The following is a 72,089-nucleotide window of genomic DNA, read 5'->3' as shown; positions in this document are numbered from 1 at the left end:
TCCATGGAGCTTGGAGGCGCCTCGGGTGCAAAACCTGAGCTGGCTGCGAAGCAAGCTTGGAGGCGCCTTGAAGGAAGCCAAGGCGCCTTGGAAGGCGCCTTGAGAGGGTTGAGGCGCCTCGAAGGGATGAAGTTCGACCAGTTCAGATCTGATCCACGCAGAAGGCGCCTTGAACACCCTTTATAAGGGGTCTCGACCAGCAGCTCAAAACAGCAATTCCCAAGTCTTCTGTCTCCAACGTGCTGCTCTGAAAGACGCCCGAAAGTGCTGCTACAAGTTTACGACGACCCGAAGCTCCGAGATTCTATTCTTGTCGTCGGTATAATTAGTTTTTGCATTTACTTGTACTTCATCTTGTAATCCTTTTATCGAGCTTATAGTTGTTGCCCACGGAAAGCGATCAAGGATCGCGGGCCTTCGAGTAGGAGTCGATCAAGGCTCCGAACGAAGTAAAAATCTCTTGCGTCTGTGTATATTTGTTTTTATTCCGCTGCATTAACTCTTACACTTTTTACGATTCCGATAATCGAACAAAATAGCCGCGAGCGCTATTCACCCCCCCCCCCCCTCTAGCGCGTCTCGATCCAATAATTGGTATCAGAGCGGGGTTGTTTTGAATTGGTGCAACCACCATTCAAAACATTTTTTTTTCGTGGTATTTTTTGGTTTTTCGGAATCAATTAGAAATTAGCTTAGTAGCTAAGATTCTAATTCTTTTCAAATCGGTGTTGCTCAAAGTTGGTCAATACCACTTGAGCTCGTTGTTTTTACTATTCTTCCTGCACTACTAATCCAAGACTCAGTCTTCGAACAGATCTTCCTGTTTTTGGTTTTGCAAGATTTAAATGGCCCAACAAGAAGGATATAGCATTGTTCGTCCCCCACTATTTTCCGGAGAAGACTTCGGATATTGGAAGGGGCGAATGGAGATATATCTGAAGATCCAGTTCGACACCTGGATGATAGTCAAGACAGGACTGCGACTACCAACTGATGCAGACGGCAAGCCTACATCCTGCGAGAACTGGGAGCCAGCCTTTATCAAAAAGGTGGAAGCCTACGCCAAAGCGACCTGCACCCTCCAATGCGGTCTTACGAAGGAGGAGCTCAACAGAGTTGGTCCGTTCTCTTCCGCAAAGGAGCTGTGGGAGAAACTGATCGAACTCCACGAGGGCACTTCCGACACTAAGGTAAGTAAAAGGGATCTTTTACTTAATAAATTGTATAACTTGAAAATGCAGGAAGGCGAGACGGCAAGTTCACTACATGCGCGAATTCAAGATATCCTAAACTCCCTCCACGGAATTGGGCAGAAGGTAGAGAATAGGGACATTATAAGGTATGCTCTTAACTCGTTTCCAAGGAGTACATTGTGGGCATCAATGGTAGATGCCTACAAAGTCTCCAAGGACTTATCTTCTTTAAAGTTAGATGAATTATTTAGTGAATTTGAACTTCATGAACAAACTAATGCACAGCTAACCGAGAAGGGTATTGCTTTGGTTGCAGGTACTAGTCGAACACGGGAACCAAGAGTACGGCGAAAAATTGAACCGGAATCAGAAGATGAACCCGACTCAGAAGATTCAGAAGATGAACTGACCAGTGAACTCGTGAACCTCGTGAAGAAGCTCTACAAGAAGAAAAAGGGCTTCAACAAGAAAGACCTTAAAAAGGCAGTACAATCCAAGGAGGCCCAACCGAGTTCGAAGGTAAAGTTTGAAGTTACCTGCTACGGGTGCAACCAGAAAGGGCATATCAAGGCCAACTGCTCTAACCAAAAGGAAGCCAAAAAGCAAAGAAGAAAGAAGGCCCTGAAGGCAACCTGGGACGAATCTTCTTCGGAAGACGACGACGACGAACTCAATCAGACGAGTTTACTCGCATTGATGGCCCGGGACCAGATCGTTGAATCCGAGAGCGAGAGCAAGTCAGAGGCCGAGTCCGAGCGAAGCCACAGATCCGCATCCGTTTCCGAAGGGCTAGACTCCACTGTAAGTATTCCGAGGCTTAATAATTTAGTCAATTATTTATTATGCAAGTTAGCTAAGTCAAACCTTAGGATTAAATCACTTCTAAAGGAAGTAGCTGTCCTTAAAGAAGTGACTAACATTAAATCCTTACCTGATCAAGTTCAGACTGGAAATTCAACTCAAGTTCAAAAACTTTAGGAAGAAAATTCTAGTTTAAAAAATCAGGTCAAAGATTTAAAAAAATACCTTAGAACGGTTTTCTTTGGGCTCCAAGAATCTTAACCTAATCTTTGGGACACAAAGAGCCGTTTACAATAGAACTGGGCTAGGATATAAAAGTAAAAAGAAATATAAATCTTATTTATCCTTAATAAACAAACAAAGTAGTAAATCAGTCCAAGCATGGGTCCCCAAGGCCAAATTGATTAATCAAGTTGGACTTGGTCAATACTGGATCCCGAAGGATCAAATACACTATCTCGATAGACCATATCGAGACCATGATCTAGGGGGAGCAAAAAGAAAAACGATCTTAAAAATTTGAAATTTAAAAATCTAAGATCAAATTAAAAATTCAAAATTCAAAAATCAAATTCAAAATTCAAAATTCAAATATTAATTCAAAATTCAAAAATCAAATTAAAAATTTGAAATTCAAATATTAATTCAAAATTCAAAATTCAAAATTCAAAATTCAAATTAAAAAAAAAATTGAAATTCAAATATTAATTCAAAATCAAAAATTGAAAATTCAAAGTTAAAAATAGATGGAGGATCCAGATTAGTTGGCACTTCCAACTGAACTACCCGACAGGGTAACTGAACTACCCGACAGGATAACTGAACCTAATCTACCCGAAATGGGTAAAACAAGAGTAGACTACCCGGCAGGGTAATTAAGGTTAGATTAAAACGGACTAGGTTTAACTTGACCCACAGTACTGGTGAAATTTTTGGATGATAGTACGTTAGGGAAGCTTGGGCATCGCATGTCTAGGAAGATATGGCTTCGACCTGGTGCATTTGACCAAGTGGAACTGACCGAAGCTACCCTTAAATGGATCCTAACTAGTTAGACCAAGGTTTAGTATTAAGTTCAATGGGTAGGACTATTTGGAAAACCTTGAAGGCATGGTTACTTTAATGAGTTCCTTGTAACTCACCATAGCCTAGAAGTTTATCCAAAGAATGCTTACTTGTTAAATCCAAAGCTAAACCTGAATTTAACACAAAGTTAAACCAGACCCTTAAATTCAACCATAATTCATCTCACAACAATTATAGGGTTCCCTGATTGACAATTTAGATCGGGTGAGATGACTAAGAAATAAAATTATTTCTAAAACTCCAATTTCAAAATTATTTCTAAAACTCAAATTTCAAAATTAATTTAAAACTCAAATTTCAAAATTATTTTTAAAACTCAAATTTCAAAATTATTTTAAAACTCAATTTCAAAATTATTGTAAACTCAAATTTCAAAATTACTTTTAAAACTCAATTAAAATTAAACTTATTTTTCAAAATCAATTAACTCTAAAATTATTTTTCAAAATTAATTAACTTTAAAATTATTTTTTCAAAATTAATTAACTTTAAAATTATTTTTCAAAATCAATTAACTCTAAAATTATTTTTCAAAATTAATTAACTTTAAAATTATTTTTTCAAAATTAATTAACTTTAAAATTATTTTTCAAAATCAATTAACTTTAAAATTATTTTTCAAAATCAATTAACTTTAAAATTATTTTTTTCAAAATTAATTAACTTTAAAATTATTTTTTTTTCAAAATTAATTAACTTTAAAATTATTTTTTCAAAATTAATTAACTTTAAAATTATTTTTCAAAATCAATTAACTCTAAAATTATTTTTCAAAATTAATTAACTTTAAAATTATTTTTCAAAATCAATTAACTCTAAAATTATTTTTCAAAATTAATTAACTTTAAAATTATTTTTCAAAATCAAAAATTATTTTTCAAAATTAATTAACTTTAAAATTATTTTTCAAAATCAATTAACTCTAAAATTATTTTTCAAAATTAATTAACTTTAAAATCATTTTTCAAAATTAATTAACTTTAAAATTATCTTTTCAATATTATTTAACTTCAAAATTCCAATTTATTAGATTTTTCAAAAGTTGGACTTAGCCTAAGCTTCCCCCTAGAAATCATGTTCCCCTAGACTTGAGCCAGAGCATCTCACAAACACCTAGGTATACCTTGATTGTGCTTGAAAGACATAGAACGGTGTGAGATGCATAGGGTACAGCCTGGACTCAAGAATGCTTATATCTGTGCATCAATATGAGTCTGGGCGTTAAACACACAATATACATCAATCAAGTCAAGTCTTCCAGCTCTAGTCAAATCTAACTGGACCAAATTGACTTAACTTGACTAACCATGTGAAAGCTGTTGCCCTGTAGGCAATCAGCAAGTAGCTAAAGGTTAGACAGTTGGTAAAGGACACTCAGTTTTCTGGTTAAGCATGTTTTGATCTTTAGGGCTCTGATACCTCTTAAAAGTCAATCTATTAAACTTAACTCATGCTTGGACTTAAGGACCAACTGACTTCCTAAACCAAATTTTTAGCTACTCTGCTCCCTCCTAGCCCTAAAAATTAATAAGTTTTGTTTAAAATTAAGCTAAGTTTTTGTTCTCTAAGCTATAGCTTTCAAAATCCAATACTTGCAAAGAGCTTAGCCTTCGTTTCAAAACTTTAAAACTTAGCTCACTTTGAAGTCTAACTTTATAAATTCTTGTTTTCTTAAGTAAAGCACAGTTTTCAAAAATTAAAAAGCTACTTCAAAAGTATTTTCTTTCTAAATAAAAATTATAGTTTTACTAGCTTTTTAAACTGTCAAAAAGATCCACTTTCTAGTAGTTTTATAATTTTAAGTTTCCAAAAAGCTAACATCATTTTCTCACTTAGCTAAACTATTAAATGTTTTTCAAAATCTTGTTAAATCAAATGACTATTTTTGCTTATTTTTGATATATGGCAAAGGGGGAGAGTAGCAAATTCAAATATTAAGTAGCAAAATTCAAATACTTCAAACTTAAAATAATGAATATTAAAGGAGAAGTAACAATTAAGGGGGAGCCTATACTTGGCGCTATACTTCAAACTCATAGAGTTTATTCTTTTTGTGTTAAATGTGTTCTTCTATTCGTTTTTGATATTTGTTTACTTAACTTTGAATTTGAGTTGTCAGAATCAAAAAGGAGGAGATTGTTGATGCAGGAAGCATTCGACGATCGAACTCGTGTTTTGATAATGGCAAAGAATTCAAAGTTAAGATGTTTTGTGATCTAACAAGTCTGATTGAGTGTTTCAGGAAAGTCCTAGCTGCGGTTAGGCAAAGGGAAAACCCTAGGGGGTGGTAACCCTAGGTCATAGGGGGTGGTAACCCTAGGTCATAGGGGGTGGTAACCCTATGCGGAAAGTCTTGGCAGGTCGATGGCTTCAGGCAAAAGTCCTAGGGGGTGGTAACCCTAGGTGGAAAGTCCTGGTATCGCGAACTAGGTGAAAGACTGGACTAGCCGGGAAGCGGATGTCCAGCAGAAAGTCCGGAAGCATCGAGTGCTGAGCAAAAGTCCAGTCGATCTGGAGGATCGCACTGGCAGCAGGTAAATCTCCTGAGTGGAGTAGGTGAGGACGCGTTCCCCGTAGAGGAAACAGTAGGCGTCGGGTCGACCTAGGGTTTCCGGACGGAAATCCGAAGTCAGACTCGGACAGTCCGGAGACTGTCATTATCACAACTATTATGTTTTATGTGCTAACTTTGTGCTGCAGGGTATATTTGGGACTAATGTATCTTGCAGGGACCAAAGAGCAAAGATTAACCTCGGATGAACAGTGTCCGAGGCCCTCCATGGAGCTTGGAGGCGCCTCGGGTGCAAAACCTGAGCTGGCTGCGAAGCAAGCTTGGAGGCGCCTTGGACAGCTTGATGAAGGCGCCTTGGAGAGGTTGGAGGCGCCTTGAACCTAATAAGGTTCGACCGGTTCAGCACTTATCTCCGCGGCTGACTCGGCTCATTCAAGGCGCCTTGGTGAACAGTAGAAGGCGCCTTGAACATCCTTTATAAGGGGTCTCGACCAGCAGCTCAAAACAACAATTCCCAAGTCTTCTGTCTCCAACGTGCTGCTCTGAAAGATGCTCGAAAGTGCTGCTACAAGTTTACGACGACCCGAAGCTCCGAGATTCTATTCTTGTCGTCGGTATAATTAGTTTTTGCATTTACTTGTACTTCATCTTGTAATCCTTTTATCGAGCTTATAGTTGTTGCCCACGAAAAGTGATCAAGGATCGCGGGCCTTCGAGTAGGAGTCGATCAAGGCTCCGAACGAAGTAAAAAATCTCTTGCGTTTGTGTATGTTTGTTTTTATTCCGCTGCATTAACTCTTACGCTTTTTACGATTCCGATAATCGAACGACATAGCCGCGAGCGCTATTCACCCCCCCCCCCCCTCTAGTGCGTCTCGATCCAACACTTCTTCCTTGCAATTGTAGCAACGAACCACCATTTTCTTTTGCTGATGCCTCTTTGTCTGCGATCTAAATTTATTAGACTTAAAAAATTTATTGAAGCGTCTTACCAATAGTGCCGCTTCCGATCGTCGATCGAGGCTTCGGAGTCAGAATCGTTTGTTCTTGCCTTCAAAGCGATGTTCTGACTAATCTTTTCTACTCCATTGGGCTCTGCAACTCGAGATTTGTGAAGTTCAAAAGTAGAAAATAAATGTTCTAGAGTACTTACCTCGAAGTCCTTAGAGATGTAGTACGCATCTACTAAGGAGGCCCACTCGGGAGTTCTCGAAAAGGCGTTGAGCGCGTACCGGATCGAGTCCCGATTCGTTACTTCTTCTCCAAGGTTGGTTAGTTGCGTGATCATCTCTTTGATCCTTGCTTGGAGTTGCGCTACCTTTTCGCCTTAGTTCATCCGGAGGTTCGTCAACTGGGTCCGGAGGATGTCGCGCCTTGCTAGATTCGCTTCGGAAGTACCTTCGTGAAGCTCCAGGAATTTTTCCCAGAGATCTTTCGCAGAGTCGTAGCTTCCAATCTGATTTACCTCCTGAGGTGGCAGAACGCTGAGCAGGTGGAACTCAGCCTTTCCGTTGGCGACAAAGTCGGCTTGTTCCTTCTTGCTCCACGTGTTTTCTTCTTTATTTTTCGGCGCTGCATATCCATATTTCATTATTAAAAGTATATCAAATTCAGTTTTAAAGAATACCTCCATTTTTTGCTTCCATGTAGCGAAATCTCCGTCGAACTTTGGGGGATGAATGTTCGCGCCGGCCATTATTATGATCTTTGTGTTTCAGATGGCGGTTAGTCCTTATGAGGTTGTTGGGCTCTGATACCACTTGTAGGTGCAGCGGGGACCGGCAAGAGAGGGGTGAATTGCCTGCAAATAAAAATAACCCTCCTCAAAGCTTTTCAACTCTAAATAAAGCAACACTAAATAGAAAGAGAACTGAAGACAGAATTTTAACCTAGTTACAACCAAGAGGGTTGTTAATCCAGGGCGATGGAAAGCACAGTAATAAACTCCTTCTTTAAAGGCGGAGAAGCCTTTTACACTTTGATAGCACAGTAGTTGCTAAGAGAATGAGATTACAAGAGTTGAGTTTTGCTCGTGATCGTTGTTCTTTAAAGCTGCCCGAGACCCTCCTTTATATAGGGGTTCTAGAGCTTATCAGATGACCTGATCTTCGGGATCAGGTTTTGACTCGAGAGGGATCGGTCGACCGATCCCCAGGTTCGGTCGACCGAACCTGCTGCACCTGCCCAGCTTTCCGTCCAGGTGTAGTCTCTGTGGATCGAGCTCAGGTTCGGTCGACCGATCCTTGTGTTCGGTCGACCGATCGGCCAACGGTCTTCCTCTACGCTGGCCCGATGAAAACGCTCGACTCAGTCTCTGGATAAACTTGGGTTTGGTCGACCGATCATGAGATTCGGTCGATCGATCACTTTACCGCTGGCAGATGTGTTACTGACGTGTCACCAACAGCTGGCTTCGGTTAATGAAGGGTTCTGTCGACCGATCAATAGGTTCGGTCGACCGAACCGTTGACAAGTCAACTTCCAATTGACTTGCTCCAGTTCGGCTCCTTGGGTGATTGCGGCCTACCGGAATAGGGCTCACCCGAACCCAATTCCCGGTCTTCTCCTCGAGCAGTCTTCCGTCCGACTTCTCGTCCCTCGAACGCCGCACACGTTCTTCTCGCTCCACCGGAGTACTCTTCCACAGCTCTCTCGTCCTTCGGACGCACCGAGCCCATCGGCTCCCTTCCCGTGCCGTCTTTCTCGCTAGCTGCGTCTTCCGCTCGACTTCCTGCGCTCCTAAGTTCCTGCACACTCAGACACAGGGTTCAGACAAAACGCATGACCTAACTAACTTGGTTGATCACATCAAAACTACCACGGGGTCCAACAGTCGCAACCACAAACAATGAGCTGACCACCGCCAAGGATGAGCTAGAGGCCTCCCGAGTGGTCTTAAAAACTTATCAGGATGTCGAGCCCAGCCACTTTGAGGCTATCAAAAAGAATCACCTCCACTCAGACATTTTCAACGAGAAGGTCGCCGATCTGCCTCTGTGCCTCTTTGATCTGGCCATTGATGGGATGATCGACCAGCTCCGAGAGGGTGGCTACCTACCGGCAGCTCTGACCAGTAGCATCATCAGCCGGGATAAACTCACTGCGTCGCTACCTGACGATGCCCAGGACTACCTTGAGTGAGGTCGAGAGTCCTTGTAAAAATTCTAAAAAATTTTTAAAGTCTTAATGAATGCTCGTCCGTTCAAACGAGTTTTATCTCCTTGTATATTTTTTTGACTCCCCTTTTCTGTAAGCATTACACGAACTCGTGGCCCCGTGACTTCGATCGTCCATGATTAATCTATCCAGCCGACCGATCGCTTTTGTATTCAATTCCGTCATGATTCTACGAGCTTCCGATCGGTCCCAGGAATGTCTTGAAGAATAGTGCCAAATGGTCACTATATTTTGAAGACTTAGGCTTTTGAGTAGCCGACGCTTGCCCTCTTATTGAGCTAAGGGTTTAAGGTCGTCATTCGACCATTGTGGAATATTAGGTGAACACTGGGGTTTAAGGTAGCCACTCGACCGTCGATGTGATCCCGGATTTAAAGTTGTCGCTCGATCGTTGATGTAGACCCGAGTTTAAGGTTGCCCCTCGACCGTTGATATGATCCCGAGTTTAAGGTCGTCGCTCGACCGTTGGTGGAGACAAGAGTTTAAGGTTGTCGCTCGACCGTTGATGGAGACAAGAGTTTAAGGTCACGCTCGACCATTGATGGTGACAAGAGTTTAAGGTCGTCGTTCGACTGTTAATAGAGACAAGAGTTTAAGGTCGCCACTCGACCATTGGTGAAGACAAGAGTTTAAGGTCGTCGCTCGACCGTTGATGGAGACGGGAGTTTAAGGTCGCCGCTCGACCATTGATGGAGACAAGACTTTAAAGTCACCGCTCTACCGTTGATAGAGACAAGAGTTTAAGGTCACCGCTCGACCGTTGATGGAAACAAGCATTTAAGGTCGTCGCTAGACCATTGATGGAGACAAGCGTTTAAGATCGCCGCTCGACCATTGGTGGAGACAAGCATTTAAGGTCGTTGCTTGACCGTTGATGGAGATAAGCATTTAAGGTCGCCACTCGACTGTTGATGGAGACAACCGTTTAAGTTCGCCACTCGACCATTGGTGTATACCCGAGTTTAAGGTCGCCACTCGACCTTTGGTGAAGACGAGGGTTTAAGATCGCCGCTCGATCGTTGATGGAGACAAGCATTTAAGGTCGTCGCTCGACCATTGATGGAGACAAGCATTTAAGGTCACCGCTCGACAGTTGATGTAGTCGTTTTCTCAAGAGGCATTCTTTGCTTTTATTCATATTTTGCCTTGCGTTCAGGAAGCATTCAAAGATACATAAATTCACTCGAGCACCTCTCATCCTGACCCCGTAGGGTTGGAGATTATTCACGTTCTACGGTCGTTCTTCCTCCTTCTCAGGTTCCCGATCGGCTATAATTAATATGGTGGCCTCCGTCCGACTGGGTGATTATGGACTTCTCTTCGTAGACCAGCCCTTGGAACTTTCTAGTGATGGCGTTCACCTCCAAGCGCGGATTCTTCTGAGCGCTTCTTGCTTCGGCCTTGACCATCTCGACGTAGCAGAGCGGCCAGCTGATCGCCTCTGACTTCACCCACACGGCCGTCCACTGGGAACTTGATCTTTTGGCAGTAGGTAGACACCACCGTCCGGAATTTGTTGAGGGTCGATCGGCCCAAGATGACGTTGTAGGTCGACTGTGCGTCCACCACGATGAAGTTTGTGGTCCTGGTTCTCCTCAGTGGCTCTTCCCCGAGTGAGATGACCAATTTGGCCTGTCCGAGTGACAATACCTCGTTGCTCATGAAGTCATAAAGTGGGGTCGTCATGGGCAGCAACTCATTATGATCAATTTGTAATTGACTGATTGCCTTCTTGAAGATGTTATTCACCAAACTCCCTGTATCAACAAAAGTTCGATGAATAGTATAATTAGCAATTACCGCTTGGATGATCAACATGTCGTCGTGAGGGATCTCCACTCCCTCCAAGTCGTTGGGGCCGAAACTAATCTCGGGCCCTTCGGCCTTCTCCCTACTGCATCCCACCGCGTGTATCTCCAGCCGCCGAGCGTACGACTTCCTGGCTCGTTTGGAGTCGCCTCCGGTCGGCCCTCCGACGATCATGCTTATTTCTCCTCGGGCAGCGTTGCTTCTGTTTTCTTCTTCCCGAACGGAGGGTCTATTTTGCTCGGCCGTGACTCGAGAGGGATCAGTGTCATCCCTCTGCTGATGTTGAAGGCGCCACTCGGGCGCCCTTCTTTCATTCTCTCGCCGCCAGTAGATACCTTTGTCGCCCATCGGGAGGAGATCTGCGGCGGTATCCTCTTGGAGTCGGTCGGTTGACAATTGGTGTCAGACCGCGGCAATCACATGTGTTGTGGGAGTTAGAGTGTATACTAAAAGCCTAGCTTTTGGTATAAACATTTATCTAGAAATAAGAATCACATTGGTCAAATGTCTACATTTATGATAGATGTAGTTGCTCAATTAATTTATATTGTAGATAACATGGTGTGTGGTGTCACACACAGAAGATCATGTTATCGGTTCATTATAAATTATAAACAGTAGCTCACGACCAAGATGGAAAGGAACAAACCATTGGAAGGTCGTAGTGTAATTAGGTATTAGTTTATCTTAACTATATAATTACACTAGTACACTTAGAGTGTATTGAGTAGGACCATTTGAGATCGTTCCTTTTATACTGACTTTATGAAGGAACAAAGACCTCAGTTATTATGGAAGTGTGTGCTCTTAATCCTAATATAATAACAAGCACATATATTTGATATTTATTTCTTTAATTTATCAATGGGTGAGATTTAGTTCGATAAATCAATAAGCCCGATAAGTTGGGAAATGATATCACTTATAGTGTGTGTTGTTGATTATAGAAGGAACTGTGTCCTAGTGATCTAGGTTGAGAATGTCCCCAAGAGGAGCTCATAAGGATTGTCATGTTAAACCCTGCAGGTGGACTTAGTCCGACATGACGATGAAGTTGAGTGGTACTACTCTTGGAGCTAGATATTAATTAAGCGAGTTGTCAGTAACTTACTTAATTAGTGGACATTTGTTATCTTAAACACAGGGAGACTAACACACTCATAATAAGAAGGATCCCCAAAATGTAATTTGGGATTGATGCGGTAGTTCAATAATAGTTCTTTAGTGGAATGAATTATTATTGATGAAATTAAGTTGTGTGTTCGGGGCGAACACGGGATGCTTAATTTCATCGGGAGACCAAAACCAATTCCTCCTCTCGGTCCCTATCGTAGCCTCTAGTATATAGAGATTTATACCCACCGCATATCCACCTTCTTACCCATCCAATGGGGCCAGCCAAGCTAGCTTGGAACCCAAGCTAGGGCCGGCCAAGACCAAGTGGATGAGCCATGTAGGTGGCCGGCCAAAGCTTGGGTCCCAAGCTTAGGTGGCCGACCACTAGAATATTAAAAAGGATTTTTATTAAAATTATTGCTTATGTGGATATCATGATTTTAAAAGAGAGTTTAAAATTAAAATTTCCTTTTATAGCTTTCTACAAAAGATTAAGAGAAGAGATTAATCTCTTTCCTTATTTGTAGTTTAAAAGGATGGTTTTAATTTTTGGTAAAAACTTTCCTAATTTATAAATCATCTACATGTTTAAAAGAGAGTTTAAAATTTGAAATCTTTCCTTATTTGTTGATTAAAGGAGGATTTTAAATTTTAAGAAAACTTTCCTTTTTAACCATGTTCATGATTTAAAAGAGAGTTTAAAAATTAAATATTCTCTTTTATAAGTTTCTACAAGAGATTAAGAAAAGATTTGATATCTTTCCTTATTTGTAGATTAAAAGAGATTTTAATTTTTAGAGATAACTTTCTTTTTATCCACATGTTTAAAAGAAAGATTTTAATTTATAAAATTTCCTTTTTATTAACCAATCATGAAGGGATGAAAATTATTGGAGAAATTTTTTATAAATTTCTAGAGACAAATTAGGAAGTTTTAATTAATTAAAACTCTCCTTGTTTGTAGCTTTAATATGGCCGGCCATATGAATTGATGAGAAGAAAATTATTTTTAATTAAATAAATTTTCTTTTTCAATGGCAAAATAATTAAGGAAGTTTTTATTAAATTTTCCTTATTTGCCAAGACCAAGGATTATAAAAGAGGGGGTAGAGGAGGCTTCAAAGTGAACATCTCTATTCTATTTTTTCTTCTCTTTTCTCCTTGGGTGTGGCCGGCCCTTTCTTTCCTCTCCTCTCCTTTGTGTGGCCGAAACCTTCTCATGGTGGAGATAGCTTTGGTGGCCGGATCTAAGAAGGAGAAGAAGGAGAGAAAAGAAGCCTCTTTTCTAGCATCCCTTGGAGCATGGTGGCGGTGGCCGAACCTCTTCATCCTAGAAGAAGTTTTGATGGTTGAAACTTGCAAGGAAGAAGAAGGTGTTTGGTGGTTTCTCATCTCGGAAGATCGTTGCCCACACAACGTCCGAGGTTAGAAGAGGAATACGGTAGAAGATCAAGAGGTTTTTCTAAAAGGTATAACTAGTATTTTTTTCTTTCCGCATCATACTAGTTATTTTTGGAAATAATACTAAATACAAGAGGCATACGATTCTAGAGTTTCGAATTTGTTTTCGATATAGTGTTCTTTTGTTTTTCTTTTCCTTGTGATTTGATTATTCTTTTCGGTTAACCTAAAGTTATTTTAGGAAATTAAATATTAGCTTTCCATAAAAGGTTTTGTCTAGTCGGTGGTGGTTGCTCCCATATCCAAGAAGGTCATGTGCCTCGCCACGTCAGTACTGGGAACCAATTATGGAAATTAATATTTAATGGAATTAATAACTTAAGGTGACTTGGGTCGAACGTGTTAAGTTCCGCAGGAGATCCAAGTCAAAACCTAAAAGAACAAATAGATTAGGTTTTGGATCAAACGTGTTAAGTTCCGCAGGCGATCCAAAATCTAATTTAAAAGAACACATGGTAGCTGGGAAAAGGTTCAGACCTTTGTACAAAATTTTTGTACAGTGGAACCTCTAGGTTTTCCGAGTAGCAACCAACAATTGGTATCAGAGCTAGGGTTTTGCCTCTGTGTATTTTGTATTAGTTTAATTATGCACATGTCATACATAATTTAGGCAGGTTAATAGTAGGATGTGCTAACTTTGTGGATGCAGGATCCAACTATTATGGCTTATAGTTATTATGTGTGTGATTGGACCCTTGGACATGTCAAGGGCATTTTATTGTATGTGCATGATTGTATTATAAAATACAGCAGGAGATGTATTTAGTTTTATTAAGATTTTATTTTTGATCTAGTTACATGTACATTCATTTTATGGAATATAGGATCGATGGATGTAAATTTTATGTTCGATCAAGTTTACATGTACATTCCTTAGAGGAATATAGGATCAAAATGTAAAATTCTATTTATGTCGCGGATCGAATCTTGCAAAGCGTGGAACCTTCTAAGGACCAGAGGCGCAGCGGAACTAGGAGCAAGATGGATGCGATAGCTATACCCGGTGGCAGTGGCCAAATATGGCAGCAGCTTGGGATGACAACACACGGAGGACAACAAGAAATAAAAGTCATAATAGTTGAAAATTAGATTTTCTATTTATTGCTTTTATATTGTGCTGTGTTTGCATGTTAGTTTACATATTTAGTAGGCTAGTATAGTTAAAATTCCTCATTTATAAATAACTAAGTGGGAGAGGGATTTTTAAGTAAATCCCATGGTCTCCATTACTGGTTTGTAAGTGATGCAAACAAGCTTGCGCGTTGGCTCTGAGTGCTTTCCTCCATAACGGATGAGCTTGTTTGTGGATCACTAGAACAGACTTCCATTTTTGGATGACTATAGGAAGTTAATTAAGAGCGTGTGATCTTCCCCAACGGAAGGGGCATAATCTTATTAATGGACTTAGTGTCAAGTAATGGTATACACTTAGACACATCTAATAGTATCCTCTCCATCGGAGTCACTGCTATTATTTGTGTGACCAAATGATACCAACTATTAATTTTATTTGTCAAAAAGTTAGGTTGACAAGATAATAAAATTAATGGGTTAAAACCCTCCTTTTACAAATGTTGAATTTGTATACGTCCACACTAACGTGGCATGCAAAATTCACGGTGTTTGAGGTGTTGGTGAATTTAAATAATATTGTTTGAGGAATCAATATTTTTTTAAATTCAAAAGTTTTTGACCAAATATTTGATCAAAGACAAATCAACTATTAATTTTATTCGTCATAAAGTAAAGTTAACGAGATAATAAAATTAATGGATAAAATCTCTTTTTTGATTTTGTATACGTCCACACTATCGTGGCATACAAAATTCATAGAGATTTTAAAAGAATTGATCTTGACCAAATATTTTTGTGATTCTTAGAATTAAAAATGTTTGTCAATCCCCTAGTAGTCATACTATAAGAAAGACTTAGTAATCCCAATTGTAATGATTGGAAATAGGACTTGGACATTAAGGTAAACTGTCTTCTTAGAACTAAGAACAATATAGGTGTATTTAATTCATTAGTTGAAATATGTTTAGTGGTGTTATCTACCAGAACCTGGAGTGTAGATACAGATGCCATTAATCATGTCCGCAATTCATTGCAGGGTTCCAGGAAACCCGGCAACTAAATGAAAATTAAAACACTGTCTACATGGGCACTACTGTAAAAATGGTAGTTGTTGCAGTGGGAGATGTTTATCTTTTGATAAGAATAAAACATGGATTTTTGAGTAATTATCTTTACGCACCAAGTTTAGAAAGAACTAGTTTTCAGTTTCTAAAACTATTCAAAGAACTTGATATTCTGCCTCTTTTAATAACAAAGTTGTTATTAAGAAAAAGAGGGAAGTTATCTGTTCTGGTACGTTGGTTGGCAATTTATAAATCCAATAACTCTCATGATGCAACAAATGGAAATTAGTAACACATCTTCTAACTTTAAGAGAAAGTAACCTTCGAAAATGAACCAATTATATCTTTGGCTTCTAAGGCTAGGTTATATTAACTTGAGTAGGATTCATTGGTAGCTGATGAACTTTTGGGTTCATTAATAGTGGAAATCTTTCCAACCTACGAGTCTTACTTGGAAGGAAAAATAACCAAGAAATTTTTAAGTCTAAGGGGTATGGAGTCAAAGATATATTAGAATTGGTTCATTCTGATTTGTGTGATCCTATGAGCATCCAGGAAAGAGGTTGTTTCAAATATTTCATCTATTTTATAGACAACTATTTGAGATACGGATATATTTACTTGATGTGCCGCAAGTCTAAGTGCTTTGATTAGTTCAAAGAGTACGAGGCTGATGTGGAGAAACGACAAAGTAAAAGTATCAAGACACTACGGTAAAATCGTAGTGGCAAGTACCTCTTGGGAGAATTTAGGAGTCATTTATCAGAAGTAGAGATTCAATCCAAACTAACTACACCTGGTACACTCCAACAGAATGGTGTAGGAAAAGGAAGGTATAGGACTCTTATGGAAATAAGTATATTGATGAGTTATTAAGAATATTATCAAAATCATTTTAAGGATATACTCTGGAAACGGGAGTGAATATAGTACCTTCTAAAGTCAAAACTCTCTACTCATATAGAATTGCTGAATAGGCGTAAGCCTATTTCGAAGCATATTCGGATTCGAGTAGTCTAGCACATATGCAGAAGAGAGACAATGATAAGTTGGACAGGAATTCACTTGTTTGTGGGTTATCCTAGTAAAATGAAAGTAGGTTTATAGTCTTAAAAATCAGAAGGTCATTGTTAGCATCAATGATCGATTTTTAGAAAAGGACTATTTAATAAACCATGTGCCCATAAGAAAATTTGTTCTTAAGGAAATAATAAAAGGCATGTCTAATCTAGTACCAACTGTACAAGATGAGATACCACAAGGAAACTGCAACACGTATCACAAATGATACACAATTGCAGAAACTGCCTTGTCGTAGTGGGAGGGTTGTTAGGCAACCTAAAAAGATTCATGTTTTGGGAGAGTTTTTGGACTCGATCCCTGGAGGACATGAACCTGATCTCCGGACATATGACGAAACACTCCAAGATAAAGATGCAACATCTTGGCAAAGAGTAATGAATAACAGAATTAGAATATATGTATTCTAATAAAATCTGGAAGCTTGTAGAACCACCAAATGGTGTAAAAGTCTTTGAGTGTAAAAAGGTCTATAATAGGAAAAGAGGGATAGAAAGGAAGGTAGTAACTTTCAAAGCAAGGCTTGATGAAAAAGGAAACTTTTTCACTGGTAGTCATGCTTAAGTCTATCCGGATTCTTTTATCTATTTGGTAAGTGGATGTCAAGACAGCATTCCTTAATGGAAGTCTTGATGAAAGCATCCATATAAAGCAACCAGAAGGGTTCATTGCAAAGGGCTAAGAACATCTTGTGTGCAAGCTCAATCAGTCTATGGACTGAGGCAAAGCTTCAAGGTCTTGGAACATCCGGTTTATCAAAGTAATCTAGACCTATGGATTTATTGAGTAAACGGATAAGTCTTGTGTATACAAAAGGTGTGATGGAAACGTGGTGGTATTTCTTGTACTATACGTAGATAACATTTTTGGTAGTTGGAAACAATATCAAAATGTTGTCAGAAGTAAGGGTATGGTTGTCCAAATAATTCGATATAAAGGATTTGGGAGAATGCATATATTTTTTAGATCAAAGTAATAAGGGATCAAAAGAAAAAATATATTTTACTTATCCCAAGCTTGATACATCGGAAAATCCTTGCTCGTTTTAAGCATGCAAAACTCCTCGAAAGGTTTCTTACCTTTTAAGCATGGAGTGTCTTTATCTAAAGAGATGTCTCCGATGACATCAAAGGAGATTAAGGACATGTAGGCATTTCTTTATGCTTCGGCAGTTAGACAACCTAATGTATGCTATGCACGAGATCAGAAATCTGTTTTGCTAAGGGCATAGTTAGCAGATATCAAAGTAACCCTAGACAAGGACATTGGACTGCAGTAAAGCATATATTAAAGTACCTTAGAGGCGCTAGAGATTATATGCTAGCTTACAAGGCAGTTAATTTGGTCCCTGTGGGTTACACGGATTTTGACTTCCAATCGGATAGAGACAATAATAAGTCGACCTCGGGGTTTTGTGTTTACTTTAGGAGGAAAAGTCATAACTATGGAAGAGTGATAAGCATAGGTGTTTTTCTGGACTCCACCATAGAAGCTGAGTATATGGCAAGCCTCTGAGGTAGCCATAAAAGCTGAATGACTTAATTACCTCAAGATAGATTTAGATATGATTTCTAGTTTGTCCAAAGATTATTACAATTTATTACAATAATAATGGTGCAGTAACAAACTCGAAGAAACCATGAGTCTATAAGGCAAGTAAACACAATAGAGCGCAAGTACTACCCAATACGAGAAATTGTATAACGAGGAGAAGTTGTTGCCGCCTAGATTGCATCAGATGATAACCTAAGGTCCTTAAGGCAAGAGCTTTTTGAAAGGCATGGGAATCAGATGTATGGCAGCAGATATGGCAACTTAGTCTTTTAGTATAAGTGGGAGATTGTTAGAGTGTATACTAAAAGCCTAGCTTTTGGTATAAACATTTATCTAGAAATAAGAATCACATTGGTCAAATGTCTACATTTATGATAGATGTAGTTGCTCAATTAATTTATATTGTAGATAACATGATGTGTGGTGTCACACATAGAAGATCATGTTATCGGTTCCTTATAAATTATAAACAGTAGCTCACGACCAAGATGGAAAGGAACAAACCATTGGAAGGTCGTAGTGTAATTAGGTATTAGTTTATCTTAACTATATAATTACACTAGTACACTTAGAGTGTATTGAGTAGGACCATTTGAGATCGTTCCTTTTATACTGACTTTATGAAGGAACAAAGACCTCAGTTATTATGGAAGTGTGTGCTCTTAATCCTAATATAATAACAAGCACATATATTTGATATTTATTTCTTTAATTTATCAATGGGTGAGATTTAGTTCGATAAATCAATAAGCCCGATAAGTTGGGAAATGATATCACTTATAGTGTGTGTTGTTGATTATAGAAGGAAACTGTGTCCTAGTGATCTAGGTTGAGAATGTCCCCAAGAGGAGCTCATAAGGATTGTCATGTTAAACCCTGCAGGTGGACTTAGTCCGACATGACGATGAAGTTGAGTGGTACTACTCTTGGAGCTAGATATTAATTAAGTGAGTTGTCAGTAACTTACTTAATTAGTGGATATTTGTTATCTTAAACACAGGGAGACTAACACACTCATAATAAGAAGGAGCCCAAAATGTAATTTGGGATTGGTGCGGTAGTTCAATAATAGTTCTTTAGTGGAATGAATTATTATTGATGAAATTAAGTTGTGTGTTCGGGGCGAACACGGGATGCTTAATTTCATCGGGAGACCAAAACCAATTCCTCCTCTCGGTCCCTATCGTAGCCTCTAGTATATAGAGATTTATACCCACCGCATACCCACCTTCTTACCCATCCAATGGGGCCGGCCAAGCTAGCTTGGAACCCAAGCTAGGGCCGGCCAAGACCAAGTGGATGAGCCATGTAGGTGGTCGGCTAAAGCTTGGGTCCCAAGCTTAGGTGGCCGACCACTAGAATATTAAAAAGGATTTTTATTAAAATTATTTCTTATGTGGATATCATGATTGTAAAAGAGAGTTTAAAAATTAAAAATTTCCTTTTATAGCTTTCTACAAAAGATTAAGAGAAGAGATTAATCTCTTTCCTTATTTGTAGTTTAAAAGGATGATTTTAATTTTTGGTAAAAACTTTCCTAATTTATAAATCATCTACATGTTTAAAAGAGAGTTTAAAATTTGAAATCTTTCCTTATTTGTTGATTAAAGGAGGATTTTAAATTTTAAAAAAACTTTCCTTTTTAACCATGTTCATGATTTAAAAGAGAGTTTAAAAATTAAATATTCTCTTTTATAAGTTTCTACAAGAGATTAAGAAAAGATTTGATATCTTTCCTTATTTGTAGATTAAAAGAGATTTTAATTTTTAGAGATAACTTTCTTTTTATCCACATGTTTAAAAGAAAGATTTTAATTTATAAAATTTCCTTTTTATTAACCAATCATGAAGGGATGAAAATTATTGGAGAAATTTTTTATAAATTTCTAGAGACAAATTAGGAAGTTTTAATTAATTAAAACTCTCCTTGTTTGTAGCTTTAATATGGCCGGCCATATGAATTGATGAGAAGAAAATTATTTTTAATTAAATAAATTTTCTTTTTCAATGGCAAAATAATTAAGGAAGTTTTTATTAAATTTTCCTTATTTGCCAAGACCAAGGATTATAAAAGAGGGGGTAGAGGAGGCTTCAAAGTGAACATCTCTATTCTATTTTTTCTTCTCTTTTCTCCTTGGGTGTGGCCGGCCCTTTCTTTCCTCTCCTCTCCTTTGTGTGGCCGAAACCTTCTCATGGTGGAGATAGCTTTGGTGGCCGGATCTAAGAAGGAGAAGGAGAGAAAAGAAGCCTCTTTTCTAGCATCCCTTGGAGCATGGTGGCGGTGGCCGAACCTCTTCATCCTAGAAGAAGTTTTGATGGTTGAAACTTGCAAGGAAGAAGAAGGTGTTTGGTGGTTTCTCATCTCGGAAGATCATTGCCCACACAACGTCCGAGGTTAGAAGAGGAATACGGTAGAAGATCAAGAGGTTTTTCTAAAAGGTATAACTAGTATTTTTTTCTTTCCGCATCATACTAGTTATTTTTGGAAATAATACTAAATACAAGAGGCATACGATTCTAGAGTTTCGAATTTGTTTTCGATATAGTGTTCTTTTGTTTTTCTTTTCCTTGTGATTTGATTGTTCTTTTCGGTTAACCTAAAGTTATTTTAGGAAATTAAATATTAGCTTTCCATAAAAGGTTTTGTCTAGTCGGTGGTGGTTGCTCCCATATCCAAGAAGGTCATGTGCCTCACCACGTCAGTACTGGGAACCAATTATGGAAATTAATATTTAATGGAATTAATAACTTAAGGTGACTTGGGTCGAACGTGTTAAGTTTCGCAGGAGATCCAAGTCAAAACCTAAAAGAACAAATAGATTAAGTTTTGGATCAAAAGTGTTAAGTTCCGCAGGCGATCCAAAATCTAATTTAAAAGAACACATGGTAGCTGGGAAAAGGTTCAGACCTTTGTACAAAATTTTTGTACAGTGGAACCTCTAGGTTTTCCGAGTAGCAACCAACAGTGGGTCGGCGACTGGTGAAAGGAGCAAAACATGGGTGTCCATATCTTGCCCCTTGTCGTCTTTGGCCGATCGGAAGCCACATGTTGCACAGCGTGTATCCTAGCCTCTTGGTATAGTCGTGTTCCCTCTGCTTTCGGCCCTTTGGGTGGTTGGTGGCTACTAGCAGATCGTCGCTCGAGCACCGAGGGTTCGGTCAGCGCCTCTTTTCTCCTAGCTGCTTGGGCTTCTTCCACATTTATGTACTCGTTGGCCTTCTTGAGCATATGGTCAAAGTCCCTGGGTGGCTTCCTGATGAGTGATCGGAAGAAGTCTCCCTCGACGAGCCCTTGAGTGAAGGTGTTCATCATTGTCTCGGATGAGACCGAGGGGATGTCCATGGCTACCTGATTGAAACGCTGTATGTACGTTCGGAGTACTTCCTTGGGCCCTTGCTTTAGGGCAAAGAGGCTGGCGTTCATCTTCTGATAGCGTCGGTTGTTGGTGAAATGGTGTTGGAACGCGGCTCGGAAATCTTTGAAGCTTCGTATTGAGCCGTCTAGCAGTCTTCGGAACCAACGTTGCGTCGATCCGGAGAGGGTAGTGAGGAAGACTCGGGACTTCACTCCATCTATATATCGGTGCAGCGCGGCTTCATTATCAAACCTATCCAAATGATCATCTGGATCGGTCGATCCGTTATATGTCCCGATCACCAGCGGGGTATAGTGTCTGGGTAGAGGGTCTTATAAAATCCCCTCTGAGAACTGTAAGTTGATCTGTTCAGGCGACGCGCTTCTTCGAGGCACCTTGCCCTTTCGTGCATCCCGAACGAGAGTATCATCCGAAGAAGATCCCCGTTCTTGATTCACCTAGGCTATTTCGGAAGGGGTTTGTAATAAGGCGCGATGGAAGGGGATCGACGCGGGTGGCGCTCCCCCCTGTGTGCCAGTCAGCCTTCTATTATGCCCTCATACGAAGATTTGCTCCACTCGATCTTCTTGCCCCGCTCGTTTGCCGGCCGCCGATGTTGCAAGCTATGACGCTAACCAATCGGCTAACGCCTGTTGTTGCTGCTGCTCGATCATCTTTGCCACTCGGGCTTGCACGAGCATGTCGAGCTCTTCTTGGGTGAGCGTCACGGTGGTGAGTTGTCCAGCGTCCTCCATCTTCTCGGCTCGGATGCAGACTACGTTCCCACAGACGACGCCAAATATGATCCTGTCCGAAAGTCGAAGAGATGGAAAGTCGGGGATGTGGCGCTCCCGCTAACCGCCTGTAGACTCCACTCAGACCTATAACACAAATTACGTCAGTGCCGAGCTAGGGAAGGGATCCCTGGCGTTGGCCCTCCGACGCTTAAGTCAGTCACTGGCGATGAAGTGGAAAGCGGAGCAACAAGAAGACTGTAGCACAAACTGTGAATATCGCATACCTTCGCCGATGCTTGGACTCCCCCCCCCCCTTTATATAGAGCTCCGGTAGCGTGCGTGCACACTTCCCAAGGTGGGCACGCTTCTCAAAATTTTCCAGAAAAGACTTGTCAGTAAAGTGTCCCTAACACAGTACCTTAACGGGTCAAGCATATCTCTGAAGTGACAGTGGAAGCTTCCATCGTACGATCTTCTAGTTGTCTGTGCCCGGTGTCGGCGGCACCAACTCCCAAAAGGATGTTGCTGGATATCAGAGGGAGTGTACTGCTAGGCCGAGCAGGTTGGCTACTCGGTCGGTGTGTCGTCGCCTTGGTGCCCCATCTAGTCGGCCAGAACCTCGATACTCCTTTGCATGTCTGCTTGACCAAAGTTCCACTCTGCCACTGTCGAGACCTGCTGTCGAGCCGAGTGGTGTAGCCACTTGGCCGAAGTTGAACTCTGTCGATGTCAGGCTTGACTGTCTGGCTGAGCGGGGTAGCCGCTCGACTGAAGTTCCGTCTGCCAATGCTGAATATTGGTGCCTTGCCGAGCAGAGAAGCCGCTCGGGCGGCTTCTACACATTGTCTTCATTGAGCGTCGATCATTGGACTTCTCCATGTGTCGAAGGAGGCAGTGGATCAGGGTCTCCTCCCCCAGTCGGGGCATTTTTCGCCCGATCGGTCGATGTCATCTCCGCATTGACCGTCTTAACTTTGACCTCCTTTGACCTTCACCGTGGCAGCGGGGTGGGGCCCCTCATCATCATCGCATCAACTAGTTTTATATTCTTTTTTGAAAAATAATGTAATTTCATGGAGTTCAAAAAAATAAGTTTTAGTGACACTTTCCAATTATGAAGTTGAGTATGTTACAACTACTTCTTGCACTTGTCATGTTATATGGTTGAAAAGATTGGTAAAGAAACTTCATTTGGAGCAAGAAGATGTCACAAGAATCATGATTGATAATAAGTTAGCTTAAAGTTTGACCTAGAATCTAGTGTTTTAAACGTAGCAAAGATATTGACCCAAGATATCATTCTGTTCAAGAAACATTGCAAAGAAAGAAGTTAAACTTGAGTATGTGAAGATGATAGATCAAGTTGTTGATATTTTTACAAAGTCATTCAAATTTGATAATTTTCAAAGATTGAGGTTCATGATTGTAATAAGGAAGATTCAAATTTAAGGGGGAGCTAGAAGTTTAAATATATTTGAATATACTGACCATAAATATTTTATGTACATGAATCAAGTGAAATATGAATCTTATAATTTATATATCTAGATAATTAAGTTCACGTATCTATTTATGACCTAGGAGTTTCTATTGAGTAGTATAATACTACATATAATGTAAAGTTACGAGATAAGTATTTTTTCAATACAAAGTCATTATGCTACCACTTCTTTTCTCTTCCTAGAAAGTTTTTGAGAGCCCACAACCACAACCTTCCATCATTATGCTCGTCAACCCAGTCCGCACCCACAACCACAACCACAACCACAACCGCTTGCGCTGGTTATGGAAACTGGAGCAAACTCTGCTAATGAAACCTGGAACATTTGCAAGCACCAAAGGCGGGCCAAATAAGTGTAACTTGACAATCTCTCAACTTAAAATTATTCATGGCTAGTTGTTTGTTACCCAACGAAAACATAATATGCAACACCAAAAATAAATATGGCTAACACTTTCATTTTTGCGTGGTCCGAAATCTTTAATTCCTACTCAATGACAGTGACTTACCTCTCGAATTTCACTATATTTCTTGCTTTTACAATTGAGAAACTCTTTACAATTTTTTTTTTCTTACATTGAGAACCAGAAGACAATAACCTTTATAAGTAAAACCAATAACAATAATCCCTATATACCTAATCGCTCTGATTTAGTTGAACTTTTCTACTAGCACCCGTCTTTTGTTCACATCTATTGGATTTCTTTGATAGTCAAGAATTCAATTAATCTTGAGTTGACAAAAAAACAAAATACATCTTCCATCAGTATCACTCTGATGGAAATCTCACATATGAGAGCTTTTCTCTAGCTGATCACTTGTGAAAAATGTAAGAAAAAAAATGTAATCCCATGTCCGAAGTTTTTATCATGCAAGGTTTTGGAGAAAGATCCATGGTACATAATTTTATCTTATTTTTTATAAGAGATTATTTCTAGGATTCCCGTGATCTTTTATGATCCATTATGGATGAGATGAAAAATGCAAGAAGAATAAATAAAAGATAGATGAGATTATATAGAAATTAAAGAAGCCGGCATACATAATTTGTGGTCCATCATCCATGATATGATGATTTTGGTCGGACCCCAAAGCATTTTTTGTCGACAACTACAAACAACCAACAACTTTATTCGACAGCACAGTAGGTGCATATCAATCTAGCTAGGTGGCGGTGACGGCGATCTTCATTCCGGACTTGCAGTGGCCGGCGAAGCTGCAGATGAAGTAGCTGGTGCCGCGGCCCAGCGTGATGCGGTCGTTGCCGGAGGTGAAGACCCTCGAGCCCCGGGGGGCAGAGCAACTGCTGTACCCACCCGCGCTCACCGCCACCACGTTGTGCACCGACGGATTGTACCTAAACACTGCAGCAACAGCAGCAACAGCAGCAGCAGCAGAAGTTGAGGAATGCACATACAAGAACAAGAGCGTGCAGCAATTGACGATGATACTCACCGAGCACGTCGCCGGCCCTGAAGCGTTTTCCATCAGCCCAGCCGACGGTGCTGAAGCTCCAGCCGCCGCCGTCGCCGACGGTAAAAGTGGCTCCGTCGGCAACTTTGCTGTGGAGCAGGAGGCAAAGCAGCAGGGTGGTGAGCCCCAGAGCCACTGCTGCGCTGCCCCTTCCCTGAGCCGCCACCATTGTAGCTAGCTGTATACTCAATACTGAATTAGTCGAAGAGCTTTGTGAGTGGAGAAGCTGGAGAAAGGAGTGACAGTTATTTATAGGCATTTCAGCTCCTGCAATGCGGAGCGACCGTCCCATTTAGAAAAAAAAAATCTATAAATATGATATAGTTAGAAATGGAATCGTGAATATTTAAGATGATAATTAAACATCTTTCTATACACCATACCCCAGAGATTTAAAGATAGAGGTTGAGAAGTCTGGGAGGGAGGATTAATTGAGATAATCTGAAGCCAACCACTCCATTATTAGTTTGCACGCATGGAGTTATGTGGCCGGCTGCGTTAATGTTTGGTACAGCGGCGGAGGCAGAGGACCGGGAAAGCGGTGGAGTGACGCCATTGCTGCGGAGGAATCGCACACTTGTAATCGTGGCAGTGGCCAGGGTCAAGTTCTCAGATTTTTCATCCCCAAGAAAATGTCTGCGATGAATCGTAAATGATATTAGAACAGCAAGTATTTGACAGCCTTGCCCTTTTGCTGCGAACGGTAGTGTTCTAATGCGCTGTAATTGTCGGACTCTCCAATTTTATCTTCTTGACAAAATCAAAAGGACGATTGCTTTTATACAAATTGTTCAAAAGCACTATTCTTTTTATTGAAATTGTTAAAAGATATTTTATTTATTATTATTAAAATAGTATTTATAGTCCTGTAACTAATACCCAACTGTAACAGTTTTATATTATAATATAACACTGACCAAGTTTATATTGTAATAACTACTATTTATATTAGTTATTAGTGTTAATAGAGTTGTTCAATAAAGATATTTTTAGAAATAAAAATTACATTATTTTGATAATAAATTTAAAAAATACCTATTTGACAATTCTAATAAAAAATATATTTTTTTTTGTCTTTCCCATGTTGTTGGTATGTTTTCCTCGGTGGATTTATAAGGAGGGGCAAAGCTCTCTGTTATTTACTCACGTAGAAATCCTACCAGGAAGGAAGACTTTATATTGCTCCTGGAAGTTCACTAATTTTCACTCGTTAAATTTTTTGCCCCTTAACAAGCAAATGAACTATAACCTAATCATCAGACATGCATAAAACGAAGGATATCACATAATTATATAAATATTAAAAGTTTGAATACTTTAAGCTTGTCCTTTAGTCCAATCTAATTAGCAGGGTGAAATCATCACCTTAATAATTCTCTCAGGACGAACTCATATACTCTAAAGAGGATAAATTATGAAGACTTATTTAACCTTAATTGAACAACATTCCTAAACAAGAGACACGAGATATCTTCTATTTGTTTCAACTCTTCTAATTGATTAATCCTAAAGGTAACCGATCTGAACCCATAAAAATTTTTCATCAATCATCAGAATAATTTTAGAGGTACGAACAACACGTCACTTTATAGCTAACGTCCCAGGATTGTCATCTAACCGAAAAAAAATAATCCACAGTCCGCCATAATTAGGAATTGACTCAAAAAAAAAAAGAGTAAGAGTTTTGGTTGGGGAGGGAAAGAAATCAAACAAAAGGTTGAGAGGCAGTTACTGATCCTGCATTCGTTCCATCAGCAAACTAATCGGTAGAATAATTACTAGGAACCCTAAACATGCTGTCCGGATATATCAGCAGATTCCCCATCAGTATAATTATTCTATGACATTTCCATCAATTAATGCCGACAAATTAGATCACAGATCCTTTTCATGGCACTGTGACCTTTGGCATTTGTTTGCTTTCGTTTCATCCCAATTGTTTGATTCCAAGTTCAAAGAAGGCGAGGCCGACATGAACCAATGACCAAAAACAAAAAACAAAATAAAGGTATATTCAATCTACCTTGTCCATTCGACCTATTCAACCAACTCAATTCAACTGGTTTGATTAGCTCGTTCAGCTTAGGCAAGTGCAGTTCACCTTGCCGGCACAACACTCCCAACTTGGCTTCCCTATCATGCCGAGTCTATTTCATCATCTAATTTGCGAGGCCTATTAAATCTATGGGTCCATCTAATCTGCCACTCGAAATATTTAATTCTTGAAGAATTGAATGGAGTAAAAATTGATATCGAATGTGATGTGATCCAAGTATACGTAAGTGAAAGAACTGTATCATGGTATGCTTAATTACTGGGACAAAACCAAAAAGAAAGAAATAGTATTACCTGGTCATCTCAAAAGTCAGACAACATACTTCGAAATTTTTAGGCCTTCAGCATGAATGTATCTTGGAGCTGAACTTTATCGAAGGTCAGAAAATGTCTGTAAAATACAAACTTATTAAAATATTTTGCTGAGGAAAGAATCAGCAAGAGGATGTTGAAAGCAAATTTTCATTTTCAACATTGTAGGTGCAAATCAGCAGATAGTTCTGCATCAATGCAATTCTTCCGTACATCACCAAATTAGCCAGCAAAAACAGCATGACACAAATTGAACCTCAATTATCCTCTGAGAATTCCCTTGGATGAATGCAGAAATATGCTTAGATCTTATTTTGGACTTTGCTTTCTTGTTCGAGGACGTAGCTTTTCTTCATTTCTTCCAGGATTGTGTCATTGGTGCTGTCATAGACTAATAATTTAGTATAGTTTCTCAAACAATACTAGTGGAAGTTATCCCTTGCACAAACTCTAATAAAGCAAAAAAGAGGATAACTAAAGATTAGGTTACAGGTTAGTTTGGAATTCACATTAAGCAAAAACAAAATTCAAAGAGAATATGCAGATGATATACATATGCACACAAGTCGTTTGTGGAAGCAAAACTGCGAGAAAGTGCTATGCAGACAAATAAATGGCTAACATCAAGGTATTAGAAAAAAAGGGTATTTACATTGATAAACAAAAGCTACAATAACAAAAAAAAATATACTAATTGATACATCTATTTTAATCTTCCAAATAGAAAAGGTAATTAATGCATTTCTGAAAATATAGATTAATATATTTGGAAATTTGTTATTTTCATATGTCAAATCATGCAATGCAAAGTACATGAAAAATAACAATTCACATAAACCAACGATGTTTATTTGGCTAGAGTAATGTTTCAACAAGACCAAAACAAACCATATCTAATGGTCATTGGAATTTTATATTCCTATTATCCAAGGAAATTCTCATTTCTTAGCGAATAAGTGAAAAAATAGAATCATCATCCCGGTATAGTATGATCAAGACCATGAGTATAATCCAATACCCTATTTTATATTTCGATTATTGAAAAAGAGAAGAAATAGAATAATCATCCGAATGCAATATGATTAAGAATAAGAGAATGAACTAGTACCATGATTTGGCTTTTCAATTAAAATACTAAAACAGGGTATTTAAGAGAGGATTATTAATTTTTTTCCTGACCCACAATATAAAAGAAATAATTCAGGAATTACTAAATATGAACTCATAGCAATCAATTCAATCATATAACAGGATTTAATTGAGTATAAAGGATCAAAAGAATTGAGTGTGAAATACTAAATGAAAGTATATAATTTATGTAATTCTCTAAAAAGTGCATATCCTATTTGGATCTTCATTGATAACCATCTAGAACAATATTGCTATTGGAGTAGAGATACACCACTTGATGATGATTATGTTGCTTTGTGTATCTAAACGATGAGTTAGCAATCCCAACATTCTTTTTGGATGCCATACATAAGGAAAACTTATCATTTTTCATTTCCTAAGATAAACATCAAAGAGACTTCTGGCATGGACCTTTATTGCTAGAAGCTGTTTTTTCTTCAGTTTTACAGGATCATTATTAACTAATGTATTATACCTAATAATTACAAAATTGATCCTGAAAAACTAGCCAAAGCATCAATCACCATGACAAATAAGTTAAAAAGTACTAAGAAGATATAAATTCATTTCTAAAACTTGCCATAGGCGGCCGCCTAGGTGTTACGAGTCCGCCACCCACGCTGGAAACCTACAAGGCAGGTGACCTAGGCGGCCCTCGGCGTCGATGATTTTGGGGTTTTAATTTTAAAAAAAAAAACCTGTTTGTCCGACCAATAAATCATTAAATTTAAAATCCCTAAATTACCTGTTTGTTTGCATTTGCCTCTCCGTTTGCTCTCATCGTCTCATCGCCACGGCTTCGTCGATTCTGGTAAGTTTTTTTTGTTTTTGTTATTTATTTTTTTTCGTCTACTCCTCATCGGCGTTAGATGCGTTGCGAGACACGTCTGCAGCCGTCGGAAGAGTCCACAGCTGCCGGATGTGTTGCCGAACGCGTCTAGCGGCCTCTCACAATGCTTCCAACGGTGTCGAACGTGTCCCGCGACTTTTCCAGCACCGTTGAACTTCGCCAGAAGCGTCCCACATCGCTTCCAACTGCACCGAAGGCCTCCCACGACATGTTCGATGGTGTTGTCGCGAGTTCCTATACTGTGCATAAATATTTTTAGGATTTAATTAAATCAAACAACTCCCAACTGGGATAGTTTCAATAATAGACTTTCATAAAGTCTAATTAAATTATCCCAATTAAATATATAAAAAAATAAATTTAAAATTTATTTATTTATTAATAAATATTATTAATTTATATAAAACAGATTTAAATATATATAAACATATTTAAAATTTTAAAAATTCTAATAAATATTATTAATTTATATAAATCAGATTTAAATATATATAAAACATATTTAAAATTCAAAAACTTCTAAGAAATATTATTAATTTATATAAATCAGATTTAAATATATATAAAACATATTTAAAATTCAAAAAATTCTGATAAATATTATTAATTTATATAAAACAGATTTAGAAATATAAAAATTATATTAAAATTTAAAAAATTATATTTAAAATTTAAAAAATTATATTTAAAATTTTAAAAATTCTAATAAATATTATTAATTTATATAAATCAGATTTAAATATATAAAAAATATATTTTAAATTTTAAAAATTCCAATAAATATTATTAATTTATATAAATCAGATATAAATATATAAAAATATTTTTAAAATTTAATTTTTTAAATAAATATCTAATAAATTTTATTAATTAGATTAAGATATATTAAAAATATATTCGATTATTCTCAGACTTGTTAATGTTATTTTATACAGTATAATTATATTTTATATATAATTTTTTTCCTTAGACTTGTTGATGATTCCAATGTTTCTAAATTTATCTTCAATTACTTTTCAGATTATCACAATGGCACAACATCTGTCACTCAACCCGCATCCGGGATTCTTAGGAGAATGTCAAATGACATCGAATGGGAGTTTGGGATGTTGATTGATTCTAAAAACCTCGATAAAATTAAATGTAAGTTGTGTGATAAAATGATATCGGGAGGAGTGTATAGGATCAAAGAGCACATTGAAAATATACCTGAAATGTATCTGATTATCAAAAAGCATCTCAAGAAGACAGGCTATTTTAGAAGGGAGGAATAGAAAGAAGAACAAAATAATGGAAGAATAAAGTGGTAGAGCAGAAGTGGCTATTTCTCAAAATGAAGAAGAAGGTCCTGAAATTGAAGGGATAGATGGAATTACAAAACCTCTTCTACTTGGCCCGATAGATATGCATTAGTAATTGCTCCAACAAATGTAGGTTCAAGCGGGAGTAAGTGCACCAAAAATATATAAATGAGGCTCTTTTCAAAGAGAGAACTCAACAAGTTCAACAATATATTGGGAGATGGGTTTATGAAAATGGAATCCTATTCAATGTTGTTGACAATGATAGCTTTAAGCAACTAATGGAGGTAGTAGGTCAATTTGGACTAAGATTCAAGCCTCCAACTCAATATCAACTTAGGGAGTCACTGTTAAAAGCCAAAGTTGAAGAAACATGAAGAAGAATGGGTAAAGAATGGGTGGTCGATCATGACAGATGCATGGAGTGATAGAAAAAGAAGAAGCATATTAAATTTGTGTATTAATTGCAAGGAGGGTAATACATTTTTAGAGTCTAAGGAATATTCAGACGAGGCACATACAGCTGAACTTATTTTTGAGTATGTTGACAAGTATATTGAACAAGTAAGAACTCAGAATATTGTTTAGATTGTAATAGACAATGTCACCAACAATATGGCTGTAGCTAAATTGATGAGAGAAAAGCGATCTACGATCTTTTGGAGTTCATGTACAAATGACACTGTTAATCTCATGCTTGAAAGTATTGACAAGCTTCCATGATATAAAAAGGTTATTGAACAAGCCAAGTCTTTTACTATTTTTATTTATGTTCACCATAAGACTTTGTTATTGATAAGAAGTTTCATGAAGAAGAGAGACATAGTTCAACCAAGAGCTCCTCACATTGCAAAGTTTGATTGCAAAAAAATCTAGTTTAAGGGTCATGTTTACAAGTGATTTGTGGGAGACATGTAAATGGTCAAAAACGAACAAAGGAAAATTGACTTACTCTACTATGATGAGCATGAATTTTTGGAATGATGTGACATTGTATTTGAAAATATTTGCTCCTTTAGTAAAAGGTCTTCGATTGGTAGATGGAGATAAAAAATCATCCATGAAGTTTTTATATGGGGAGCTTCTTCAAGCTAAAGAAGATATTAAGATGACTTTGAACGACGTGGAATCAAATTATCAGCCTATCATAGTGATTATTGAGTCAAAAATGAAGGATAGACTTGATACAACATTATATACTACTGTCTTTTTTGTTAAATCCCTATTTTTACTATAATAATAGTTCTGTTGCTCTTCATGAGGAGGTTGCGACGAGGATTTTTTAATCCATGGAAATTTTGCATGCAGTTAGATGTACAAGATACAATTATTAACAAGAAATTTGCAAAATATAAGTTATTTAGCAAAACATTAGCAGCAAAAGCATGTGAAAAGAATGATAATACATTTGATCCACGTGCATAGTGGAGTACATATGGTGCTCACACACCCAACTGGCCAAGAGTGGCATTGAGGACACTTTCATTAACTACAAGTTCATCTGGGTGTAAAAAAAATTGGAGTGCAATTGAAGGGGTAAAGTCTTTAATTTGTTTTAAAGTTTATACTCATGGTACTAACTATAATATTTACTTTCTCTTTTTTTCTTAAGATTCATACAAAGAAAAAAAAATAGCTAGTATTTGCCCAATTTAATGTTAGATTGTTGAACAAACAAAAAAAGAAAAAAAAAAAAAAGAAAGGAATGTCACAAGGTTGGATCGTGGATAGCGGGGAAGATGATGAAGTTGAACTAGGTTCCGGGCTCACATGACAAATGGTTGATGAAGCAAGTGGAGCAAATGATAATCTACAACCCAAAGAAGCTCTAGAATGCGAGAACTTCACGAGGATGATTTTGCATCCGAAGAAAAGGAGGAGGATCACAATGATGATATTGAGTTTGTCTGATGAAGAACAAGTTGTTGAAAATGATGGGAACGAAGTAAAATAAATATGATATTTTATTAGTTGTGTAATTCTAAAGTTTGAACTCATTTCAAATTTAATATTTTATTAGTTGTGTAATTTTGAATTTATTTTAAATTTGATGTTATTGTCTTGGAGTTATAGTATGTGATATATTATGTAATTTATGTGGATACTGTGGAATCCGCTTAGCGGTGTCTAGTCCCTGCCTAAGCCTAGGCGCTGGTCTGGCGCCCGTCTAGCGCCTAACAAATTTTAAAAACTTGAAATTCATAGATATATCACTAAATATTTTCATGTTGAACCAATGCAATTTTAGTAATTTCAACCAAAACATTAATTTGAAACTTTATACGTTAATAGTTTGAATTAAGAATAAGATTTTAGGATTGAGAAGATGAAATTGATTTTTGTAAGAAAAAAAATTTGATCAAGGAAAGATGGGTGAACAGGGACTTATTTTGATTAAGAATTTTATATGCATGGATATATTTTCAATAACGTTATTAATGAAGTTATGCGTGGATTTTGTGTAGTTGTTATGTGCCATAGATTTTTGAGCATTTGAAATTTGAATGCTCAAACTATCCCGATTGATTGGTATCTATAAGAGAAAAGAAGAGGGAGGCAACAGTACAGCTAACACCATTTCCTGACTTAAGTATGAAAGTTATTAACATACAAGAATAAACATGATTTAAGCCCCATTAAAAAATAAAAGAAAGTCAAATAAAAGGGTTTATATCATTCTCACTTTAGGTAAATTAGTTTGGGTGTTAATATTGAACTTGGAAAGATGAGGACTAGACTTGGATGATACAACTAGAAAACCATGAACTTACTATTGATGAAGGCATTCATTCAACTCTTTAGCTGCTTTCCTACAGTGCCAAACTATAGAAAAAGTTCTTCCGGCAGCACATTCAGCATACTTTGCACACAGATGATCACACTCCTTCAGTGCCTTTTGCTTCATTTTGCTGCGTAAAGCTGGAATTCTTTAATTAGTAAACAACAAAATGGTAACAACCATGGAAGTTAACATGGCTTAACCATGCCTATAGTCATACCATTATGTTGCAAGGAAAGGATGAAAATGTGGAAAATTATTTCGATGTTAAAGATCCTAATGTAAACACCAGTTATTTGTTCTAATGGTAAGCGAACTAGATAAATAGAGTTTCCAACCAAAGGCTGGAGGTTCAAATCTATATGACGGTATTGTTGAGAGGAATTTAACCTTAAACTGGGAATACTCTCATAATGTGGAGAGACTTCCTGGTCAAGTCCAAAACAGAAGAAATAGTCTCACTATTGAAACAAAATGACCTGCAAGCTAAACCACATCTTCACAGCCACTGTTTTTCTGCCTCTACCAGTTCAACCACTTTCATTTGTAGAAGGTGACTCCCAAGAGGCAAAAAGAGGGATCTTGCAACCAGCGCCGGACCAGATCTCAACACCTCGTCCTTGGACTCGATGCCTTGTACAAGCCCGTAGCCTAAACTACTTCATTCAAAGTGGTTCTGATTGAACCAATTCAAAGTTTATTATCGTTTACCACTTAACCAATTTGTTAATTAAGTGTACAATATCACTTAATCATTCTTCCCAAAATGTTGCACTTTGTTTTCTCGGTAATCATGGTAATGATCATATTTAATTTTGGTCAGCAAGTTTATATACTTATCTTGTATGTTAATTAGGCATGACAAGGTTCCAACAATTCCAACACCCGACATATTTATAAGATATAGTAGGGTGACTGATCATCTCCCAAAAATCGCAACACCGGAAACACGAGAACAGAAAAATACATAAATATCAGAGAAAATAATGCAGAATCAAGATTCGCGAAGTGAGCATAGAGAAAGCAGATTAAGAATCGGGGATACGACAGGAAGCAGGAGAGAGGAAGATACCTTCTTCCACCTTCTTCTTGACGCGGCTTTCTCTGGCCTCTTGTACGTACCCCATGGCAGAGACCAAGCGAAACCAAGCAGGGATTAAGATTTAAGAAATGTAAAACCCTACGGTGGAGGCGGAACCTGGCGACTTCCTAGTTGACGACTTCGTCGTGTAACTGAGAACGGCCTGTGATGAGTATTGCAGATAGGCGTGTGTAGAGGTAAAACGGGTTGAATGGGCCAGAAACGAAATAGGCCGAGTCAAACCATTTACATGTCGTGCATCGACATGACTCGCCACAGGCCGTGTTGGATGCTAGCTCGGCACAGGTCCGTATAGGCTTTGAGGGGACCACGTCTCGGATCCATAGTTACCACGATTCTAAACTTATAAATCCAATTTTATAATAAAATTTATTATACCACATCACTGTGACATTAAAAAAAATAAAAAATCTGTAACTTTTATAAACCTCTTCCTATCATCATAAATCTAACAAATAATTTTATATTTGACCCACCACATCATTACCTATATTTTCTATTTACTATCTTATTTAATATTTATTTATATATTATCATAAGTATATATTTATAATATACATCTTAATTAATTTATTAATAATATATATTAGTTTTATTTAATATTTTTAATAAATTATTAATTTAATAATTAATATATAATAATTAACTCCATTTTTACCAAATGAACTTTGTTCATTTCATTAAGTTTTTTTTGTAAAATAAAAAAAATAATAAAAATAAGTATATGCTTAACAACTAACAATGGGAATCATGTCCATTAATTTTTTTATTCTTAAACGCACTATGAACTATGAAGTCAGCATCCAATTTTGGATGCTGGCTTCTTGAATCCTTAATTTTTAGGAGACGTGCAATGTAGTTGGATTTACAAAACTTAACTTCTTGGGTTTTGTAAATCCATCATTGCAAATACCCTTAGAGTATCTTTCAGCGCTTCCACTGTGAGCTGGCAGCAATGGCTCTGTGGTTACAGAGTCGCTTCTTCGATTTTTTATTTTTTTATATTATTTTTTTAATAATCGTAAAAAAAAAAAAAATAGAACAACGACTAATGTTTTAATCGTTGTATGATGTTGAACAACGGCTAATTTTTAGTCTTTCTTCAACGGTTATAATTTAATTTTTTTAATATATAAAAAAATCTATAAATATGAGATCTATTTCATTCATTCCATTGCTATTTTTGCTCTCAACTCATTTCTTCCTTTCATTCCCTATTTGTATTCGAGATGGATGAAAATCTAAATACTTAATGAATCTTTTGAATTCTTCAAATACGGAAGGAAATACATCTTCTCAAAATACTCGCATTCCTTCAAAAATCCAATATCCTCATATTTTCTCTCACACGCAATATCCTCCAAATTTTTAAAATATTTCATATGTTCTACAATATTCACTAAATTTCCCAAATTCCCAAAGTTCTCAAAAATTTTTACAGACGTAGAATCCAAGTAACGTCGCTGCAGTTCCATTTTGTATGTATCCATCCCAAGATTGGTCAGCAATAGGTAGCCAACTTGGGATGCCTTATCCTTACGTATTTTCTCCTACTCAACCACATGTCATACTTTCGAATGAATCAAGAAGGGCAACACTTGATCCATCTATCAGCGACAAAGAATCTCTAACATAATCATCTGTTCTAGCAACTCAGTTGCCACCACACTCATCACAAGAAGAGTGTGAAGTTGAGCTGGAGGAAAATGAATTGACATGAAGATTTTGGTCTCTCGATGAAGATGTGGTCCTTGCGAAGTCATGGGCAACTATAAGTACTGATGCAATCATTGTTAATGACCACAAGGATGAACCTTTTTGGAAACGTATAGTTGATTACTACAACAAACATCGTCCCACTAGATCTATGACGAGAAGTTATCAGCGGTTGAAATCACATTATTATACGTTTGCACTGATGGTAAATGAATTTTCTGTAACTTATAATAATTTTTATACTCATCGACAAAGCGGTTGGAGTGATAAGAATGTGTTAGAGAATGCACTGAATATGTGAAAAGCTAACAACAATAACAAGAATTTTAAGTATATGCATATGTGGAGAGTTCTCAAAGAATATGAAAAATATACTCCACAATCAGTTGATCATTACTCTAACAAGAAGGCAAGGACATCCGAATCGGGGGGAAACACTACAACATCAAATCCAGATACAAGTGTTGATTTAGATGACTTTGAAGTCCGCATTCGTCCGATAGGGCAAAAGGCAGCGAAGAGGAAGGACAAATCTAAAGCCAGAGAGGGCGACACAATGGAACATAGCATCGACAAAAAATGATAAGATATTAAAGAATATGAAATACAAAAAACGGCTTTACCCGAAGCCGAGATCTTTCATAAGGATTATGAAATTCTTATGAAGGATACTAGTAAGATGACACCAGGACAACTTTATTTATATGAGAAAATGGTGAAAAAAATTAAACAGAGACATGGCTAGATGAGTTTATGTTTATTTTTATATATTATTATAATTTCTATCTTTTTATTTGATGCACTGTAATATTTATGTATTTTTTTTAAATTATTAATGTTGTTTCATGTTATCAATTTATAAATTTAAATTTTATAAAAATTTAATGGTGTATAATGTAAAATATGAAGGAGAAATAAGAATTATATATAATGAAAAGTGTGGGACCCATGAAGGAGTTGTTGAGAGGTTTTTTGATAGTGGAAAGAGGCGTGAGGTTTTTAACTTTTGATGTGACGCAGACGTGACAACGAAATAGCTCTCAATGGGCTCTAACCACTATGGATGCTCTTAAAGCATCCACAGTGGGAGCTCTGAACCAGAGCTCCCACTGTGAGCAGGCAGCAGGGAAAAACCTCCCTCCCATAGTGGGGGAGGTATTTTCCCTTTAATTGAAGAAGCGGCTCCATGGTTACAGAGTCGCTTCTTCGATTTTTTATTTTTATATATATAATATATTTTAATAATCGGAAAAAAATAAAAATAGAACAACGGCTAATGTTTTAGCCGTTGTATGTCGTTGAACAACGACTAATTTTTAGCCGTTGTTCAACGATAATAATTTAACTTTTTAATATATATAAAAAAATCTATAAATATGAGATTTATTTCATTCATTGCATTGCTATCTTTGCTCTTAACTCATTTCTTCCTTTCATTCCCTATTTGTATTCGAGATGGATAAAAATCTTAATACTTCCTTTACGAATCTTTTGAATTCTTCAAATACGGAAGGAAATACATCTTCTCAAAATACTCGCATTCCTCCAAATATCCAATATTCTCATATTTTCTCTCACACACAATATCCTCCAAATTTTCAAAATATTTCATATGTTCTACAATATTCTCCAAATTTCCCAAATTACAAAAGTTCTCAAAAAATTTTGCAGACGTGGAATCCAAGTAACGTCGCCGCAACTCCATTTTGTATGTATCTATCCCAAGATTGGTTAGCAATAGGTAGCCAACTTGGGATATCTTATCCTTACGTATTTTCTCCTACTCAACCACCTGCCATACTTTCGAATGAATCAAGAAGGACAACTATTGATCCATCTATCAGTGACAAAGAATCTCTAACACCATCATCTGCTCCAGCAACTCAGTTATCACCATTCTCATCACAAGAAGAGCATGAAGTTGAGCTGGAGGAAAATGAATTGAAACGAAGATTTTGGTCTCTCAATGAAGATGTGGTCCTTGCGAAGTCATGGGCAACTATAAGCACTGATGCAATCATTGGTAATGACTAGAAGGATCAAGCTTTTTTGAAATGCATAGCTGATTACTACAATAAACATCACTCCACTGGATCTATGATGAGAAGTTATTAGCGGCTGAAATCACATTATTATAGATTTGTACCGATGGTAAATGAATTTTCTGCAACTTATAATAATTTTTATATTCATCGGCAAAGTGGTTGGAGTGACGAGAATGTGTTGGAGAATGCATTGAATATGTAAAAAGTCAACAACAATAATAAGGATTTTAAGTATATATGAGGGTTCTCAAAGAATATGAGAAATATACTCCACAATCAGTTGCTCATTACTCTAACAAGAAGGCAAGGACATCTGAATTAAGGAAAAATACTACAACATCAAATCCAGATACAAGTGTTGATTTAGATGACTCTGAAGTCCGCATTCGTCCGATAGGGCAAAAGGCAACGAAGAGGAAGGAAAAATCTAAAGTCATAGAGGGTAACACAATGGAACATAGCATCGACAAAGAATGACAAGATATTAAAGAATATCAAATAGAAAAAATGGCTTTACGGGAAGCCGAGATCTTTCATAAGGATTATGAAATTCTTATGAAGGATATCAGTGAGATGACACCAGGACAACTTTATTTACATGAAAAAATGGTGAAAAAATTAAACAGAGATATAACCTGGTGTAGATGAGTTTATGTTTATTTTTTATATATTATTATAATTTATGTCTTTTTATTTGATGCACTGTAATATTTATGTATTTTTTTAATTATTAATGTTATTTCATGTTAGCAATTTATAAATTTAAATTTTATAAAAATTTAATAGTGTATAATGTAAACTATGAAGGAGAAATGAGAATTATATATAATGAAAAGTGTGTGACACGTGAAGGAGTTGTTGAGAGATTTTTTGATAGTGGAAGAGGTGTGAGGTTTTTAACTTTTGATGTGGCGCAGACGTGGCAACGTAGGAGCTCTCAGTGGGCTCTAACCACTGTGGATGCTCTTAGAGCATCCACAGTGGGAGCTCTTTCAGAACTCCCATTGTGAGCTGGCAGCAGGGAAAAACCTCCCTCCCATAGTGGAGGGAGGTTTTTCCCTTTAATTGAAGAAGCGGCTCTGTGGTTACAGAGCCGCTTCTTCGACTTTTTATTTTTTATTTTTATATTATTTTTTTTAATAATCGTAAAAAAAATAAAAACAGAACAACGACTAATGTTTTAGTCGTTGTATGTCGTTGAACAACGGTTAATTTTTAGTCGTTGTTCAACGGCTATAATTTAAATTTTTAATATATAAAAAAAATCTATAAATATGATATCTATTTCATTCATTCCATTGCTATTTTTACTTTCAACTCATTTCTTCCTTTCATTCCCTATTTATATTCGAGATGGATGAAAATCTCAATTCTTCCTTTACGAATCTTTTGAATTCTTCAAATACGGAAGGAAATACATCTTCTCAAAATACTCGCATTCCTTCAAATATCCAATATCCTCATATTTTCTCACACATAATATCCTCCAAATTTTCAAAATATTTCATATGTTCCACAATATTCTTTAAATTTTCCAAATTCCCAAAGTTCTCAAAATTTTTTGCAGAGGTGGAATCCAAGTAACGTCACCGCAGCTCTATTTGGTATGTATCCATCTCAAGATTGGTCAGCAATGGGTAGCCAACTTGGAATGTCTTATCCTTACGTATTTTCTCCTACTCAACCACTTGTCATACTTTTGAATGAATCAAGAAGGGCAACTATTGATTCATCTATCGATGATAAAGAATCTCTAACACCATCATCCGTTCCAGCAACTTAGTTGCCACCACAATCATTACAAGAAGAGCATGAAGTTGAGCTGGAGAAAAATGAATTGAAACGAAGATTTTGGTCTCTCGATGAAGATGCGGTTCTTGCTAAGTCATGGGCAACTATAAGCACCGATGCAATCATTGGTAATGACCAGAAGGATCAAGCTTTTTGGAAACGTATAGCTGATTACTACAACAAGCATCGCCCCACTAGATCTATGACGAGAAGTTATCAGCGGTTGAAATCACGTTATTATAGGTTTGCACTGATGGTAAATGAATTTTTTACAACTTATAATAATTTTTATATTCATCAGCAAAGTGGTTGGAGTGACGAGAATGTGTTGGAGAATACATTGAATATGTAAAAAGCCAACAACAATAATAAGGATTTTAAGTATATACTTGTGTGGAGGGTTCTCAAAGAATATGAAAAATATACTCCACAATCAGTTGCTCATTACTCTAACAAGAAGGCAAGGACATTCGAATAAGGGGGAAACACTTCAACATCAAATCCAGATATAAGTGTTGATTTAGATGACTCTGAAGTCTGCATTCGTTCGATAGGACAAAAGGCAGCGAAGAGGAAGGGCAAATCTAAAGCAGAGAGGACGATACAATGGAACATAGCATCGACAAAGAATGATAAGATATAAAGAATATGAAATACAAAAAATGGCTTTACGGGAAGTCGAGATCTTTCATAAGGATTATGAAATTTTTATGAAGGATATTAGTAAGATGACACCAAGACAACTTTATTTACATAAAAAAATGGTGGAAAAAATTAAGCAGAGACATGGCCTAGTGTAGATGAGTTTACGTTTATTTTTATATATTATTATAATTTATGTCTTTTTATTTGATGCACTGTAATATTTATGTATTTTTTTATTATTAATGTTATTTCATGTTAGCAATTTATAAATTTAAATTTTATAAAAAATTAATGGTGTATAATGTAAAATATGAAGGAGAAATGAGAATTATATATAATGAAAAGTGTGGGACTCATGAAGGAGTTGTTGAGCGGTTTTTTGATAATGAAAAGAGATGTGAGATTTTTAACTTTTGATGTGGCACAGACGTGGCAACAAAGGTGCTCTTGGCAGTAGGGAAAAACCTCCCTCCCATAGTGGAGGGAGGTTTTTCCCTTTAATTGAAGAAGTGGCTTCGTGGTTACGAAGCCACTTCTTCGACTTTTTTTAATATATATATTATTTTTTTTAATAATCGTAAAAAATAAAAATAGAACAACAACTAATGTTTTAGTCGTTGTATGTCGTTGAACAACGTCTAATTTTTAGCCGTTGTTCAGCCATAATAATTTAATTTTTTAATATATAAAAAATCTATAAATATAAGATCTATTTCATTCATTCCATTGCTATCTTTGCTCTCAACTCATTTCTTCTTTTCATTCCCTATTTGTATTCGAGATGGATGAAAATCTCAATACTTCCTTTATGAATCTTTTGAATTCTTCAAATACAGAAGGAAATACATCTTCTCAAAATACTCGCATTCCTCCAAATATCCAATATTCTCATATTTTCTCTCACACACAATATTCTCCAAATTTTCAAAATATTTCATATGTTCCACAATATTCTCCAAATTTCCCAAATTCCTAAAGTTCTCAAAAAAATTTTCAGACGTGGAATCCAAGTAACGCCGCCGCAACTCCATTTTGTATGTATACATCCCGAGATTGGTCAACAATGGGTGGCCAACTTGGGATGCCTTATCCTTATATATTTTCTCCTACTCAACCACCTGTCATACTTTCGAATGAATCAAGAAGGGCAACTATTGATCCATCTATCAGTAACAAAGAATCTCTAACTATTGGTTAGTCCTAGGAAGATCGTACCGGTTCCACTGTACAAAAATTTTGTACAAGTGTCGAACCTTTCATAAATAACCTATTGTGTTCTTTAGAAGTTAAATTAGGAATCGCAAATGAAACTTAACATTATTGATTCCAAATTTAACTTATATGTTCTTAATAGTTTAGATTTGGATCGCAAGCGGAACTTAACACTATTGATCCAAATCAACTTATATTATAAATTTAATTAAATATTAATTTCCAAAATTAGCTTCCAGGTTAAACATGGCGAGGCACTAGGCCTTCTTGGATATGGGAGCAACCACCACTTCCTAGACAAAGCCTTTTAAGGAAAGCTAATATTTAATTTCCTTATATAACTCTAGGTTTAACCAAAAGGAACAATCAAATCACAAATTCGAAAAATAAAAGAAAACACAAACTCGAATTACAAATCCGAAAAACTAGAATCTATTGCCTCTTGTGTTTGGAATTCTTACAAAGAAAAATAACTAGCATGATGCGGAAGAAAATTACTAGTTATACCTTTTCTTTGTATGACAATAACTTCGAGATCTTCTGCCGTATTCCTCGCCTTGTCTTGGACGTCGTGTGGGCGACGATCCTCCAAGATGAACACCACCCAAAAAGCTTCTCCTCCTTCTCTAAGTTTCGGCCACCACCACCACCAAGGAGTAAAAGAGAGCAAAGGGAAAGGGAAGGGGAGAGATCCGACCACAAGGGAGAGCATAATCAATGGAATAGGAATAGATGCATACCCTACTTCTCCTCTTCTTCTCCTTCTCTTTGTATCTGGCCACACCAAGCAACCACAAGAGGTGGCCGGCCCTAGCATGAAGAGAAGCAAGAGCCGACCCTTTGAAGAAGATTAGAGAGAAGAGAGAAAATAACATAGATAGCTCATGAGGCCTCTCCTCCCCTTCTTTTATAATACTTGCTCAAGGCAAATAGGGAAAGACTTTTTACAAAAATTAAAATCTTCCTCTTGTTTTTCCTTTTCCCCTTTTATTTTTTCTTTTCTTTCCTCTTGATTGAATCAATCAACAAATCATTGATTTATTGATTTGATGATTTGGCCGGCCCCTTGTTTGGGCACCAAGCAAGGGTGGTCGGCCCCTATAAGGAAGGAAAAAATAATCTTTGTAAAATTTTACAAGCTCTCTTTTAATTTCCTAAAGTTGATGTTAAAAAAGGAAAGTTTAAAAAAATTAAAACCATGTTTTAAAATTTAAAACTTCTCTTCTAAAAATTTTCTTTTTAAACATGGTTACAAAAATAGAAAATTTAATTTTAAAAACTTCTCTTTTTTTTTTCTAAAACCATGAGGATGGTTAAAAAAGAAAATTTTTAAAACTTTTAAAACTCTCTATTAAACCATGTGGCCTAATTCAAATAAGGAAAGTTTTTCATTTTAAAATTTCTCTTTTAAAACTTATAGTTTTCTACAAAGAGAAGATTTTAAATAATTCAAAACACCCCTCCTTATTTGAGAAATTATGGTCGACACCCTTTAAACTTACTTTGGCCGGCCCCCTTTGAGAAGGAAGTGGTCGGCCCTTGGCTTGGTCACCAAGCCTTGGGCCGACCCCTTCTTGGACACAAAGAAGGGCTTTTCATGAGTAGATTAGAGGCATTAATGAGGCTACGACAGGGACCTAGAGGAGAAATTGATTTTGGCCTTCCGATGAGCTTGAGTATCCCGTGTTCGCCCCGAACACACAACTCAAGTTCATCAATAATAACTTATTCCACTAGAGAGTTATTATTGCACTACCGCACCAATTCCAAATTACATTATGGGCTCCTGCTTATCATGAGTGTGTAAGTCTCCCTGTGTTTAAGATAACGAATGTCCACTAATTAAGTAAGTTACTGACAACTCACTTAATTAATATCTAGCTCCAAGAGTAGTACCACTCAACCTCATTGTCATGTCGGACTTAAGTCCACCTGCAAGGTTTAACATGACAATCCTTATGAGCTCCTCTTGGGGGCATTCTCATCCTAGATAACTAGGACACAATTTTCTTTTATAATCAACAACACACACTATAAGTAATATCATTTCCCAACTTATCGGGCCTATTGATTTATCGAGCTAAATCTCACCCTTTGATAAGTTAAAGAAATAAATACTAAACATACTAAACATATGTGCTTGTTATTATATTAGGATTAAGAGCACACACTTCCATAATAATTAAGGTCTCGTTCTTTTATTAAGTCAGTATAAAAAGAACTTATCAAAAATGGTCCTACTCAATACACTCAGAGTGTACTAGTGTAATTTATTAGTCAAGATAAACTAATACCTAATTATACTACGACTATTCCAATGGTTTGTTTCCTTTCATCTTAGTCGTGAGCTACTGTTTATAATTTATAAGGAATTGATAACATCATCTTCTGTGTGTGACACCACACACCATGTTATCTACAATATAAATTAATTGAACAACTACACTTAGCATATAAATGTAGGTTTTTGACCAATGTGATTCTTATTTCTAAAATAAATGTTTATACAAAAGCTAGGCTTTTAGTATACACTCTAACACTAACACCATCATCTGTTCTAGCAACTCAGTTGTCACCACACTCATCACAAGAAGAGCGTGAAGTTGAGCTGGAGGAAAATGAATCGAAACAAAGATTTTGGTCTCTCGATGAAGATACGGCCCTTGTGAAGTCATGGGCAACTATAAGCACTGATGCAATCATTGTTAATGACCAGAAGGATCAAGCTTTTTGGAAACATATAGCTGATTACTACAACAAACATCGCCCCACTAGATCTATGACGAGAAGTTATCTGCAGCTGAAATCACATTATTATAGGTTTGTACTGATGGTAAATGAATTTTCTTCAACTTATAATAATTTTTATACTCATCGACAAAGCGGTTAGAGTGTCGAGAATGTTTTGGAGAATGCACTAAATATGTGAAAAGCCAACAACAATAACAAAGATTTTAAGTATATGCATGTGTAGAGGGTTCTCAAAGAATATAAGAAATATACTCCACAATCAATTGCTCATTACTCTAACAAGAAGGCAAGGACATTCGAATCAGGAGGGAACACTTCAACATCAAATCCAGATACAAGTGTTGATTTAGATGACTCTGAAGTTCGCATTCGTCCGATAGGGCAAAAGACAGTGAAGAGGAAGGACAAATCTAAAGCCAGAGAGGGTGACACAATGGAACATAACATCCACAAAGAATGACAAGATATTAAAGAATATGAAATACAAAAAATGGCTTTACGGGAAGCTGAGATCTTTCATAAGGATTATGAAATTCGTATGAAAGATATCAGTGAGATGACACCAAGATAACTTTATTTACATGAAAAATGGTGGAAAAAATTAAACAGAGACATGACCTGATGTAGATGAGTTTACGTTTATTTTTATATATTATTATAATTTATATCTTTTTATTTAATGCACTGTAATATTTATGTATTTTTTTTAATTATTAATGTTATTTCATGTTTGTAATTTATAAATTTAAATTCTATAAAAATTAATGGTGTATAATGTAAAATATGAAGAAGAAATGAGAATTATATAATGAAAAGTGTGGGACCCATGAAGGAGTTGTTGAGAGGTTTTTTGATAGTGGAAAGAGGTGTGAGGTTTTTAACTTTTGATATAGCGCAGACATGACAACGAAGGAGCTCTCAATGGGCTCTAACTACTATGGATGCTCTTAGAGCATCCACAGTGGGAGTTGGCAGCAGGGAAAAACCTCCCTCCCATAGTGGAGGGAGGTTTTTCCCTTTAATCGAAGAAGCGTCTCCGTGGTTACGGAGCCGCTTCTTCGACTTTTTATTATTTTTTTAATAATTGTAAAAAAATAAAAATAGAACAACGGCTAATGTTTTAGTTGTTGTATGTCGTTGAACAACGGCTAATTTTTAGCCATTGTTCAACGATTATAATTTATTTTTTTTAATATATAAAAAATCTATAAATATGAGATCTATTTCATTCATCCCATTGCTATCTTTGCTCTCAACTCATTTCTTCCTTCCATTCCCTATTTGTATTCAAGATGGATGAAAATTTCAATACTTCTTTTACGAATCTTTTGAATTCTTCAAATACGGAAGGAAATACATCTTCTCAAAATACTCGCATTCCTCCAAATATCCAATATTCTCATATTTTCTCTCACACACAATATCCTCTAAATTTTCAAAATATTTCATATGTTCCACAATATTCTCCAAGTTTCCCAAATTCCCAAAGTTCTCAAAATTTTTTGCAGACGTGGAATCCAAGTAACGCCGCCGCAACTCCATTTGGTATGTATCAATCCCAATATTGGTCAGCAATGGGTAGTCAACTTGGGATGTCTTATCCTTATGTATTTTCTCCTACTCAACCGCCTGTCATACTTTCGAATAAATCAAGAAGGGCAACAATTGATCCATCTATCAGCGACAAAGAATCTCTAACATCATCATCTATTCTAGCAACTCAGTTGCACCACAATCATCACAAGAAGAGCGTGAAGTTGAGCTAGAGAAAAATGAATCGAAATGAAGATTTTGATCTCTCGATGAAGATGCGGTCCTTGCGAACTCATGGGCAACTATAAGCACTGATGCAATCATTGGTAATGACCAGAAGGATCAAGCTTTTTTGAAACGTGTAGCCGATTACTACAACAAACATCGCCCCACTGGATCTATGACGAGAAGTTATCAGCGGCTGAAATCACATTATTATAGATTTGCACCAATGGTAAATGAGTTTTCTGCAACTTATAATAATTTTTATATTCATCGACAAAACGATTGGAGTGACGATAATGTGTTGGAGAATGCACTGAATATGTGAAAAGCCAACAACAATAACAAGGATTTTAAGTTTATACATGCGTGGAGGGTTCTCAAAGAATATGAGAAATATACTCCACAATCAGTTGCTCATTACTCTAACAAGAAGGCAAGGACATCTGAATTAAAGAAAAATACTACAACATCAAATCCATATACAAGTATTGATTTAGATGACTCTGAAGTCGGCATTCGTCTGATAGGGCAAAAGGTAGCGAAGAGGAAGGATGAATCTAAAGCCAGAGAGGGTGACACAATGGAACATAACATAGGCAAAGAATGGTAAAATATTAAAGAATATGAAATACAAAAAAATGACTTTACGGGAAGCCGAGATTTTTCATAAGGATTATGAAATTCTTATGAAGAATACCAGTGAGATGACACCAGGGCAACTTTATTTACATGAGAAAATGGTGAAAAAAATTAAACAGAGACATGACTTGGTGGAGATGAGTTTATGTTTGTTTTTATATATTATTATAATTTATGTCTTTTTATTTGATGCACTATAATATTTATGTATTTTTTTAATTATTAATGTTATTTCATGTTAGCAATTTATAAATTTAAATTTTATAAAATTTTAATGGTGTATACTATAAAATATGAAGGAGAAATGAAAATTATATATAATGAAAAGTGTGGGACCCATGAAGGGGTTGTTTAGAGGTTTTTTGATAGTGGAAAGAGGCGTGATGTTTTTAACTTTTAATGTGGCGTAGACGTCAGGGGCAGAACCAGGAAAAAAATTCAGGGGGGCTGAATTGCATAGATATTTTTTTGTGCGACTAAATAAAAATATTTAATAATTAAAGTTTTACATCAACTCTTGCATAATATACGATGTTACAGAAACTATACACATGAAGTCTGAAATCTAACTGACAAAGAAGTTAAGCTCTAGCCTATTCATTTCCAGTGTGCTGATCCCTCCAAGGCTCTAACTCTTGCATAATATACGTTGCTGCAGAAACTGCAGCCAAATAAACATGAACGTCACTCACATAAATCATAATATGCATGAAATTCTCATGACAAATAGTGTAGAACATAGCAAAAAAAAAGAGGTTCAGAATTTTGAGGAATCAACGATGAACAAAGAACACTTTAATAGCAAATATTTCTGCCAATACAGAAGCAATAAGAAATAGTTGTACATCTCATTTTGCAACCCACTTGATGACTAACAACATGAAACACTCTCCATGCAAAAGCTATTAGCCTATTAAGTTAATCGCAACCAATTGATCTTGTTGAATATTTAGGATTCTCATTTAAACCATATAATAGACTGTAATACTAATACTTATAAAAAGTGATTGAAATGATATTGTTAGAGTTTACCAAGAGTCCAAGAGACTAGAACCTAAGAGCCTTTCCCTTGTCCTACTTAATACTCGACCGAATCTCCATAACCTGATAAATTAACATTGAGAACATTTGATCTAACTTGTAAGAAAAAAAAACTAGAAGTTTAGGAAAGAGTAGTCTACCTTTCTTCCATAGGTGAGCTTCATTTCTGGGTTGGCACAGAAGTCTACGACGACCGACGAGTCGGTACAAAAGGAGATAATTGGATTCTACGAGACTGCATTCATTGAAAATGTTGTAATATTTGCTCATTTTCAATTATAGAAAAAAATATCCTTTTCAATATATACAACTAGACTGTCATTCATCCATTCATCTCCTATTCTATTGCGTAAATCAATCTTCACAGTCTTCATTGCAGAAAAAACTCGTTCAACCAAAGTAGTTGCAACTAGTAAAACTAATACCAACTCTATCATACGATAAACAATGGGAACACCAAATGTTTTTCAGTCTCAACCAATTTCTGAGCAAGAATTCCTAAGTCATCAATTGAAAAAAAGTAAGGATCATCCCGCAAATTATAAAAGTAACTCATAGTTGTTGTTCCAAAAATAAATAATCAGTACCACAGAAGTCCTCGGGATAAAAATCAGCAAGATGGATGAGTTTGTGGACATCAATTTGAGAGAAAGAATTTCTTGGATGAAGACATGATATGCAACCAAGCAATTCCGTACTAACTTATGAAAAATGATTATTCACCTCTTGTATAATTAAATCAACAACCTACCATTCAAATTTGCAACAATGATAACATTAATAATCAATGAAATCTCTTTAACAAAAAAAATATTTTTAGAAATAATACCTGATAAAAAATCTCCACACGATAATGATGAAAATTGGTGATGAGTTGCCCTCTACGACTGCCATGACCACGAGTTAGCATGTTGTCCTCCATATCAAATATTGGAATCATATTCAATTCACAAAATGTATTAACTTGTTCCAAAATTATCTATCATCCATCTTTCCTGAAGTCTTGTAGTCGACATTTCATACTTCTAACCAAGGACATGACTTGAACAATATTTTGATCCCCTTGTTGTAGGGAAAGTGATAACTCATTTGTAATTCTCAATATATACTTCATCAAATGTAACACAAAAACAAATTGATAACTCTCCATCTTCTCAATTAAACATGCGGCAACACCTTTATTCGCAAAATAAGAGGCATCATCATGTACATTTCCTAACACTTCTATCACTGAAGACCGCATAGAGCATAAACGAAGTAATGTTAAGTAGTGTGATCCCCAACGAGTATCTCCAGGTCTTGCTAAACTAGTTTCTTAATTTTTTTCCTTTTCCACTAGTAATTTCTCCACTTTCCAATTCAGCAATTATCTTATCATGTTGAATCTTTCTAAGTTGATCTCTCCTCTTACAAGATGCTCCAGATATATCACAATCATGGTTATATACCAAAAAAATTCACTCACAGTAAAATTATCATGGGCAACAGTAACAAGAACTAATTGGAGCTGATGAGAGAAACAATGAACTAGGATTGGAAAAGATCCTGAAAATCCCGACCCTTCCCGAATCCCATCCCATTTCCGACCCGAAAATATCCCGACCCGACATTTTCCCAACCCGAAAGTTCGGGATTTTTCCCGTCCCGATCACTATCGGGAAAGGGATCAGGAAATTTTTTTTTCTCCCGATGGGAATCCCGTCCCGATCCGATTATATTATAATATTATTTTTTATATTAAAAATATTATTTTTTTATATTTTAAGCATCTAACCATTATGTTTTTTTTTGTCTCTCCATTTTTCTCATACTTCATCATAATTTTGTTTCTAAATAATTTATTGGCAATGTGTGAAGAAGATTGTAACGACCCACCTTCTACTGACTAAACTGTAAGGCCGGGGGTTACGGTTGCTAAACTATTCTGTGTCTATCACTGAAGTTTAATGTGCGGAAAGCTGAACTAATTAAAATCTCTGCTAATTGCTATAAAATCTAGAATTCATGTTCAAAATACCATTTCATTGTTGTACATATGCTAAAGGAGGGAATCTAAACTTTCCGTTTGATCAAGGAGCTGAAATCAGACGTTTCCAGCTGAAATCAGACTTCCTAATCGATTGAAGCTGAGACTCGATCGATTGAAAGGCTTCCATTGATTGATCCAACGTGCTTATGTGCACGGAGGTCTTTTTTGAATCGATCGGTCGATCGATCCAGCCTGGCCAATCGATTCAGCAGCTCTCTGTTCGCGGAATTTATTTCCTGATCGATCGGCTGATCGATCCATGGCCAATCGATCAGCTGATCGATTCATCATCTCTCTGTACGCGGAAAAATCACTCCCCAATCGATCGGCTGATCGATTGAGGACCCTCCAATTGATCGGCTGATCGATTGGAGCTCTGATTTCTGCGATTTCTGCTGCCTTCCACCACTAATCCATATACAATACAAATGTATCAACTTAAAAACATCATAAGCTCCCTAGGCATGCCATTACTGTCATCGTTCATGGTTTATTAACTGACATCAAAGTAACTAGTAGTCTAGGCGTAGCATGGTGCATACTTTCACAATTCATGACAATTAAACATTCTAAAGGTGTGGAATAATAAGAATATAAGAAGTTCTAATTCTTTAAACTTGCTAGTCCCTAAGAGTCTTTATTCCAAGTTCCTTCTCACACACATCTTGACACATTGGCCTCCAGCCTCCGCTAACCCATCTTCCCTTTACCTGTATCTGCAGTATAAGGAAAAGGAAACTATAAGCTTGGGAGCTTAGTAAGAACCATCTACCTCACAAAACATGCATTCGATGAAATCATACTTTTAAAAGATGTTATTTGAAACACATGCTGATATTCACACTGGAAAATGCTAAAACATGGCATACTAATATATGAGTCATGACAATCAAATACTGATCATAGAACTATCTTGTTGTATCACTAAGGAAAACTGAACGGATACATAAACTAAGCTAAACTGATGCTAGGCTAATGCTGAATCTGAACTACATTCACATAACTGAATTGTGAAGTTTTGAAAACTATTTTTCATAATAGATAAAAAATAATAATCATGCTGCTGATGGGCCTGGCAATTGTACTTACTATGCGCGCATCCCTAACTAAGCCCGAGGTAGCTAGTCCCGAATCTAGTAGGGTTTACTAGGTTATCTAAACCTAGGGACGACTATGGGAGCCCAACCCAAGGACAACTAAGAGTCCAGCACAGTGCCACTGATAAAAGTAAAATACTGATTCATAAGCTAATTTATCTTATCTTGCTCTTACTAGGTTATCTGAACCTAGAGCTAGGTTATCTGAACCTAGGGACAACTGTGGGAGCTGACCCATTGGACCGTAGTCCCATATAAACTGAAGCAAGACTAAGCATACTATTTAAAATGTTTCTATGGCATTTAACTGAGCTATTAAAATGCCTATTGTAGCATTTAACTATACTAGTCATTTTATCGAACACTTGTGTGCTCTATCTCTCCTCTCTATTAGGGAACCACCTCTAGGCACCCGACAGCGTCTAAAACCCCAAAACTGGAGAGGGAAATGTGTCTGGCCCATCTAGAGGTGCTCAAATAAACCCTAAACTTGCGAGGAGGGTCAAATACACCCTACGTGCCGAAAAATCTGCATTTGGCTGAACTAAAAACATAAAAACATATGATTAACTACTTATACTGTAGGTGAGGGGTTACTTACTTCCTGCGCTAGGTTTCTTACAATTCTGATTGCTAGATTTCCGGAGAAGAAGATCTCTTCGGCGATCTTCTTGTGTCTACGTGTTCTTCTCGTGGGGAGGAGCGTCCTCGTATCGGAGTTGTCGCTGGAAGGTGTTCCTACGACCCTAGGGATGGAACCCTAGGTCTCTTGGGGCTTGGTGTGCCGAGAGGGTGAGGAAGAGGGAGAGGGCGGCGATGGAGGGTGAGGGTGAGGAAGAGTTGCCGATCCAAAATAATAAGTCCTCACTTAAATTCTCTATTTACATTAAGTGATTAATACGACCCAACTAACCCATAACTATAATTTCTCTCATCTTCTTTTAGCACACCCCTGCTGGGGCCACCTGGTTACTAAAGTCATGCTATAAGTTGTAGGGACTAATAGGTTGCGGGTTCAATTCCTGCTTAGGGTATTTTACGTTTTTATTTAATTTTGCTACTTCCGTTATTCCAAAAATTCCATAAAAATATTCTAAAATTCCAGAAAAATAATAGAATATTTCTAAAATTTATTTGAGAATTTTCGGGTGTTACAAAGATAGTCAGTTAGTTTATTTTAGCATATGAAAACTGATAAAATGATATGGGTTCAATTCCTGCTTAGGGTATTTTACGTTTTTATTTAATTTTGCTACTTTCGTTATTCCAAAAATTCCATAAAAATATTCTAAAATTCCATAAAAATAATAGAATATTTCTAAAATTTATTTGAGAATTTTCGGGTGTTACAAAGATAGTCAGTTAGTTTATTTTAGCATATGAAAACTGATAAAATGATATAAAGAATAATTTTTGTTATCTTTTTTCTGTAGGTTGAATCCAAGCATTTCTAAGGACTAAAGTCACCATATCATCAATTCATTATTGATACAATGACTAACATGATAACTTTTATTTTTGGATTTTCTTGTATTAGGTATAAAGTATAAACTAAGTAGTAGTTGTAGTTTTTTTTATTAGTTTTAATATATTTATGATGTCCTAGGAAGATACTTTAGTTTTTAATGGTTATGTACCATGAAATCGTTTTAATTTATTTGTATCGTACTAAAAAATTGTTCGAGTCTCCATAGATTTTTTTTAAAAAAAATATTTTTGGGGATATTCTTACGGGTCCCTACCCGATCCTGAATATTCGGGATCCCGAACATTCGAGTCCTGACACTTTTCGGGTACCGGATCGGGAGAAAAAAAAATCCCAATTCTTATCGAGACGGGTATTGGGTAAGGGGGTTACGGGACGGGTCCCGACCCGATCCCACCCCTACAATGAACATACATTGCAAATGGATTTTCTTGTAGTATCAGGGATTTCAATCCATTAAACTCACCATGCATATTTGAAGCTCCATCATATCCTTGGCCTCTCAATCTAGATAATGATAAACCATGTTGCATAAATAAAGCATCAATGACCATTTTCAAAGAATGAGAACTAGTGTCAGGCACATGCACAACCGCAAGAAGTCATTCAATCACACATCCTTCTTTATTCACATACCTCAAAACAACTCTCATATGCTCCTTCACTGAACTGTCCCGAGCCTCATCAACCATCAAAGGAAAGAATTATCTCCAATATCATTGATTATAGCAAGTGTGATCTCTGAAGCACAAGCACATGTTAAATCCTTTTGAATTTTTGGGGAAGTCAATTGGTTGTTTGCAGGAGCATTTTGTTTTATAACTTTAGAAACCTCTTCATTTCGTTGGTTATACCATTCAAGCAACTCAAGAAAATTATCTCTATTTGAGAACTAGTTGACTCATCGTGTCCTCGAAAAGGTAACCCTTGCTTCAATAGAAAGCGTGTCACATCCAACATTGCTGTTAAACGAGTACGATAATTAATTTCCATATCGCGACTATGTACTCGTAAAATATTCCCCACACTATGTCTTTGATCTTGAAAAGTCTCAAATTGTATTCTAGCTTCATTGTGACAGCTATTCACAGTCCCCATATGACGATTGAATCTTTCTAATGCCCTTTTCTAATTGTTGTATCCATCTTTTATAAAGGCATTATCTACATTTTCTTTATTTAACGATTTGAAAAGATAACACCAAAAACAAAATGCAGCATCTTTTGATATGCTATACTCTAGTCATGTATATTTTTTATACCAAGTTCCTTGAAAACTTCTTTCTTGATTACCAAAAGTTATTTTCGGATACACATGACCATTTGGTTGACAAGGCCCTCGGAGCACATACTCTCTTCGAGCTTGATCTCGAATAACAATATCAAAATTTTCAATTGGTTTTCGTAATCCCGGATCACTAACAATATCATCCAAATTTAATTCTACACGATATTGATTTTCCACTTGTTCAATAACATTCGACTCATTAGAGGAGCCAGAGCCGGAACTACAAGTTCGTTTAAAAAATCTCTCCATATCCTACACAAATAAATAACTAAAAATAAATTATGTAATGCAAAAATATATATTGAACTAAAAGTTTAATAAACTACCACTACCAAGTACCAATATAATAGAATAGTAATGGAAAACTAAACTACAAATGCAATCCTGTACATTTTACAAAGAAAATCAAATAATAATGGAAAACTACCAATCTAATAGAAAACTAAACTTCAATGGTAAAATGGTATTCTCTACATTTCCAAAAAAAAAAAAAAAAAAATCAAATTATAAAAAAAAATAAAACACAACAAATCTAAGTTCAAACCTTTTGGAGAAATGACGTTGGAGCTTGGAGCCTTAGAGATTCAGTTGCCGGTTGCCGGTTGGAGAATGGAGACTACTGTCGCTGCTTGTCGCTTGGCTGTTCGCGAGCGAGACCGCGGGTCCGCAACTCAACCGAGGCTCAGAGGCACCGACTACAACACTTGGAGACTTGGTTGGAGGATTGGAGCCTTGGAGGAGAATTGGAGTGGGAGAGGAAGAGGTTAGGGATTTAGGGTTTCCACCATCGTTCTGTGAAGCAGAAGCGAAGAGGGCAAACCGACAAAGAATTAAAGAAAATAAAAGGTAGAGGTCGTGTTTAATGTTTTTACTTTTTTATTATTATTTCATTTATTTAACGTTGGGTCTGCTTACTAAGTTATATATTATTTAATTAAAGATGCTAAGAATATGAAAAAAAAACGTCTCGTTCTTCTCCGGCACCCGCACTACACGCACCGCACAGACGCACAATGGCACAGGCAAGCAGCGCCGCAAGCCCGCAATGGCACCGCCGCACCAGTGCACGGCGCACTGCGGCACCGCGCTTACACCAGCACTAGCAGCAAGCGTCGTGGGTGGCGTCCAAGTGGGGGGAGGCTGAAGCCTCCTCATCCTCTTGTGTCGCTCGGAAATTTTCTTGTCATCTGACAATGTCCAATGGATGACAACCACGCTGGGGGGGGGGGGGGCTGAAGCCTCCCTCAACCCTCCAGTCGATCCGCCATTGGTAGACGTGACAATGAAAGAATTCTTAATGGGCTCTAACCACTATGAATGCTCTTATAGCCGTCACTATGGAAGCTCTTTGAGAGCTCCAATTACTACTATGGCCAAAGAGAAGAAGCTTTTTTGTTTATAGAGGAGCTCCCTTTATTTTGATAAAAAGCTGCACCATATTCATAGATCTATTTCTTCTCTTTTTTTTTTTTAGTTTAGTTTTTTAAAAATAATAAAATAGTAAATAAAAATAATTTGTGAGAAAAGGTGGGTTCATTAAAAAAAATTGTTAAAAGATTTTTTAATAAAAAAATATATAAATTTTTTTATTTTTTACGTGGTATGAATATCATAATAAAAGAATTTTCAAAGAGTCAAACATGGGTGACTAGAGCTGCGCTGTCCATAATCACGGATGATGCCCTTTCGACTCGGGATCGGAATCTCAACTTTAAGCCGAAGGGTGTCCCACCAGCTTTGGACTCCTTCTGTATATTCCGTGGGCCGAACCGGCCCATATAAGCAATCCGGACGAGCCTGAAAGAACCGGTCTCTTTGCCTTTGCCGCTTGCTCTGGCTGTCAATCCTCCCCTCCTCCGCTGTGCTTTCACGCTCCTCTCATTGCTTCTTGCCGCTGCGATCGTCTGGATCTCGCGGGAGGAGGCTCCACCATGTCGAAGTCCCGGGTGTACACCGATGTTAACGTTCTCCGGCCCAAGGAGTACTGGGATTACGAATCGCTCACCGTCCAGTGGGGGTAAGAGTTCCTTTTCCCCAGCCCTAGGGCTGGATTAGGCGTCGATCACCTTGATCCATTTTAGGTTTTTTTTTTCTAGTTTCTGTACAGATTGGGGATCAGCGAGCGATCCATTGGCTCCGCGTCTATTTGCTTCTCCCGTGCTTTGCTCATGGATTAGTTTGTTTTTTTTTTGTCGATTTTATGTTAATGATAAGTAAAAAAGGGGATACAGGAGCAGCAGTCGAGGTTTTTAGGATCTCAAAATAGAAATATGAAAATTACCGTAGCAGACGTGTTCCTTACACTGACTGCATGTCTGATTTGGTTACATAGACACGACTTAGAGAGGATATACGACTAACCAGTGGTGCCAAATCTGGGCAATCTAGCTGATGAGTAATGATCGATCGTTTGAATTGACTTCTTTTCAAGCCTCACTTCTCTGGTGCTTGAATACTTTGCAATTTATTTCTTCCAAGCATTGTCTATATGTTTCCATGGGCTCATCTTGTTTACACCACATATGACTTGTGCAAACCAGTGTTGTGATCTCTGAACAAATCCTTAACAAGAACTATCACTGATAGACATGGTTGAATCTTCAAACACCTTGTTTCCCCTTCAGTTAACCGTTGAGTACCTTCACATATTTTGTCTACCGATCTTCTAATTATTGCTTCTGTATTAGTGGCTGCCAACTTAGTCTGTTATTGTGTCAGGATCTGCACTTTGTTTGTTACCAGCATTTTTTCAAAGTGGTTCATTTTGTTGCATATGTTAATTCATATTCAATACTCCATAGACATTGGATTAGCACATTATTTTAATCCTCAATTTGGGTCAACTAGACCAACTTAGTTTATTCGTTCAACCATCATCATAAATCTTTGAAAATTCCATTAATCTAGTACAGCAATTCAGTCCAGTTGCAAAAATTCAACATAATGAGAAGGAAAATATTCTTTGAAAAGATACTGATTAATGGAATATTCATTTGATGGTTCAGCATGAAAGAGATTTAAATTTAACTGAGGCTGAGTCTAGCTGCTTAATCTTCAAGTGCTAATGAATATTTCAATAAAGGAGAAAATCTAGATCATTTTTTTCTTTACAATAGAAATTAAAGAATCATTGCTTGATTCTGTTGATGAGAGATACAACTGTGATATCTGTGAGAAGTTTGGCTAATATGTCTGCCATATATGTGCTTGCATATTATATATGCATGTGGTCCCTACTGAATGATATCTATTTATTATTTTCAAACATTATTTACCAATAAGAATAAGATGTACTTTTTTTATTCACTTGAAAATGAAGAAATATGCTTTACAAGGTTCCAAAGCTTATTTTTTCAGGAATCAAGATGATTATGAGGTTGTGCGGAAAGTTGGAAGAGGAAAGTATAGTGAAGTCTTTGAAGGTATAAATGTAACAAATAATGAGAAGTGCATTATCAAGATCCTAAAGCCTGTGAAGAAAAAGAAGGTATTGATATGTCCTTCAGTGTGCTAACTTTTTTATTATGTATAGCATCAAGTTTCACTTTTGTATATGGACTTTCTTTTAGGGTTAACAGTAAACCTAATTTTACTTTCAAAGCATAGAATCTAGTTTCTCACATACTAATCGTTAAGGAAAAGAAGATACCAAGGTTCTAAAATTTGCTAGGCGCTAGTCGGGTGCTAGACTAGCGCCTAGCGCCTAGCGCCTAGACCGCCTAAGCGGGGACTAGGCGCTGTTAGGCGGATTCCACGGTATCAGTATAAATTACATAATAATTAAAGTAAATTATCTTTCAATTTGTAAGTATCAAAATGAAAACAAATTACTTTTCAACTTTAATAAATATTGTGAGTGTTTGATGAAATGACGTTTTTAAAGGATGAGGTTTTGACCAACCTTCAATTCAATCCCTTTCAAGTCACTCAGTTGAGGAAAAATCAAACAACAAATTTTTCTTCAAATCAATTTCTCTAGCCTTTTAACTCTTTGATTTCTCTAAAATATGAGCTTCTTCATTCGCTTTGAAGATGAAGTTTGGTGCTAGCCGCTAGGACAAGCCAACAAATCGATTTTCTTGTTGGACCAAAGTTTAGGCCTTATAAAACTTAAAGCCCAACACAGAAGAAAAAAAAAATTACATTACAACTTTTTTTAATTGGGTTTTAAATTTAAAAGCCCAAACTAAAAAAAATCATGAAAACTTTGCACTATTTCTGCAGGGCCTAGACGATTCAATCGATTAGTTGGTGTCTAGGGCCACCTAACCCCGCCTATGCACCAAGGCCGCCTAAGCTGGCCAGGCATGTTTTTGGTGCGGCTGGCTGGCGCCTAGTGCCTTGGCGGCCGCCTAGGCCGATTTTTAGAACACGGGAAGATACATAGATGCTTGATAGGGTGCTTATATGTTATCAAATTTAATGTATGCCTAAAGTTAGGTTCGTCAAAGAGAAAGTTGGATGGGGTATGGATGGAAACACATAGGGTACCTGGTGAATGCTATTTCTGAAGGTATTTACACATGGCCAAAAGAAAAGTTAGACTGTCCGCTTAGAATGTTGGTGTCCAAGTGTCGGATAAAGGGGGTAGATGAAGACTCCCAAGTATAAGAGCTCATCAATTTGTTCCTGTTTGAATAGGAACTTGATTAATTTCCCACATTTTTAACCCTAATCCAAACATGATGCATATCTTTAGTCTAATGTAATCTGCATGTACCTGTGAATGAACCAAACTCAAACTAGATTCAAGTCTGATTTGTTTATCTAATATCTCTACCCAAATCTTGTTTGAAATCAATTACTATGTTTGCAAGCATAAGTGGGTCAGCTAGGTGTGGCTACTCGAAAATTGCTACCCTCACAAATTAGGATTGAAATTGAACCTCCATTGCCTTCAGTGACCTTGTATGCTAATGATGTTTAAACACTTGAACTACATCGTCTTAACTCCTGTTTACTTGGGAGAAGGGAAATAAAATCCCCTGAAAGTTTTCTGTGGAAAGTTTTCTCTTGTTTATTTCGTGAAAAAGAATGGACTACTTATCCTTTCTGTTATTTCCTTATTATAAAATAATGTGCAGACAGATTTAAGAATCTATCCGTGGATATTATTTGGATATTTTTTTATCCGTCCAAATCGAACTGAACACAACTTTCCTTCCTCACTTGTCTTGCTTCCCAGTCAAATCTCTCTCAACTTCGACCTCAGGCAGCCGTGAGCCACGGGTGGCCTCGCCTCTCATCGCGGGCGGCACTGTGCGGTTGCCTCATGCGGTTGGGAGCCATGGGCAGCACTGCACGGTTGCCTAGTGCGGCCTTGCGTCGCAGACAACCTCGCTCACGGGCATGGCCAACCTTGCATGCAGCTTGAGCTTATTTTTTCTTTTCCATCCTCTTCCTTCCTCTGTTCCTTTCTTTTTTTTCCTCTTCCTTTTCCCTAGGGTTTTTTTTCCACCTTGGATTCCTTTCCTTCCTCAATCCATATCTTGGAGTAAACAGAGCCTTAATCTATCTTCTTGGAAATATTTCCTAAAGGAATTGTGCTTGCTTACATCCCAGACATCAATCCATCAAACTCACAGGATGCATGGCCTGGAGAAAGAGGGACTACATGATTCTTGTAAAACACATAAAGACAATGGAACCAATTATAAGTAAAAGAATGCTTCTCAATTATGAAATATTCTCGCTCACTTCTTATCTTTCTAATATGTTGATCTTCCTTGCTGCATATTTTGATTGAAAAACACTTGTTTATTATTCAAAAAAAGATAAATTGGAAAACAGTGTAACCTCCCGTATTCTCCATTTCACGTTTTTTTTGTCTTGCTTCATGGTCTAACCTCCTGGAGAATCAACTATATTTGACTATTTTGAGTATGTCTTCAACTACTCTGTTCTGAGTAAACTATCCTTTTTCACAAGTAACAAATTAGGATATTACTGCCTCTCTTAGTGTATTTGTATTCTCTATGAATACTGTATAGGATGTTCTGTTTAGTGTACTTGTATTGTCTCTTGGTCAGCATGGATGGCTAATTATTAATCTTTCGCTGACCTTGTGAACATCATTCTCGATGAAGCGCTCAATCAAATATTGTTCTTGTTATATTCTTACATTTTGATGTTGTATCCTTTCATGGCTTGTTTTTTTCTTAAGAATATTCAATGGGGTTTGTGCTTATTGTTTATAGGTTTTTGTATTTTTTCTTACAAAGATGAATGCTGTTTCCTCTATTATGCAGATAAAGAGAGAGATTAAAATTCTCCAGAACCTTTGTGGTGGTCCAAATATTGTCAAACTTTACGACATTGTCAGGGATCAACACTCAAAAACTCCAAGCTTGATATTTGAATATGTCAATAGCACTGACTTCAAAGTGTTATATCCTACATTGACAGATTATGACATACGATACTACATTTATGAACTACTCAAGGTTTGCTTTTAGCCCTCTTGTAATATATGACCGACTTACATATTTTTTACATGTTTTTAGACAGAAGATATTATGCATTTCTCTTGTATTAGTCTCTCAATAACAATTTATGATGGATGGACAAAATATCTTAAAACAATGCATTTTGTAAGTTGTGGAGATAAATATTCTACCACCAACTTATTTTCTGGTCAAAAGGAATGTAATTTGATTTGTTGTTGCAAAGGGAACACAAAAATTTCCTCATGTAATTATGAGGCTATTATCATCAGCCAACGTGCTCCCAACTAATTGAGCTGGGCTGATTTGGTCTCCAACAAATTTCATAGACATATAACAAACAATAAAATTTTAAACAATTTAAAAACTTTGAATTTTTATCATTTTAAAATAGGATTTTGAAAATCCCTATTGCATTATTCTTCTCGACCTTGGAGAATTTGACTCCAGGTAAATTGTTGGCATTGTCTTCAATGGATTCCACGCATAAGTAACATGACCTTATGAAGTCTATTAAAGTTTTTATTGTTATCCTTTCTTGGACAACCTTTCCAGTGAGTAAGAAGTTGATGCACTAGTCTTTTTTTTAGTCTTGATTTTGTCTCTTTTTGTTTTGGTCGTCCCTTTCTAATAAATAAAAAGGAGCGCAAGGATGATGACCATGTTTTCACAATACTTAGAACATAACCCTGAAAAAGTTTACATAAAAGGTTGAAGAATTGAATTTCGTATAGCAAATTACTATCTAATTTAAAATATGAACTTGTGGTTAAATAAGCCAACATTATAAATAAACATGCATTATGATCAGCTCTTCCCAATGCCATTAAACATGGATGCTTTTAAAAGTATATAATATGGAACAATTTGAGTTCGTGAATGCAAGATGAGAATTCATCATATCATTATGTACTTTATAATAATTTATAACAATGCTGACATGTATAAATTTGTTTCTAGTATTGCTATGTGCCTCTTGTATCAGCACACTAGAAAACTCTATAGGTTGACGAGCTTTCTAAACATGAATAATTAAAAAAGTACACATGCTAATTTGAATTTTAATTGATTTCTCAATATTACAATCAGAGTCTTGCATTCTTAGTTTATGATGTTACTTCTGTTCAATTCTCTCTTTTTGTAATTTCTAAGAAACATGAACTAGTTATACTTTATTAGCCTAAGTCTAGATCATGTTCTCTAAAGTAGTCAAGTGCGGATTTCATAGATTGATAGTACAACTCATTTTTTTAATAAAATAACGATTCAATTCATCCCAAATACATCTGTAATTGACTTTTAATAAAAAAAACTAAAGATTTAATATGCTCTAACAATTTTCCTAGATCTAACAAGTGAGGATTTTATAGTCTAGGTCTTGTTGTTGGTCCTCTAAAGGTGTCAAGTGAGGTTTTTATTGACTGAGAGCACAACTCCTTTTTCTATAAAATAATGATTTAGTTCATCCCAAATAAATCTCTAATCGTTTTTTATAAAAAATTAAAGAACTTTTAAAATGTTCTAACAAATTTCCTGGAAGTATAACACTATAAAATTTTAAAGAACTTAGACAACATTAAAACTTTCAACAAATTATAATAATATTTGAAATCCAAAATGCCTTATGTTTTCACATGTTTTGTGCCATTAGTATGACATTCAACGTTTACTAAATTGTAAACCTCTCTATCAGATAACTAATTAGAATATTAATTTTCCCCATCTATTGGCATGGGTTGCTATATTGTCTGCTTGTTTCCCTAGACTATTTGAGGATTTGATCAATAATAGAGAAAATTATATGTATTTAAAAGGTTGGCAAATTTATTGGAAGGAGTGGCAGCAGTATAGGTGGTGACTTTGTTTTGGTTTTCTTTGTAATTTTCTTTTTTACATTGAGATATGGCCTCAAATTTATGATTTGTTGTGATGCTTACAAAAAAACTGAGGATGAATGGGTATAGGAGGTTATCACTTAACAAGAGAGTGAAATAGTTGGAGAAAGTTCTTAAAAAACTATCAGATTTGGATTTTTTTTTTGTTGCTTTCAAATCCCATTGTAGAATGTATGTATGAAATGTAGTTTTCTTCATAAATACATTTGGAATGATGTTGATGCGATAATTTCTACTTGTTAAAATTTGGGACCCATGATGAAATATTGCTATTTCAGCTGCAACTGTTATTTTACTCTTACAGTTTTTTTAATCCTTAAAGATGGATTTGATTGGCCATTATGCTGTCCTGCCCAACTAAACTCGTTGTATCGAGTTATTATTTGTTCTCTCTTTTTGAAATTACCACAAAATAATTTCCTCTAATGTGTTTCATATTGCTCTGTTCATTTATAACTTTCCTGCACTTCCAGGCAATGGATTACTGCCATTCTCAGGGAATTATGCATCGAGATGTCAAGCCTCATAATGTTATGATAGACCACGAGCTCCGGAAGCTCCGGTTGATAGACTGGGGACTTGCTGAATTCTATCATCCTGGCAAGGAGTACAATGTTCGTGTAGCTTCAAGGTATGTCATGCTATGAACTTCACGAGTTTTTCAATTGTCTATTGTTAGATATCCTGAAATAAACCCTTTAATATTCAATCTATTAGAATGGGATGATGAAGTTACATTCAGTAATAGATTAATGTCGGCCTTTTTGAAGTTTGGATGTCAGTACAGTGGCATATCTGCCTGACTGGATTAGACACATGATTTTGTGAAGGACCACTTAGCAGCTATGCAGTTGCCTTGGCAGATTTGGAAGAGGATTGCATGGTGTATATGCCTACATATGTTGTGGAAAAAAGAAGAAAAAACCTATTTTGTATAATTTGCACCTTTGTGGATTGAACTAAATAGATTTAAGAACCTAAATTACACTATTGGGTAGCTTGTAAGTTAAACAAACACTTTTGCAAGTGACAAGCTATATATATATATATATATATATATAAAACTTGTATTGCACATGTCCCTCTCACGTACTACATATGCACTATTCATTTGGGTGATTGCCTATCAATGCCTGGATTAGACAACATCAGCTGTAGATGTGCATGCACAACCAAGCAAGGTGGCTAGTGTAATCCAGTGGGATTACAGCAATATTATATAGATTTTAATCATTATCATTGCCAAACTATGTCAGCAATTCAATTGTTTGAGATAGGTTATAAAAAAAAAGGGTTGATCCGCTACCTTAGCGGCCCTCCTAGTGCCGGCCCTACGGATATGGAGGGAGGTACATGCAGGTACACAGGCCATAGGTAGGGCTATAAATGAACCAAGCGTTCGTGAACAAGCTTGGTGTTTGGCTTGGTAAGAGCTTGTTTATGTTCGTTCAATATACACAAGATTAATTAAATAAACAAGCTTGAACAACTCGTTAAACTAAACAAACAAGCTTGAACACATATGAGTTCAGCTCGTTAATGTTCGTGAACAACGTTCGTGAATAATGTTCACGAACCATATTCATTAACAAAACTCTTTTCAATATGCTAAATAAATAATAAAATAAAATAAAACAAAACAAACAAATAAGTTTAAATTATCAAGCTCAATAAACAATCAAACAACTAAAGTTTTCAAACAATCAAACAATCTTGAATTGAGAGTTCGATAACATCTAAACAAACCAAGCTTGAATCAAGCTCAAGTCAAGCTTCAATTGAGAGTTCGGTAACATCTAAATAAGCCAAGCTCAAGCCAAGCTTCAAACAAGCTTAAGCTCATAAAAAATAAACCAAGCCAAGTTTGAACAATCATTTTAAAAGCTTGGTTCATTTTAAGCTCGTCTCGGTTACCTTATCAAACAAGCTTGAACACCCCAAAGCCCAGCTCGACTCAGCTTGTTTACAGCCCTAGACATAGGCGCATGGTGGGGTTAACCCCAGGTCATCAGTTCCTGACAATCGACCCCTAGCCATTACGCCAAAGATGCCACACCCACCATCTGCGCTACGCCTACCATCTGCGCTACGCCCTGGGGGCTTGAGATAGGTTATAAAGATCTTATCCCTCGTTGCACTTTATCATCAGCATGTATTTTGCTTTACTTGTATTCAATCACAGTACTGATAACTTTTTGTCAAATACTATAGGCACCACTTTAAGTAACACAGTATATTTGCGGAGAGATTCATCAATATTCTTGATGTTGGTCATTTCTCTTAATTTTTCTTTTGACCTTTTCCGCCTCATTCACATAGTGCACCAACATGTACTAATTTTCTTGTTTAAGTTGGCCTTTCGGAAAAAAGAACCATCATGATGGTATAGTTTGGTTTTTCTGTTTGTACTTGCTGCAAAATGTGTTCCCCCACTTGTCGATGTTGGAGAAATCTTTACTTCAGTAGATCTTCCAAATACTTCACCCCTGTAAGGAATAAACCAAGCTTAATTGTCTGCTATTCATCTTTCACTTGCTATTGCAGATGATTTCTGTCAGTTTCTATAGAAGTGCCCTAAATCTTCCACGCACCAAGTCACCAATAAATATAATTTTAGCATTATTACGGGAATTAAAAAAAAGTGGTAGAGGAATAAGAATTACAGGGAAATTCTGGTGTTAAAAGAATTATATTATTATTTTTTTGCATTCGTCATGGAAATTAATTTTAAAAAGAAAAACTTGGTGGAGTATATTCTTCGTCCAGATATTTGAGTTTCCAGTGAAGCAGTATCGTCAATATAATTTAGCTGATAAATGTAATTCAGCAAGCTGTCTGAAGCAAAGTCCAATGGTATTATTTTATAGCCATTTGTTTAAATAGTAATGAAATCTATTTTATTAAATATGCCAAATTGTCATGTACTCTCTGGAATGAAATTCAACTGTGGGTGTGGTTTGTACGCAGATATTTCAAGGGCCCTGAGCTCTTGGTTGACTTGCAAGATTATGACTATTCTTTGGACATGTGGAGTCTTGGTTGCATGTTTGCTGGAATGGTGAGTGTACCTGCTGGGGAATTAATGCACTTCTAAATACTGTCTCCTTGTAGGCTTCCCAATCTTCTAATGCCAAATACATTGATGTTCTTCTGTTGTTTGATTTCAGATATTTCGAAAAGAACCTTTCTTCTATGGCCATGACAATCATGATCAGCTTGTCAAAATTGCTAAGGTAACAAGATCTACCTTTAATGAAGTCAGTGTTTGGTCTATTGATATCTGAATCAGCACTAAAATTGAAAATCCACATAGTATAACACCTATAAATTAAAAATAGGTCAATCCTGTGACACTTTGATTTATCCGTTTCAAATGAATTGAAGACGAGAGGTCAGGTTACTGAGTTAAAATAGTTTTAGTTTGTGCGTTGGTCTATATTTTCAATTCATGTTAGTTTTTGTTGTTGTATTTTGTATGCCGTTATCTATATTTATGGTTTTATGGACTTTAGTTGTATAATATGTTTTTATGCTTGAATCTTTGGTATGATTGATGACTTTTATATTTGTTTTTATTTATGCTCAGTTGAGATGATTTCATATTTTTGTGCCATGGAATGTTTTTATTCTAACATCTCTTAGATAAAGTGTTTATTGATGTTTATATGAGAATATTTTTTCTAAGATTTCATAGATACAAATGATGATCACAAAGTTTATGTTCTTTATTGGTTAAAAGTGTTTTTTTTTTCCTTTGGAAAATAGGATCTTATTGAAGTCCATAATGGGGGCATTGGAATGAGATTACATGGAAATAGAATAAAGTCTGTCATTTCTCTTTCCCCTTCAGTTTGCAAGATATCAAACTGACCTGACCTAAAATTTTGTCATTTTATAGCCAATTACTAATAAATTTACAATGTTGTGGTGCATTGTGAGATTTAGTTGATATTACGGCCTGCATTTTGCCATACAAACTCAAACTGTTCCTAATTAAACGGTAGCCTTAGCTGCTTAATACTTGCATAGGTGCTAATAACTAATGTCTATGCCTATCTGTTTAGCCAAACTGATACTATGACCTGCTACCATTGCGTTGAGTAGTTCATGGGTATCCAAATAAATGGGTAATTGAATTCTTTCCAAGTATAAAATTATTGTTAATTAAGATTAACAAATATAATGACAGCATATTAGTCAGTTGCTAATAAAATCATTAAATTATCATAAATGTAGCTACACAACAAGAAATTACCAATACTATCACCATTGACCCATCAAAAGAAAATAACTACTTAAATATGCACCCTTGCACACGGGTTCATGGTTAGGGTACCCATTACCATCCCTATGCTTTTGCGGGAGACTTATAATGATTGGATATTCATTCATCTTCTTTTCCAGGTTCTTGGTACTGATGAACTAAATGTGTACCTAAACAAGTATCGGCTAGAGCTCGATCCACAGCTTGATGCTCTCGTTGGAAGGTATGAGGTACTTGTGAGTTGTGATGGAATGTTCATAAGCTCTAATATTTCCCAAATTTATATTTTTGCTTTTCTTTCTTCAGGCACAGCAGAAAACCATGGTCTAAATTCATTAATGCTGACAATCAACACCTTGTTTCTCCCGAGGTTTCTATTTGTGTTCACTTCAAATTTGCTGAAAGAATAAAAATTACTGTTTTCAAATTTAATTTTGCTAACTATATGTATATTCAACATTGTCCTCTGTCATGGCTGGCAAAAACCTGTGCAGGCAATAGATTTTCTTGATAAACTCCTGCGATACGATCATCAGGATAGGCTCACTGCACGAGAAGCAATGGTATCATCTGAATTTATGTTCATTTACTACAGTTCTTTCCTTGTATCATCAAAATACCTGGGGCTAAGATGATTTTAAGACATCACCCCCTGAAATATGATATAGAATGAAGCTTTAGTTATAGAAGGTAGTTAAAAATGGATCGACATGTTTTGGATACTCTGAATTTCTCTTAAAAAAAACTTTTTGGTCATCTGTGTCCTCAATTTGAAGTAGACTTCAGAGATCTGAAAGAACCGGCCAAATGCTTTATCAATGTTCATTGATATAGATGCCCTGAACTCTGGCAAGCAAACAACCACAATATGCATATACATATTTTAGAAAAAAAGTCATAAATGTGAGATTTGCAGTAACATGCTTAATATATAATACTGTGCAGGCACATCCATATTTTCTTCAAGTGAGAGCAGCAGAGAACAGTAGGATGCGGACCCAGTAAAAGTGTCATGCGGGCTAGTTGATATGGAATCCGGGTTGTAGATTATTCACATTACGACATTGCTTTGGAGCATCTTTTATCATTACCCCTAAGCACTTGGATGGCGTTGTGTGATTTTCTCTTTCATAGCACTGATTTCATTGTGATGGTGTCTGAGTTTGTTTAGAGGTGACAAGATTCTATCTTGCGTAGCATCACGACCAACTTTGTTTGGCTATGCAATAGTTTAGTTTGGTTTGCCAAAAATGAACAGAAGTAAATACCTAATATCTAGTTAATCAGCAAAATAATCTTTGTTAAGTAGCCCAATAATAAAGATGAAAAATATAATGGCTGTGCCAGTAGGTTGATACACGATATGGTTGGTCGAAACAAAACTTCAGGATGGAGTTTGATAGCATGTTTACGGTCTTAAACTTTTACAGTTTGTCTATATGGTGCCTTGATAGCATCATTCCTAAGTTTTAAGTGTTAGTTATTTAACATGTTCTCTTTCCTAAAAGTAACAAGCTCATTAATTTTCTTTATTGTCAAAAGGCTGCTCTGCAGGCCCTTACATTACCAAACTAAATTTGCCACGGTATATTAATCCCTTGGTACGTAAGTAATAAATGCCTGGTCTTTAAGCATCCAATGAGCAATGCGCCTCCGTGAGTGACATCTGACATGAAAGATTTGACGCGATTAAAATTTAATTTTTAAATTATTTTTATTTGTATATAATATTCTTTTTCTTTTTTCTTTTAAATTAAAATAAATAAATTTTCTCTCCTAAAATTCTTGTTTCTCTCGCGCCGTGCTGTTGATGTCTTAGGCTCTCAATATTTTCAAATTTTCTTTCATGGACTGTTCTCACCGTGCTATGCTGACTACCGAATACATGTCGTGCATTCCATATTTGTACTTTGTTGTGTTCAGTTTGGTTGCCATTGGCTTGATCATTAGTGTTGTAAATAAAAGTCAAGTTTTAAAGTGTTCAAGCTTGTTTGATAAGATAATTGAACCGAGTTTAAAATGAACTAAGCTTTTGAAATAATTATTCAAGTTTGTTTTGGTTTATTTTTTATGAGCTAGAGTTTGTTTAAAGTTTGGTTTGAGTTTGGTTCGTTTAAATATTATCGAGCTCTCAATTCAATCTTGGTTCAAGTTTGATTCATTTATATGCTATCAAGCTCTCAATTCAAACTTGCTTGATTGTTTGAAAATTTTAATTATTTGATTGGTTCTTAAGCTTGATAATTTAAATTTATTTATTTATTTTATTTTATTATTTATTTAGCATATTGAAAAGAATTTTATTAATGAACATGGTTCACGAACGTTGTTCACGAACGTTAACGAGCTGAGCACATATGTGTTCAAACTTGTTTGCTTAGTTTAACGAGCTGTTCAAACTTCTTTGTTTAATTAATTTTATGTATATTGAATGAACATAAACAAATTTTTACTAAGTCAAACATCAAATTTGTTCACAAATACTTGATTCATTTACAGTCCTATTGATCATTTACAAATACTCATTGAAGCAAGTTTGCATTTCAGCAATGGTAATTCTATATTTTCATTCGACTTTCTTTTGTGTAAATCTCAATTTTATTTTTATAGCGAAAAAGACACAGTAAGTGGAGAAGAGCTTGAATCTTTACGGTAAGTTTGGCTCATATTATCATTTATAACTTTAGTTATGTGATTATCAGGTAATCACATAATTAAATTTATGAAAAATAAAATATAACCTAATATTGTTTAGTTTAAACTGAATTATATAACGAAAACTTATTTGGTTGAAGATTTTAATGTATAATCTAATTTAATATTTTACTATTTTATTGTCAGTTACAAAATTAATCATATATATTACTTTTTTTTCTTTCCAAACTTTACGTTTTTTTACTTTACATTTTGTTTTTTTTTTTTGCAACTTTACGTTTTCCTCTATTTTTTTTTTTTTTTTTTAACTTTACGTGTATATATATATATATATATAGTTAGTTAGTTAGTTAGTTAGTTAGTTAGTTAGTTAGAAGGTAGGAGTTCTATGTGAGGTTTGGTGGTTAAGGGGTGGAGAATAAAGAGATAGTCTGATACTATTAGGGATATTATATGTGAGGAAAAGAAAATAGCATAATCCTTGGTTAGAAGAAAAGCTCTATCTGGTGCTACAAGAAAATTTAAGCCTAGGACTAAGTGAACATTAGGATGTAATAACGGTTTAATCCATAGTTTAGACAGTGGGAGTGGTGTGTCGTATTTACCACAGTTGTCATAAAATTTCAAATGGCTGTTGGTGACAAATTGCGTGCAAGCTAATTGTTAGCCATCAAATTGTGTACTTAGTAATGATTGTGATGCAATTTTTATAAAATTTTTTGGTAAAACTGAAAGAAGTGTATTTTCATTTATGGTGGAGTTGGTGACTCCACTGTCTAGAAAGACATGTAGGGTAAACTCATGGTCATGGATATTTACCAGACATTTGACTATAATGTCTAGAGTTTTTCCCGTATTACAGATACTAGAGGCTTTTATAAAGACCATATCTCTATCTATCATGTCCATTGGTGTAAGTTGTAAGCCTTTGCCTTTATTAAGAGTAGCTTGAGAGGGATGTGGAGGAAGGTTTTCTTTTATTTGTTTATCTAGGGTCTCTAGTTCTGTTTCTAATTTATTAATACGAGTTTCTAATACAGAGACTTTTATTTCTAATAAAAATTTCGAGTATCTCCTTTAGAGAGTTGGCTTCTGGGTATTGTAATAGAGAACAACTGTTGAAGACAAAGATTACAGGCTTGATTCTTACATAACTTATAGGTACCTCTTTTATCTAAAGATGGATAATAGCTACAAAAGAAACAAGGAATGTTATCAGTTCCTGTTTTGAGTATCCACTCATGTGGACAGTTAAGTTCTTCTGTAGGCTTTGTACTGTGTTGTTTAAATATTAGATTGGTATATGGAAATGGAACTTCATCCCATAATTTTTCTAGATTGTCTAGTGTATCATAAGGTATGTAATTTTGACTTTCAGGATGTAGGTTATACTGCTGGTATGAAGGTTGCAAGAAGGAGTTTACAAGACTATAGTCAGAAGGAGGAATAACTTCTTCTATGTCATCTACAGAAACAATAGAGTAGATGGAGGATGTGTCAGAAACATCTGACTGTACTTCTACTAAATCAAGATTTGTACAGGTAACTAGCTTTGCTTCTCTAGTATATAAATTCTTTTTATTTGGGCAGGCAGAAGATAAGTGGCATGGTTCATTACAGGCGAAGAACATGATGGTATTAGCATACGTCTTCTTTGGTTTGAATTTTTGCACATGTTTTTCTTTATTGAGATAGGGTTTTTTTTCTTGACTTTTTCTAATATAATAGGTCTTTTTGGGTTTTATTGCCTTAGGTCTTGATACCGATTTTCTTGGTGTTCTTGATGAATGATATAGTCTTGGTCTAGGTTAGGTGAGACCATATTGTTGAGGGGTATATATCTAGCTACAAAATCCATATTGTTGATTTTTGAGTTGTTTTTGTATGTGGATATAGGTACATTTTTCTTTAAGTATAGAAATAATGTATTGGATTCTTACTCCAATATTATCGTATTGCGGTGCTACATTCATATCTGTCCAGGCCTTATGTATTTTCTTTCCTAAGTCTCTTGGAAGTTTGCTAAAGAGTCTTTCCCCTAGTTCTGGGTTACAATAGTTTCTTGAGACCGCTGTTAATGCTAAGAAGTCATTACAAAAAGGTTTAATCTAGTTCCAACTAAAAAGTTGTAATTGTTCTTGTTGGATTGTGAAACGTCGATAGAGGGGGGGTGAATATCGATTCGAAAAACAACGAGTATAAGAGAGTTAAGCACAGCGGAAATAAAACAGCTTAGACAGATGAACACGATGTTTTTTACTTCGTTCAGAGCCTGTGACGACTCATACTCGAAGGCCCGTACTCCTTGAGTACTTTCGTTGGGCAATTACTAGCAGTTCGAATATTATTACAATTTAAAGTACAGAAATGCTAATGAAAATAAAACAAATACCGACAAGAATTAAAGACGAGGAAAAGAGCGTATTGTCGGATCTTCGTTAGCGTCGCAGGAGTGCAGAGCAGTAGAGCAAGCAGTCTAAGAGTTCTGAGTTGATACTGATCTCTGCCTCCGCCCCATCTTTTATATGAAGCTCGGGGTGCCCTGGATCCCTTCCAGGCGCCCTGGTGAGACGTGGCAAGTCCAACCAGCGAGCTCCAAGTGGTGATGCGCGGTCAGGATAATTTTTGCCTCCAGGGCGCCCGGACCTCCGGGTGCCCGGATCACCTCCGGGCGCCCAGATCACCTCCGGGCGCCCGGACCACCTTTTTCCAGCGAACAACTTTCCTGCAAAACAAGGTTAGTCCGAGACAAAAATAGATCCTGCAAAATAAAGTGTTAGCACAGTTTATGAGTTTAGTATAAGAAGTATG

The 72,089-nt window shown here is 36.3% G+C and overlaps 3 protein-coding genes across 3 annotated transcripts; 1 reads left to right on the top strand and 2 right to left on the bottom strand.

Moving 5' to 3' along the window:
- Positions 1-24,514: 24,514 nt before the first annotated feature.
- On the bottom strand, positions 24,515-25,700 carry LOC121967526 (chemocyanin-like). Its single transcript, XM_042517818.1, has 2 exons — positions 24,977-25,700; positions 24,515-24,885 (listed from the first exon to the last, which is right to left on the bottom strand). The coding sequence occupies exons 1-2, from the start codon at positions 25,284-25,286 to the stop codon at positions 24,686-24,688; spliced, it is 510 nt and encodes a 169-aa protein (XP_042373752.1). The 5' UTR covers positions 25,287-25,700; the 3' UTR covers positions 24,515-24,685.
- A 1,616-nt stretch (positions 25,701-27,316) lies between these two features.
- On the bottom strand, positions 27,317-34,701 carry LOC121967527 (uncharacterized protein DDB_G0275933-like). The gene is made up of 3 exons (XM_042517819.1): positions 34,495-34,701; positions 33,415-33,562; positions 27,317-27,742 (listed from the first exon to the last, which is right to left on the bottom strand). The coding sequence occupies exons 1-3, from the start codon at positions 34,547-34,549 to the stop codon at positions 27,664-27,666; spliced, it is 282 nt and encodes a 93-aa protein (XP_042373753.1). The 5' UTR covers positions 34,550-34,701; the 3' UTR covers positions 27,317-27,663.
- Positions 34,702-55,820: 21,119 nt separating this feature from the next.
- LOC121967525 (casein kinase II subunit alpha-2-like) lies at positions 55,821-67,928 on the top strand. The gene is made up of 10 exons (XM_042517817.1): positions 55,821-56,038; positions 57,379-57,508; positions 60,270-60,464; positions 62,833-62,990; positions 65,327-65,417; positions 65,527-65,592; positions 66,764-66,846; positions 66,930-66,993; positions 67,118-67,186; positions 67,569-67,928. Exons 1-10 carry the CDS (start codon positions 55,953-55,955, stop codon positions 67,626-67,628), a joined length of 1,002 nt encoding a protein of 333 aa, XP_042373751.1. The 5' UTR covers positions 55,821-55,952; the 3' UTR covers positions 67,629-67,928.
- Positions 67,929-72,089: the final 4,161 nt, after the last annotated feature.

Source organism: Zingiber officinale, chromosome 3B (genome assembly GCF_018446385.1).
Source record: "Zingiber officinale cultivar Zhangliang chromosome 3B, Zo_v1.1, whole genome shotgun sequence".
In the NCBI taxonomy this organism is placed as follows: Eukaryota; Viridiplantae; Streptophyta; class Magnoliopsida; order Zingiberales; family Zingiberaceae; genus Zingiber; species Zingiber officinale.
The sequence above is the reverse complement of the archived record's forward strand: the minus strand, read 5'-3'. Positions and strand labels throughout refer to the sequence as shown.

What these genes read in the sequence shown, in the direction of transcription:
- LOC121967526 (XM_042517818.1), bottom strand. Translation starts at nt 25,286, where the DNA reads ATGGGACGGTCGCTCCGCATTGCAGGAGCTGAAATGCCTATAAATAAC. An exon ending in CAGGGCCGGCGACGTGCTCG is followed by an intron (nt 24,886 to 24,976) that starts GTGAGTATCATC and finishes CTGTTGCTGCAG; the next exon opens with TGTTTAGGTACAATCCGTCG.
- LOC121967527 (XM_042517819.1), bottom strand. Translation starts at nt 34,549, where the DNA reads ATGGGGTACGTACAAGAGGCCAGAGAAAGCCGCGTCAAGAAGAAGGTG. An exon ending in CAAGAAGAAGGTGGAAGAAG is followed by an intron (nt 33,563 to 34,494) that starts GTATCTTCCTCT and finishes AAAGAATTCCAG; the next exon opens with CTTTACGCAGCAAAATGAAG. An exon ending in AATGAATGCCTTCATCAATA is followed by an intron (nt 27,743 to 33,414) that starts GTAAGTTCATGG and finishes AGTCTATGACAG; the next exon opens with CACCAATGACACAATCCTGG.
- LOC121967525 (XM_042517817.1), top strand. Translation starts at nt 55,953, where the DNA reads ATGTCGAAGTCCCGGGTGTACACCGATGTTAACGTTCTCCGGCCCAAG. An exon ending in AGCCTGTGAAGAAAAAGAAG is followed by an intron (nt 57,509 to 60,269) that starts GTATTGATATGT and finishes TCTATTATGCAG; the next exon opens with ATAAAGAGAGAGATTAAAAT. An exon ending in AACACCTTGTTTCTCCCGAG is followed by an intron (nt 66,994 to 67,117) that starts GTTTCTATTTGT and finishes AAACCTGTGCAG; the next exon opens with GCAATAGATTTTCTTGATAA.